We start from the raw sequence: 71,646 nt of genomic DNA, 5'->3' as shown, positions 1-71,646 counted from the left end.
GCCGCCGGCAAGCTCGTAGCGCTCACTTCCGGCCACCACAGCACCTTGCTGCCGCCACTCGACGCGGCTCTCTGTTCGCGTCCGAACACCGCTGCCGCTCACCTCCGCTCCGGCTCGCCCGCAGCCGCCCGGGCCTGCTCATGCGCGCACGCCGCCCGCGTTCCCGTCGCGTCCCGCTGGCCCCGGCCGCACGCGGCCACTTCCCCCCCCCACTGCTTCTGCCGCTGCTCCTGCCGGTGGCTCGCGCGTGCCCACCGGTCCTAGCCGCGACCAACGCGCCAGCCGCCCTCACGCATGGACTCACCTGGCCTGTGCTCGCTCGCCGCCTTTGCCGCCTCCTCTACTCGACACCGGCGCCGCCTCAGGCCGCCCCAGCTGCTGCTGCGGCCACCCTAGGCACGGCTCGCCGCCCCCGACCAAACGCACCCCCCGGGCGTCAAATGGACGCCAGGGGACGAATCCCGATGGCCGCCCGGGCCCTCCGCCGCTAACAGGGCTCGCCGGAGCTCACTCCGGCGCCTATGCGGACGTGGCCAACTAGGGCCACCCCTCTGGGTCACTGCCTAGTGACACCAGGGGCCCTGCTGGCCCCATTGACCCAGTCAACGGCTGACTGGGCAGCGCCCAGTCACTGCCCGTGGGTCCCGCGCGGACCCGTTGACTGGTCAGCCGGCCGCTGATGCATTGATGACGCCTTGCTGACGTCATTTTCCTTTTCTGTCATTTTAAAGTAAATAAATAAATCCAGAAAATGGTTTAATCTTTGAAAATTCATAGAAAATAAACCGTAAAATGTTTTCTACATGAAAGTTGCTCAGAAAAATCCAACGAATCCGAATACGCGGTTCGTTCATCTGTCACATGCTACTAGCATGCTGAACATGGAACATTCCCCCTCCAGTCATCTATCTGACACAGGTTCGGAACCGGGAAAACATTCCCAGTTGAATTCTCCCTTCACCTATATCATGTAGCCATACGTTAGGTCACACCCGGCACAGCATATTGCCATGTTCTGCTTTGTGATGCTTTGTTTGCTTTATATTTATTGTTTCTTCCCCCTCTTCTCTCCGGTAGACCCCGAGACCAATGCCGCCCCTGTGATCGACTACGTCGACAACGACCCTTCTTCTCTTTCAGCAGAGCTTCCAGGCAAGCCCCCTTTGATCATCTCGATATAGCCCATTTCCTTTCTCTCATGCTTGCATTAGATTTTGCTACTATAATTGTTTGCTCCTATTCTGATGCATAGCCTGCTTTTGTAACCTGCTTATTCTTACCTACCTGCTTATCGTAAACTGTTTAGTATAGGTTGGTTAGTGATCCATCAGTGACCCCCACCTTGTCCTTGTTGTCCCTGCTTCATCATCGAAGACCCGATCAACGGGATCGGAGACCAGGCCCCGGCACCGCCCATCACTTTCCCCTTAGTTGCTCGACACTACTTGGTTACTATCGAGTGCCGAGGGTGAGACCTCATCAGCACTTCTGATGTTAACTCTGTAATGTAGCTATTCAGGCGTGGTCATCGAGGGTGATTCCGCCTTAACCACTTCCGATACGACTCTGTCGTGCAACCCCTCAAGTGTGAACCTCGAGGGTGGATCCTCTTACGTTCACCTTGATGATTACATCGAGTGGAATCCGTCAAGGGTGATTCCTCAGGTTTTCCCCTTGGTTTTAGACACACGGTTACTATGGTTACTATGACTTTACACTGAACCCTATTACTAAAGACGGGTCAGCCCTGAGGGGTACCCGCGCGAGCATATTTGCGAGTGATGAGGAGTCGGGTTGACCTGGAGGGTGCCCGCGAGATAATTACGAGGCGTGGCTAGGCATTCTTCGCCCTTGCCGCAAGTCCTCGAGACGGGGCGACGGGGTCACATCTTTCGTGAGTCTCTGCTTGTTACCGCGCGTTCCTAATCCGTTACGATTTGGTTATTTGATCCGAGGGGCCTCTGGCCTGATAGCACTAACCATCACGTGGGCATAGTATGGGCGTTCTACGTCGTATGCATCAGCCGAAGCTTAATAGACGTCGGCAACTGAGTAGTGCGCGCCGGGTTGGACTGGTAAGCACCTGCCTTTTTAAAGGAGGTAGCTAGGTCTACTCACCGGGTGCCCACGCAACGTGCAGGAGTTCCTGGGGCGATGGCCCAAGACCCCTGGGGGCAAAGGTTTATTCCGGCGTGCTGACCTCTCTATTAAGCCTAGGTCGGGTTGCGGCGTATTGTTTGGCCGAGGCCGGGCATGACCCAGGAAAGTGTGTCCGGCCGGAGTTAATCGAGCGTGGTGGGTAAGTTGGTGCACCCCTGCAGGGAAGAATACATCTATCGATAGCCTGTCCTACGGTAACGGACACTCGGAGTTGTATCCCGATCGATACAACTAGAACTGGATGCTGAGGCATGAAATGGATATGTGGCTCCGGGAGTCGAGGAAGGATCCCGGGGCGTTGACAACAACATAAATATGACTTATGTTATACTACTCTACTCCCTCCTGTTGCTGCAAGATGGTGGTTTCCAGAAGATGCTAATCTTCGGTAGGACTAGCTTCTCCCCCTCTTATTCTGGCATTCTTGCTACCTCTTGAGCACTGCGTTGGTTTTCCCTTGAAGAGGAAAGGGTGATGCAGCAAAGTAGCGTAAGTATTTCCCTCTATTTTTGAGAACCAAGATATCAATCCAGTAGGAGGCCACGCACGAGTCCCTCGCACCTACACAAACAAATAAATCCTCGCAACCAACGCGATAAGGGGTTGTCAATCCCTACACGGTCACTTACGAGAGTGAGATCTGATACATATGATAAGATAATATTTTTGGTATTTTTATGATAAAGATGCAAAGTAAAATAATAGCAAAATAAAAGGCAACAGAAATAGCTAAGTGTTGGAAGATTAATATGATGGAAAATAGACCCGGGGGCCATAGGTTTCACTAGTGGCTTCTCTCAAGAGCATAAGTATTTACGGTGGGTGAACAAATTACTGTTGAGCAATTGACAGAATTGAGCATAGTTATGAGAATATCTAGGTATGATCATGTATATAGGCATCATGTCCGAGACAAGTAGACCGACTCCTGCCTGCATCTACTACTATTACTCCACACATCGACCGCTATCCAGCATGCATCTAGAGTATTAAGTTCATAAGAACAGAGTAACGCTTTAAGCAAGATGACATGATGTAGAGGGATAAACTCATGCAATATGATATAAACCCCATCTTGTTATCCTCGATGGCAACAATACAATACGTGCCTTGCTGCCCCTACTGTCACTGGGAAAGGACACCACAAGATTGAACCCAAAGCTAAGCACTTCTCCCATTGCAAGAAAGATCAATCTAGTAGGCCAAACCAAACTGATAATTCGAAGAGACTTGCAAAGATAACCAATCATACATAAAAGAATTCAGAAGATCCAAATATTGTTCATAGATAAACTTGATCATAAACCCACAATTCATCGGTCTCAACAAACACACCACAAAAGAAGATTACATCGAATAGATCTCCACGAGAGAGGGGGAGAACATTGTATTGAGATCCAAAAAGAGAGAGGAAGCCATCTAGCTAATAACTATGGACCCGAAGGTCTGAGGTAAACTACTCACACTTCATCGGAGAGGCTATGGTGTTGATGTAGAAGCCCTCCGTGATCGATGCCCCCTCCGGCGGAGCTCCGGAACAGGCCCCAAGATGGGATCCCACGGGTACAGAAGGTTGCGGCGGTGGAATTAGGTTTTTGGCTCCGTATCTGGTAGTTTGGGGGTACGTAGGTATATATAGGAGGAAGGAGTACGTCGCTGGAGCAACGTGGGGCCCATGAGGGTGGAGGGCGCGCCCAGGGGGGTAGGCACGCCCCCCTACCTTGGCTTCATGTTAGCTTTCTTGACGTAGGGTCCAAGTCCTCTGGATCACGTTCGTTCCGAAAATCACGTTGCTGAAGGTTTCATTCCATTTGGACTCCGTTTGATATTCTTTTTCTGCGAAACTCTAAAATAGGCAAAAAAAACAGCAATTCTGGGCTGGGCCTCCGGTTAATAGGTTAGTCCCAAAAATAATATAAAAGTGTATAATAAAGCCCAATAATGTCCAAAACAGAAGATAATATAGCATGGAGCAATTAAAAATTATAGATACGTTGGAGACGTATCAAGCATCCCCAAGCTTAATTCCTGGTCGTCCTTGAGTAGGTAAATGATAAAAACCGAATTTTTGATGTGGAATGCTACTTGGCATAATTTCAATGTAATTCTTCTTACTTGTGGTATGAATATTCAGATCCGAAAGATTCAAGATAAAAGTTCAATATTGGCATAAAAATAATAATACTTCAAGCATACTAACTAAGATATTATGTCCTCTCAAAATAACATGGCCAAATAAAATTCATCCCTACAAAATCATATAGTTTAGTCATGCTCCATTTTCATCAAACAAGAATGCTCTCATCATGCACAACCCCGATGACAAGCCAAGCAATTGTTTCATACTTCAGTAATCTCAAACTTTTTCAACCTTCACGCAATACATGAGCGCGAGCCATGGATATCGCACTATGGGTGGAATAGAATATGATGATGGGGGTTATGTGGAGAAGACAAAAAAGGAGAAAGTCTCACATAAACGAGGCTAATCAGTGAGCTATGGAGATGCCCATCGATTGATGTTAATGCAAGGGGTAGGGATTGCCATGCAACGGATGCACTAGAGCTATAAATATATGAAAGCTCAACAAAAGAACTAAGTGGGTGTGCATCGAACTAGCTTGCTCATGAAGACCTAGGGCACTTGAGGAGGCCCATTGTTGGAATATACAAGCCAAGTTCTATAATGAAAAATTCCCACTAGTATATGAAAGTGACAAAACAAGAGACTCTCTACCATGAAGACTATGGTGCTACTTTCAAGCACAAGTGTGGTAAAAGGATAGTAACATTGTCCCTTCTCTCTTTTTCTCTAATTTTTTTGGGCCTTCTCTTTTTTTATGGCCTTTCTCTCTCTCTCTCTCTCTTTTTATTCCTCACTTGGGACAATGCTCTAGAAAATGATGATCATCACACTTCTATTTATTTACAACTCAATGATTACAACTCGATACTAGAACAAAGTATGACTCTATATGAATGCCTCCGGCGGTGTACCGGGATATGCAATGAACAAAGAGTGACATGTATGAAAGAATTATGAAGGGTGGCTTTGCCACAAATACTATGTCAACTACATGATCATGCAAAGCAATATGACAATGATGAGCATGTCATGATAAACGGAACGGTGGAAAGTTGCATGGCAATATATCTCGGAATGGCTATGGAAATGCCATAATAGGTAGGTATGGTGGCTGTTTTGAGGAAGATATAAGGAGGTTTATGTGTGAAAGAGCGTATCATATCATGGGGTTTGGATGCACCGGCGAAGTTTGCACCAACTCTTGATGTGAGAAAGGGCAATGCACGGTACCGAAGAGGCTAGCAATGATGGAAAGCTGAGAGTGCGTATAATCCATGGACTCAACATTAGTCATAAAGAACTCACATACTTATTGCAAAAATCTACAAGTCATCAAAAACCAAGCACTACGTGCATGCTCCTAGGGGTACAGATTGGTAGGAAAAGACCATCGCTCGTCCCCGACCGCCACCCATAAGGAGGAAAATCAAAGAACACCTCATGTTTCAAATTTGTTACATAACGTTTAGCATACGTGCATGCTACGGGACTTGCAAACTTCAACACAAGTATTTCTAAAATTCACAACTACTCAACTAGCACGACTTTAATATCACTACCTCCATGCCTCAAAACAATGATCAAGCATCAAACTTCTCTTAGTATTCAAAACACTCATAAGAAAGTTTTTACTAATCTTGAATACCTAGCATATTAGGATTATTTAAGCAAATTACCATGCTATTTGAGACTCTCAAAATAATCTAAGTGAAGCATAAGAGATCAATTGTTTCTATAAAACAAATCCACCACCGTGCTCTAAAAGATATAAGTGAAGTACTAGAGCAAAAACTATATAACTCAAAAGATATAAGTGAAGCACATAGAGTATTCTAATAATTTCCGAATCATGTGCGTCTCTCTAAAAAGGTGTGTACAGCAAAGATGATTGTGGTAAACTAAAAAACAAAGACTCAAATCATACAAGACGCTTCAAGCAAAACACATATCATGTGGTGAATAAAAATATAGCTCCAAGTAAAGTTACCGATGGAAGTAGACGAAAGAGGGGATGCCTTCCGGGGCATCCCCAAGCTTTGGCTTTTAGGTGTCCTTAGATTATCTTGGGGGTGCCATGGGCATCCCCAAGCTTAGGCTCTTGCCACTCCTTGTTCCATAATTCATCAAATCTTTCACCCAAAACATGAAAACTTCACAACACAAAACTCAACAGAAAATCTCGTGAGCTCCGTTAGCGAAAGAAAACAAAAGACCACTTCAACGTACTGTAATGAACTCATTCTTTATTTATATTGGTGTTAAACATACTGTATTCCAACTTCTCTATGGTTTATAAACTATTTTACTAGCCATAGATTCATCAAAATAAGCAAACAACACACGAAAAACAGAATCTGTCAAAAACAGAACAGTCTGTAGTAATCTGTAACTAACGCAAACTTCTGGAACTCCAAAAAATCAGCCAAAATAGGAAGACCTAGACAATTTGTTTATTGATCATCAGCAATTGGAATCAATATTTTATCACGTCCTGGTGATTTGTAACAATTATTTTCATGAACAGAAAGTTTCTGGAATTTTCTGCAAGATCAAATAACTATCATCCAAGAAGATCCTATAGGTTTAACTTGGCACAAACACTAATTAAAACATAAAAACACATCAAACCAGAGGCTAGATCAAATATTTATTCCTAAACAGAAGCAAAAAGCAAAAAACTAAAAATAAAATTGGGTTGCCTCCCAACAAGCGCTATCGTTTAACGCCCCTAGCTAGGCATAGAAGCAAGAATAGATCTAGATAGTGCCATCTTTGGTGGGCAATTCTTCAATGAGAAATCTATCATTCTTAGGAGTTTCTTTATTTTTATTGATCATCAAACTTCTAGGCACATAACCGAAAAATTCATTTGTAGCAAATGGTTCCTTAATGATAGCGAAAAGATTGGGATGAATACTTATAGATTTGAGATCTGCAGTTTCCTTACTAGAGGATTCACCCTTATTTTTAGGAACAAACATAAGCTTGGCAATTTTAGTTGGAGGACTTGGAGTATTCTTTACGGAAGAAAAAGTAGTTCCCAAGTTGGTAATGATACCCTCAAGTTTATCGATTCTAGTGGAATCCTGATTTATTCTTTCATTAACTATGGGTTCCTTCTCCTTAATATTTTTCAAAGTGACACCTACTTTAGATCCATATTGGGTAATTTGATTGTGGATCTCTTTATCCAAATTTTTGATTAACTCTACAGTAGCAACTTTATTTTCAATAATTTCAAGTGTTTGCATTACATGCTCCAAAGTTAACATAGTTCCATTAACCAAAAGAGGTGGTGAGCCAAATAAATCTATCATAGCATTATAAGAATCAAAAGTATGGCTACCCAAGAAATTCCCTCCAGTAATGGTATCAAGGATATATCTATACCAAGGAGTAGTGCCTACATAAAAATTGCGGAGAAGAACAGAAGTAGATTGCTTCCTGGTAGATCTATTTTGAGCATTGCAAATTCTATACTCACCATCTTTCAGATTTTTCCCCTCCCTTTGCTTAAAATTTAGAACTTCATTTTCGGGAGACAACGGAGCAGATAAATGACTAGCCATGACGACAAGGCAAGCAAATGAAAAAGAGGCGAACTAAAAAGAGAGGGCGAATAAAACGGCAAGGGTGAAGTGGGGGAGAGGAAAACGAGAGGCAAATGGCAAATAATGTAATGCGGGAGATAAGGGTTTGTGATGGGTACTTGGTATGTTGACTTTTGCGTAGACCTCCCCGGCAACGGCGCCAGAAATCCTTCTTGCTACCTCTTGAGCACTGCGTTGGTTTTCCCTTGAAGAGGAAAGGGTGATGCAGCAAAGTAGCGTAAGTATTTCCCTTAGTTTTTGAGAACCAATGTATCAATCCAGTAGGAGGCCACGCACGAGTCCCTCGCACCTACACAAACAAATAAATCCTCGCAACCAATGCGATAAGGGGTTGTCAATCCCAACACGGTCACTTACGAGAGTGAGATCTGATAGATATGATAAGATAATATTTTTGGTATTTTTATGATAAAGATGCAAAGTAAAATAAAAGCAAAATAAAAGGCAACGGAAATAGCTAAGTGTTGGAAGATTAATATGATGGAAAATAGACCCGGGGGCCATAGGTTTCACTACTGGCTTCTCTCAAGAGCATAAGTATTTACGATGTGTGAACAAATTACTGTTGAGCAATTGACAGAATTGAGCATAGTTATGAGAATATCTAGGTATGATCATGTATATAGGCATCACGTCCGAGACAAGTAGATCGACTCCTGGCTGCATCTACTACTATTACTCCACACATCAACCGCTATCCAGCATGCATCTAGAGTATTAAGTTCATAAGAACAGAGTAACGCTTTAATCAAGATGACATGATGTAGATGGATAAACTCATGCAATATGATATAAACCCCATCTTGTTATCCTCGATGGCAACAATACAATACGTGCCTTGATGCCCCTACTGTCACTGGGAAAGTACACCGCAAGATTGAACCCAAAGCTAAGCACTTCTCCCATTGCAAGAAAGATCAATCTAGTAGGCCAAACCAAACTGATAATTCGAAGAGACTTGCAAAGATAACCAATCATACATAAAAGAATTTAGAAGATTCAAATATTGTTCATAGATAAACTTGATCGTAAACCCACAATTCATCTGTCTCAACAAACACACCGCAAAAGAAGATTACATCGAATAGATCTCCACGAGAGAGAAGGGGAGAACATTGTAGTGCGATCCAAAAAGAGAGAGGAAGCCATCTAGCTAATAACTATGGACCCGAAGGTCTGAGGTAAACTACTCACACTTCATCGGAGAGGCTATGGTGTTGATGTAGAAGCCCTCCGTGATCGATGCCCCCTCCGGTGGAGCTCCGGAACAGGCCCCAAGATGGGATCTCACGGGTATAGAAGGTTGCGGTGGTGGAATTAGGTTTTTGGCTCCGTATCTGGTAGTTTGGGGGTACGTAGGTATATATAGGGGGAAGGAGTACGTCGGTGGAGCAACATTGGGACCACGAGGGTGGAGGGCGCGCCCGGGGGGTAGGCGCACGCCCCTACCTCGTGGCTTCATGGTAGCTTTCTTGACGTAGGGTCCAAGTCCTCTGGATCACGTTCGTTCGGAAAATCACGTTCCCGAAGGTTTCAGTCCGTTTGGACTCCGTTTGATATTCTTTTTCTGCGAAACTCTGAAATAGGCAAAAAAACAGCAATTCTGGGCTGGGCCTCCGGTTAATAGGTTAGTCCCAAAAATTATATTAAAGTGTATAATAAAGCCCAATAATGTGTAAAACAGAAGATAATATAGCATGGAGCAATCAAAAATTATAGATACGTTGGAGACGTATCAATTCTGCAGTTAGTCCACAGATACTACCCCTTTCATTGATACCGATGCATAAGTAGTGTAGATCCTTTCTTGCGAGTACTTTGGATGAGTACTCACGGTTACTTTGCTACCCCTTTTCCCCCTTCTTTCTTCTTTCTGGTTGTTGCAACCAGATGGTGGACTCCAAGAGCCAGATGCCACCTTTGATGACTGTTACTACCCCGAGGGTGCCTACTACTACGTGAAGACCGCCGACGACCAGGAGTAGTTAGGAGGCTCCCAGGCAGGAGGCCTTGTCTTTTCGATCGTAGATGCTTTTGTGTTGGCCTTCTTAAGGCAAACTTGTCTAACTTATGTTTGTACTCAGATATTGTTGCTTTCGCTGACTCTTGTGTTTTCGAGCTTATGTATTCGAGCCCTCGAGGCCCCTGGCTTGTAATATAAAGCTTGTATTATTTTAATTTGTGTCTAGAGTTGTGTTGTGATATCTTCCCGTGAGTCCTTGATCTTGATTGTACACATTTGCGTGTATGATTAGTGTATGATTGAATCGAGGGCGTCACAGTTATCACCCGTAGTTGGATGATAAGTGCTTTTGTCCCTGTTTGGGAAAGTTTTTGTTTTGCCATGACGGTGGCCGTGGTGCCTTTGGTAGGCACGGGGCCACCCAGGACTGAACCCCAAGGGGGTGTTGGTCGGAGTGGTCGGGAGAGTGTCATGGCAGTAGGACGGTTTTGTCGGAACGTCGTTCGTCCACCCGAATGGGAGTGCAAGGCCATGGGTTCCGCGGTGTGGGTACAGTGTACTAACCTCTACAAAGTGTATATTAAATCTATCGATAGCCGCGCCCGCGGATAAGGGCCCAGTTCGTAGTTGGTCACACTATGGGTCAACAGTAATAATAATAACTTGAGTAATAACAACCCCGGTTCGTTGATGAGATAAGTTGGTTATGTGATCCATGAATGATCACCGTTTGGTTACGAGGTAACCCGTTGAGCCAAGAGTGGTTCCATTTGTGATCCGTGAATGATCACCGTGGTATCGAGGATACCGAGTTGTTGGATATTCATGGTGTTGTGCGAGAATCCTGCGTAAAGATCAAGCTCCTTGTGGTCATTTAATGATTACTACGGAATTGTTTATACCAAGCTTGATTTGATCCTGAGATGATCGTGTGATGTCCAAGATTGGTAAGTGATGCATGTGATGGTTACGAGGTAACCCGAGAAGAATATGTGGTGCATCTAGTGTCATCATGTTGCATGCTAGTATCGTCAGATTTATATGTTCATGACATGCTCATATTGTTCTAGCTGTATCATGTTCATGTTGTTCATGCCATGTTATCCTGCTGATCTCATGATAATTCCTGCTTAACCTGTAATTGCCATGATGTTGTTTGTCTTGAATGCCTCTGGTTATTGTGAGCTTGCAAGTACATTCAATGTACTGACCTGGCGTGTCATGCCAGTTTGCAGGTCATGCCGGACTTGATTGCTTGCTTGCCGTGGATTCCTTGTTTGTGAGCTAGGATAAGCATTCCAGCCAGAGTCCCTGCGGAGTGGAGTTCATGACCGTCGTCACTGCTCTGCTGCCAGTAGTTATTCCACTGCTTCGTGTTGTTCTGCTGCTTGCATGGAGCAACTGTGGCAGGCGTAGTGTCGCCGTGCCGATGTAATCTCCTTGTATCCATATAAATTATAATAAAGAGTTGATTTGTTCTATGCTAAGCAGTGCCGTATTCCAGAAGACTTCTCCTCGATCTCTGGGCTGGAATACGGGGCATTCCGGTTTCTCTGAGCCGGGGTGCCACAGGCTTGGTATCAGAGCAGGTTTGGCTATAGGATGCCCTAGCCCGCGCGAACGTTAGAAAGCGGTAGTATGGAGCCTAGTTAGTTTGTTGCACTTGTTTGCTGCATTTGTTTGTTGCATAGCATGCATATAGATTATTATTTAATCGCTAACAGTTAATCTTGTGAGTGTAGGTGGCATCGGTTTCGATCCACTACCTGCACCCTCCTTCTTAGCATACCTGCTCCTCGGTGTTCGGCGTCACCTCTGTCCCAGCAGAGTGATGCCCTAGTACCGAGTGTTCCAGACACCATTCGCAGGAGTTATGCTCAGATATCGCGTCGATATCTTTCCATCACCCACCCATATTATTTCGGTGATAGACTTGTCTCTATCCCGAATTGTGCCATCCATCTCATTCCTTCTGCAACCCTTACTGCTTTTTGTTATCAGAAAAGGGCAATGCCAGCAAGCCTTGCTTTTCCTCCCCTATATTGCCCTGTCATTCCATGCTTTGGACATGTACGATTCCCTTTCGTACACTTGATGATGATGTGGTCGTGACCTTGTGTCTCGTTACTTGATCACCAAGTCCGTCCTCGTCTCCGTATCTATCCAGATCCAGCCGGTGTTCAGCCATCGCTTGGTGTAGCCTTGGTTACGCCAACTCCTTCCACACGCAGATTCACTTTTCGTGCACACCGCCACAGCATATTAGACCGTAATACCGGAGTTCCCGCGAGATTTGTGTGCTTAGGTATGCATGCATATTATTGTTGTGAGTAGCAGTAATATGTGGTGTTGCTTGATTATATTATTTGTATGCTGTGTGTGCTTTTGTTTTCGTTGTTTCTTTTGCTTCTTTCTTTGGGCCTTCGGTGTTACAAATTTTCCCCTTATTAAAGTTGCTCGTCAAACGACACCAGATCTGAAGAATCAGAAAGGAATGCATATATTGGGAAATTCAGCTGAACAGAATGGAATTCTCAGTCGGCCACGGTGAAATGAGAAATATCTGATTGTGATGATGATAAGCAAGTTTGCATTAATGTGCACTTCTCACAATAGTACGGATAATCAAGTCACCCCAGTGTGCACCCTTCATAGCAGAAATGATCAAATCAGCAGGAAGATAAATTGTGTGCGAGATCGACAGTATATTCTCAGTCAAAGGTATGATTCATATGCAAGTTTTGATTCTTCGTTGAGAATGATTTTGAAACCTGATATACCTGGAAGAAAGCAAGAATGTGCCATGTATTCAATATTTAGAGAGGAGGATAGTCCAGCAAAGCCCCGTTTTATACAAATAATCCACAGCAGAAATATTAAGATGATGTGTGTATATGGTAACCAGTCCGCATATCACAATGAGAAGCCTCTGGTGTAAGCAACTCAGTCTTCCCTCGCAAGCCACCAGAGAACCTTCCAAGGCAATATTCATCTATATTCCTCGGTATGATACATGAATGACTTCCCGTGCAAGGTACTATGTCTTCTTTAATGAGCAACCGCAAAAAAATTTGGCATAAGGCACCGAGTCCTACCTAGCAAGTCTTTAAGGGGGGAAGCTTGTGAAGCACGATACCCAATCTTCCTCAGCAAAATACTCTCAATGGTTTCCAACATAAGTCATCCAATGTCCCTTAGTACGGCCTGGGATGTTAGACTGTGATTTGGCAGTGCATTCCAAGAACCAGATCCACAACAGTTATGACAGAAGCAAGAATCAGTCAGAAAACAATCTGCCTCAGGAATTAAATTCTCATTTATATTGTGAGCATGCTGCCAAGCTCTTGCAAGTCAGTGGTACGATGGCGAATTCAAGGTAAGAATCTGAGAATCTCACGAGTCATGCAAAAATAAGAAAGCCAGTTATACATCTCAATTGGTAATGCAAGAACTGACAAATTTTGGAGAAAGACAACATGGCACAGCAAATTTTGTCAGTACTCAGTCAGGACAGATTCCTCATACCCAACAAGGTGATATCATTCGTCACCACTTGGTATGATTTACAGCAAAAATGAGTTAGATGCAAGCACATGTGAACCCGGTATAGTTCCCACAGTACATGAACAAGGATAAGTTATGCTTGCCGAAATATTACACCCGACAGCCCCTATGGCCACACAAAGAATGCGATATGACCAAGCTATTTCAGCAAAGAATCCAGAATAAGAGCACAGTAATGAAGGAACAAGACCGGCAATGCAGGTATGAAAATTGTTGCATGACCCACATGGTACAGATACCCTGGACAGTCTGAGTCACTATGGATCAGCATGAGTATTCATCAAGGGGGTCTACTCAATTTTGGTAAAGACCCCATATCAAGGAAAGACCCGCTCTGTTAACAGTATATGCTCGGATTTGTCGGTATCGAATATCTGGGTCTGGCAAGTCAGACCAAAGGTCAATTCAACGGCTTCATTCCAGCATCCATGGTAAAGCATCACACAGCCTATTCTCCCTTGGATACGCCGTGAGAATGAATAATCAGGATGATAAATAACAGTCTTGAAGCATGTGTCCTCACTTATGTGAATCACCAAAGGATAGCCTGTCTGGAACAAAAAAATCTCCGCCAGAGCCACCGTCAGTCAAGGATGAGGATATTATCATATAAGATCATACCCCTTATGCTGGTCACATCAGGCGACAATCAAATATTTGGTATGAATCTGAGACTCAAGACAGGGGAGCCAATCAGGATGATTCTGAAATTCCTGCGATAAGTCAGAATCTGTCAGAAAAAAAACGGTTATGCCTCAACTCACAGTTTGGAACCCGAAGTACCTGCACTTAGTGGAAGAACCCAATGCAAAGAGTAAGAGTTTGGGTGTTCATCATGAAAAAACTTATCACCAATTCATCGAAGTTTGCTAGTACAGCCACAACAATCGAAACTCACTCTCGGATTTGTGAGACGGACATATATTTCAGTCATGATAACAAATCACACTCAGCTAAGTCAGCAGATATGAAAAGAATTGGAGACAGTATAGGCATGAAAATGTGAGGTAAGATCTGTCAGGATATGGATACAATGAAGCAAACCACCCCAAAGCCAGTCAGGTAAGTCAGATGAAGAGTTTAATGGGAACAATCAATAAAGGAAAAAGGATACCCGAGTTGGAAAAGAGTCTCCTTAAGTAAATGCATACTTGTTCCCTGAGCAACCAAATCTCGAGGACGAGATTTCTTTAAGGGGGGAAGAGTTGTCACAGCCTGATTTTTGGCCCTTTCTTTTTCTTTTGATTTTCTGAGATTTTTGCTTGAGTTTTCTTTTTACGTGGGTTTGTGGTCTGGAAACTGAAGAAGATAACCTCTTCTTTCTTTCTAGAGTGGCTTGTCATCCCCAAACCAACCCTAGAACTTGCCATTTTCATCCTAGCCCAACCCCAATATTCTTTTCCTTGGGAATATTCATTTTCTATTAAAGGAATAACACAATTTGCCGTAGGTTCTGAAGCAACCTATATTTTTATCACTCCAAAATTCCCAAATAATTCTCATAAATTGTTTGGGTCATATCTTCCTCAAATATGGCAAAATATTTCATTGGCCATGTTTGCCATGATGCTCAATTAATTCATTACCTATTCTGTCCTAAATGGCAATTTGTGAAGCAAGCGTTATTCATCTTTGCCCAATTGACCCCAAACTTCTTGGAAACCTTTTCATGTCCAAATAATTGACCTGTGCCAAAATTCAACTTTATTTGCCTAGCCAATCTTCCTCAATGATTTTTCAAAGTTCCTGTCTGAGGGAAGCCTTTGTGAAGGAAGTGCTAGCTAGGGTTATCCAAATGAGTTGAAATTTTGCACACCCTTAATGTGCTCATATCATTGCCCTCCTCCAATTTTCAGCCCTATCCAATCATCTATGAGAACACAGGACCAAATCTATGATTCTGTTAATATTTTCAGGTTGCAAAGCAAGTATATTTTATATTGCTTCATTAATTCTGGTAAATTACCAGATCATGCTCCTACCCATATAACATCTCTCCACCAAATTTGGGAACATTTCCTAATGTCATTTTCCCTCCAAAATTATTGCAAGTTTCTGTCCAAAGGAGATGTTTGTGAAGAAAGTACCATCTTGGTTTATACATTTGGTATGAAACTTTTACAGCATCTTCATATGGCCAAATAACCCTTCCTTGCCAAATTGGAGCTCAAGATGATACTCCATGTGAGTGCATCATCATGCTCAAGTTTCTGGACCAATTTAAGCAGTTGTGAAGCAACTATGTTAAATCTTGGTCCATTTCCTTCCAAACTTCACAGGACTATAGTCCTTCCTAACCTAAACTCCCCTGACATCTAGTTTGCCTCTTAACCTCACTCTGTTGACCACTGCATAATGATCAAGTTTGCAACAGAAAACTTCAGAGCTCAATTACCATTCAACCACAGAGTCTTTAACCGAGATACCACCTCAGTTGAAACCTACCCAGGAAGGACTAGCACCCAGACATCGTTTGGCATAGCTTGTGGCACTGTGTGCACCAGTGCACGCGGTGATCACCGTTTTGGCACGCACTGGCCCCGCCCAGAACGTCTTCTTGCTCAGGCCCCTCCTCTGCTCGGCGTCTCAGCGAGCACGGGCCTGTCCAGCGTATTCCCCACGTCGTCGCCGTCCTCCTGGAGCCATCTCCCCCTCCGTAAGCCCCTCCGTCAGCGCTCATCGCCGCACGCCCACGGGTGAGCAGTGCCGACATGCATTAATGGCACTTGGCTGCTTCTCCCCCTCGACCTCTTCTGCTCCATGAGCTCTGCCGCTCGTCCGTTCCCTCCCTCGTCGCCTTCCCGCGCCCTCCCGTGATCGCAGGCCGTCGCCAGAGCGTGGCCGGACGCGAGCGGCGGCACCTGAGCCACGGCCACGCGTCCACGGCCTCCCCTCCTCGACCACGCCTATATAAAGGCCACCCCGAGCCACTCCGAACACACCATCGCCTCCACCGCACTCCTCTAGGCCCTCCCCACCTCTAGCCCGAGCACCAGAGTCCCTCTCTGCCCTCCATGCCCGTCATGCCCATCATCGGCCTCGGCCTAAATTAGCTCGAGCCGAAGCTCCTCTCCCCCTTCCACCACCACCACCGGCTTCCCCACTCGCCAGTGATCCTCCCCAGCCCCTCATCTCGTCGCCGAAGTGCCTGAAGCCACCGCCCCTAGTCTGACCGCCGCCCCCTGCTTCTCTGTTGCTGCGAGTCGCCGTCGCCCTCGACCCTTCCCCGGTGCTGCTGCAGTGCTGGATGGGTGCGGTGCTCCGCGCGGAAGCCGCCGGTGCCAGCGCCTCGGTTCGAGGTGGCCGGAGTCGGCCGGGGCCTCGTCGGCAGCGCTCTGCCTCGCCTCGCCTCTGTTCCTGATCGGGAGGATGAAGAGGAGTTGAGGAGGAGAGAGAAACCGCGCGGGAACCACCTGTAAGCGACCCAAGAGCCCGGCCCCGCCGTCCATGTCACATAAGTGGAAACACATTTCGTCTAAATACGTTTTCGGTTGGTGAAAGCGTATTAGAAGGCATATTCTTTATTAGAAGACGTATTTTCATTTAACTACGGATAGAAATACGCTTCCTCTGCTGTGAAGGCGTATTCGACTAAATGCGCTTTCTGTTTTTCAGCTCGGGGGCCTGTTTGTAGAAATCTTTATACAGATTGGTCCCTGAACTTCGTCGGGTTATAACTTTTTGCTTGCAACTCCGTTTGAGGTGAATCCAAAGCCCATGTCTTCGTTTCGTCGAGCTCGTTCTGTTGGTTTCATTTTCATTATGGTTTGACACTGTGAAAATGACCTTTTTCCCTTGCCCCTAATTAGCCCCCTCCGAGAGAGAACCTTTTCTGGCGAATCTTTCCGTGGCTTCACCGCACTTCTTCCCAGAGCCTTCTTCATCCCCAGGCAAGCCACAACCACCATTTGCATGATAGCCATGCAGTAGCATTGGTTTTCAACTTGAATCTTTAATAATTGTCTGCTTGATTTGCTACTGCTATCGTTATTTCGGTTATGCTTATGGATCGGTGGTTACTGTCATGCTATGTTTTCTTGAACTCTGTTATCATGTTCTACCTGCTAGTATTACTTTCTTGTTGTTCATGCTTGGTAGTAGTACATGTTGGGTTGGTCATGTTCTTCGGTTCATGACTGTCGTCGGTTACCGGGTACCGGTGATATGCATTATTCCTTGTGGTTAGTTGGTTAAGTGCTTACTTGGTTATGTTATTGATGCTTGCATGGTACTTATTGTTGATGCTAATGGTCATGTTATACTATGAGTAGTGTTGTACTTGTAATATTAATGCTCGTCATTATGCCATGCTCAGTTGGATATGATTCATATGGTTAATAGTTATGTTGTACCCTCATGCTTATGTTGATATCATGCTCATGCATTGTAATTGCATCATATTAGTTTATCATGGCTCAGCATATTTTCATTCAAGTTTAACCGGATTAAATTGAATTTGAACAACTATTGGCTGAGTCATGGTGCCACCATATCGAGCTGACCAGTGCAACCACGCTTGCCTTTATGGGAAGGTCCTAACTGGGTCTATTGTCATGCCTCTCGCCGGTGCCTCCAACAAGGGAAGGTTATGGGCATGCGGTACCCTGGCCCGGTAAGCACACATAACCTTGTGTGCCCGTTGATACGTCTCCATCGTATCTACTTTTCCAAACACGTTTGCCCTTGTTTTGGACTCTAACTTGCACGATTTGAATGGAACTAACCTGGACTGACGTTGTTTTCAGCAGAATTGCCATGGTGTTATTTTTGTGCAGAAATAAAAGTTCCCGGAATGACCTGAAACTTCACGAAGAATATTTTTGGAATTTAGAAAGAATACTGGCGAAAGAATCAACACCAGGGGGCCCACACCCTATCCACGAGGGTGGGGGCACGCCTGCCCCCCTAGGCACGCCCCCTGTCTCGTGGGCCCCCTGAGGCTCCACCGACCTCAACTCCAACTCCATATATTCACGTGTTGGGGAACGTAGCAATAATTCAAAATTTTCCTACGTGTCACCAAGATCAATCTAGGAGATGCTAGCAATGAGAGAGAGGGAGTGCATCTTCTAAAGATCGCTAAGCGGAAGCGTTACAAGAACGCGGTTGATGGAGTCGTACTCGCGGCGATTCAAATCGTGGAAGATCCGATCTAGCGCCGAACGGATGGAGCCTCCGCGTTCAACACACGTACAGCCCGGGGACGTCTCCTCCTTCTTGATCCAGCAAGGGGAGAGGAGAATTGAGGGAGAACTCCAGCAGCACGAGGGCGTGGTGGTGGAGGAGCTCGTGGTTCTCCGGCAGGGCTTCGCCAAGCACTATGGAAGAGGAGGAGGAGTTGGAGAGGGGGAGGGCTGCGCCAGGGGAAGGGTGCGGCTGCCCTCCCACCCCTCACTATATATAGGGGGAAGGGGAGAGGGGGGAGGCACCCTAGGGTTTCCCCTAGGGGGCGGTGGCTAGGGCAGATCGGATCTCCCTAGGGAAACCCTAGGGAGACTTGCCCCCCAAGCCAAGCAGGTGGAGGCTTGCCTCCCAAGCCAGGTGGAGGCGCCCCACCTCCCAAAGTAACGTGGGAAAGGGTGTGGGGGCGCACAGCCCCTCAGTGGGCTGGTTTGCCCCCTCCCCTTGCACATGAGGCCCTGCAACACTTGCCGGGGCGCAGGTTCCACTTTATTCTACTAGTCATTCAGTTTGACGCGGGAAAAGTACTTGTCATGGACTCGTTATGTAAAGACCCTGAGATGTGGGCGAACCTGAAAAAAATTCTGCTGCGGTAATTTCAATCATTATCGCACTATATCGGCAACTATCGTTCATTTCCTGATATCAAGTAATTAATAACTCCTTTATTCATTTTCTTTGCCAGGCAGGGTTTGGAAAGAGTTCACCAAGCAGGTTAGGGGTGAATGGAGAGAGGAGCTGTGATTTCAACAACTCAGTTTAAGTAGTACTAGTTAGGTCCGCGCATCTCTTCGATTCTAGTTTCAATACCATTATCTTTATTTTGATTGAACTCTATTCTCGTAAAGTGCTTGAGGTAGGGATCCGGGAATAACTTATGTGGATACTATGTTTGCGAGTTCATTCGCCAGACGACCTTTGTGACGGGCAGATTTTTTGAAAAACTTGAAGTACGTAAACAATATTCACAAATTTATTTATTACCATCAATTGCGTTATGATAGAGACAGTTTATATATATATATATATATATATATACATATATATATATATATATACAGTCGGTCTATTCTGCTAATATTAGCAGAATAGTTATTCTGATAACACTTCCGCACTGCATGTTCAACAGAAGCGAACTGCGTGTTCTTTACGCTGCGCACTGCAGTGCTACACGGGAGAACTGCTTCATTTTCTGGCGGTCCGCTCGCGTATTCTGTGTGGAATCGGGTGTTGCGGGATGATTTAATTTGTTTATGGATGTCAGTTGACCTTTATTCTTTGTAATTTACAGGAAAAACGACTGAAATCTTGGTAAATCGAGGGATTTGGCGGGCGAGTTTTGCTCTGTTCGTTCGTGTTCGTGACGGAATCGACTTTTTGGCGCTCAGATGTTGTTTGTTAGTCAGAATTGCTTGATATCGTTCGTTTAATCGCACCTTCTAGAAATTGTGTAATTTTTAGGAGCTAGTTTTCAATTCCCGCGAATTTGGTTGTGTGGGCGGGTGAGCTTCGTCCGCTCCTCTGTTCTTGTTGATTTTCTGGATTTTGTGCCTCGATGTGTTTTTGAATCTTGTAATTACTGTCGCTATTGGTTGTAATTCATTGTATTGCGGGTATAATTCTCATTCTTTGATTTGCAATTTTTAAATAAAAGCTGATGTTGTTCGTCCAGTTTGCCGTGTGTTTGATGTACTTTTTTGCTGGGTATTTTTCGATAGGTTAGTTGTTGGACAATTTTTAGGCGAGCTGTGTAAGTGCGATTGAATTGGCACCTCTGTTAGTGTACGACATATCTGTATTTCTACTGCTTTAATTTTATTGTTGTTGTTCTGGCATACGTTGTAGTGCACTGCATTTTCGTTAGCAGTGTATTTCGTTTTAGCTGTATTACAGTGGTCATGGCAGCTTATGAGATTTCTCTTTTCTTAAACTGCATTCTGTGTTTTAGAGGACTGCATAATATGTACTTTCGTACTGCATTAGCAGTATGGCTAATCTTCTATTTTGTTATTAGAATAGATGGTCCATTATATGCTTTTGTTAGTTGAATAGTTATTATGACAATTTTTTTGAACTGAATACTATGAGAATTCTTTTGAACATCATATGTTAACTGCAAAGTTTCGACCATTCACATTGCATTGTTACTGTTCAAATGACTACTTTTTTATATTTTAGGACCAACTATGTGTTTGAGAGAACTGCATTACTGTCAGCAGCAACTTGTCTAAAAATGGGTGATAAAATGATGCAGATGAGGTTGCATACTTTAAATAGGCACCGTTCAAAGTGTCTGGTGGACATAATTTTAAAAGCGTACACCATTAGCAAAGCATTAGAAATATGCCACCGATGGCTTGCTTCATATTTAGACTGCCTACAGTGCAAATATTGTGAACTTCAGGGAGTCTTCTTCTTTGTAGAAAAAACAGCATGGCCACTTCTCCGACCTCAAAGCCATTCTGGGAGAAAAATTCTTTCCAACCAGTAGTTATGTTGATGCATTCTTCAGAGTCGATGTGGTAGTCAGCTTGCATGTCTCCATACCCATTCTTGTGTTCTGTCTCCAAAGTAACCTTCCCTGAACTCGGAGCAGGAAATTTTACTGTGGATGGCAGTTTCTGCATTTTGGAAAGGATGGAAAAAGAATGTTTATAAGTAAATAACAATGTATGAACATATATATACCCATTCTTTATACTTAGGATGATCTGTTTTATGTTGAGTTAAATATGTACATATATATGACTACTATTTTTATGAAGTAGTTGCAATGTATGAACAAACTTATATACGGAATTGACCTCTAGTTTTACTAGGATATATATTATACTGTAACATGTTTGTACTGCAAGGTCATTTACAGTGTACTTCGCTAGCATGTTAAGAGAACTGCAATACTGATCTACTGACCCTCTTTTTTGTTTGTGTGTTGTGGTACTGAAGAAAAATAGGTGGAAGCATCTAGTCTTAATAGCTACCAAATCTGAACAACAATACAAATTATGTTTTGTATTTTGTTGACACTACTGAACAAATTGCTTGAACTATATATTCAGATGTGGATTTGCAGGTAGATTATGCCCAAAATTGTAAGGGGAAAAACATACCCAACTTTCCTGCAGATCTGCGGTTCTGAGGCGATGAAGAAATGGCGGCTGAAACCCCCTGTTGGGTATCATCAGGCACCCGAGCATGCTGCGCCACTCGGTGTTGGTGAGCTCTAGACCTTCTGCGTACACGCATGTGCCCGCTACCGGCGCCATCCTTGCCAAACACCCGCACTTATAGTCCATGGCGGGTTCAGTGGAATTCCAGAGAAGAGCTGGGGATGGGATGAACCCTAGATCTATGATTTGAAGAAAAAGAGGAACGGAGGAGGAGTTGTGTTAGTCTGGAGCACGAATGGATACGTTTTTATGCAACCAATTGACCAACAGAAGTAATAAATGTTTGTGGTTGGTGTTAGGTGGCGGATTGGTTCTGATTCAGTGTGCGCGAATGCATTTGAGTAGTAAGAGGACTGCTTACCTGAAAATAGCGAACTGCATTGTCATATCAAGACAACCACGAAACGCGTGGTTGGGCCTGCGTTTGTGTATGGTACGTGGGATTTTAAAAAAATCAGTGGCCTCTCTTTTTGTGTGTTGGGCCTGTGTTCGGAGAGTGAAGACGCATTGGGCCCAAGTCGGCCTGTGAGCACGGCTGGTTTCTGGTGCGTTGTGTGCAGCCTAATGTTTAGTCCCACCTCGCCCGCGGAAGGCGCGCCCGACCTGTTTATAAGCGCTGGCGAGGCAGCCGTATGGAACTCCTCTGGTTACTTATTTGGGCGCTTATACACGGCGCTCGCTGCTCTATGCTCTGTGAACTGTGGGCCCATGTGCGCCCGGCCCCACGCATCGTGGCTCAGAACGACTCGCCTGCTGTGGGCGCAGACCTACTACGAGACTGGCTGGGCCGGCTGCACCTGGGTGGTCAATTTTTTTCTATTGTTTTTTTTCAATGTAAGGGCGTGCACTGCTTAGCAAACCGTCCTTGCACTGCATTGATTAGTGTTCTGTACTGCATGTGCAAGCATTCCGTGCTACATGTACAGTTCTCATTTTTTGTTTTCATGTTTTTGCTCTTATGTAATCTTTTTCCCAATGTATGGGAGTGCACTGCTTAGTAAACATACTTGTACTGCATTGATTATGTTCCTGTACTGCACGTTCATATATTTCCGCACTACATTTTTTTCAATGTAGGGGCGTGCACTGCTTTGTAAACCATCTGTGCACTGCAGTGATCAGAGTTCTGTACTACATGTGCACGCACTCCGTACTACATGCACAGTTCTCATTTTTGTTTTCGTGTTTTTGCTCTTACGTAATCTTTTTTCCAATGTAGGGGAGTGCACTGGTTAGTAAATCATTCTTGTACTGCATTGATTACGTTTGTGTACTGCACGTTCATATATTTCCGCACTACATATACAGATCGCATTTTTCTTTTTGTGTTTTTTCTCTTATCTATTCGTTTCTCCAAATTTAGGGGCGTGCACTCCTTTGTTGGGTATGTGTAAACTTCATTTGATAGTCTGTACTGCATTGGTACACAGCTTGCACTGCATGCGTCCTATGTGCACACTGCTCGAATCTAATGATACGTGAGCAAACAACAGAAAACAAATTATCACAGGCATTATGTACGACAAGTTCATCATGAGCAAACTAATTTCAACAGAAAGCAATCTAACATAATCAAAGTTCACATCATTACAAGCGATTCTGCATGGCAAGCAAACTAAGTTCAGCAAAAGCAAATGATCACAAGCAATCTAACGATACATAAGCAAACAACATAAAGCAAATTTGATGATAATTCTAAAACGACGGTGGCATTGGTCGCTCTTTGGCCGGCACCATCTTCTTCTTCACCAGTCAGCGTCTCCCCATCCCCAGCTGCTCCTGGCGCACTTCTTGGGGGGCTCCTCCTTCTCCAGCTTTGCACGGCGAAGCCCGTCCTGGGTGAGGCTGATGCGGTTCCATATCTCGTACGCTGCGTAGGCGTCCTTTGCTGCGTACTCGATGTGCCTCATGGACAGAGGCAGGGTGGCCCAGCGCTTGTGCTCGTCGTCGGTGATCTTCTTCTTCTTCATGTTGTTGTAGTAGTCATCGACGAGAATGCCGGAGGCGTCTCCAAGGGAGTCCAACTCCTTGGTTGCCTAGGATACCCTCCACTCCTTCTGGATGTCAACGAAGTTGGCGACCTCCAGATTGACGCGCTCTGGCCTTTTTTTGTCGCCGTCGATGGAGAAGCCTGCAAAGGTGTACCTGGGGTCGGCGAGGAAGTTGTCGAAGACGGTGCACCTTTCAGCGGCGCTCAGTTGGAAGAGCAGCACCGGGTGTTTCTTGCCAATGGAGAGTTGGCAGAGGGCGGGTTTCTGCGTCGCTTCAGGCTCCTTGTTTTACTTGAGATCAATGCCAACGATCTTTTGGTGCTGGAGGCTGAGGTGGCGCTCGTACTACGCGAGGGTGATCACCACCTGCTTCTTGTCGTTGGTGTGGATGACGTGCAACTTGGTGTTGCCGTGGGCCTCCACGCCCTGGTACTCGTCGGCGAACGCCATGGCCGGTAGTAGGGCTTGGTGTTTTGCGTGGAGATGGATGTGATGGAGCGATTTGGTGGCAGCGCAATGGATAGTTGTGTTGTTGTGGATGAGAAGGCCTATGGCAGGGGTCTGAATTTAAGGGGAGGGCGTGGGGTGGGATGCCCGCATCGGATGAACTGCACGATCTCGCTGACGATGCGGTTTGTGCAGATCATGGGTTGGTGTTGCGTCTGTGATCGTGGGCTTGTGGCGATGGAACCGCTCCGATTGGGTGGTTGTATGCGAACGTGGTGTTTTTAACGTGGTTTTTTTATTTTTGATCAGTAGATTTTTTTTAACCACCACTTTCTGTGCGAACGGGCATTTTGTGACGTTTATATGTATCCTGCGTGATAATGAAACTGCATTGGTTAGAGTTCTGCACTGCATCGTGTGCAATGGAGAACTGCATGTTGTCTACATGTGCTTACTTCACAGTCTTTTTTGCGTGTCCTTGCTGCAGCCCCTGAATAAAGTACAATGTATTCCGCAATTTTACGAGTTTTTCGCTGTATTCTATACCGTGTATTTATTCATGTAGGTAATCCGGAACTGGATTGCTAAACCGTACTGCTTCGTGTAACGAAATGCACTGCATCTTTCTAGTGCTACGTACTGCATCAATTTTTTTCCTTTACTTACTGCAGTCCCTGTACGGGAGGGGTAGGGGGGTTGCCCCCCCCCCCATTTTTTTGTGTGGCACTTATTTGAATGTAGACTTTTTTTTTGATGCATTTTCTTAACATGCTTGTTGTTTTTTATTTTAACTTTTTTTATGAACTGCGTTTATTTTATTTTTGTTTTACCGACTGAACTTCATTGTTCTTTATAGAGAACTACATCATGTGCGTTTTGATGTGGTCTTTCTTATTTTAGCCGGGCCGTTTTTGGGCCGGCCCGTTTTATGTTGCCTTTTGCCACACGCGGGCCTCCTACGTGTCCATTCCAGGCGATCCCACCGCTCCGCTGACAGGGAGAGAGACCGAGAACAATCCTCTCTCCTCTCTTGCAGTTCGTCCCTCGAGCAAAACCGCCGTCGCCCGAGGAACCGCCGCCCTCAAGAATTTCTTATTCCTGCATTCCGCGTCGTCCGCTCCGCGAGGCCTTGCCGCTGCGCTCCCGCAGCGCTTTCCTGTCCGTTGCCATCGCCGCACCCTCCCCCCTCCCCGTCGTCGCCGCCGCCGCCTGCGCCGCACCTTTTGTGGTACATTCCGCTTGTTCTCGGTCTTGATCGTCCCCTCGTCTTGTTTTGTTATTCTCGTAGTTGCTATTGCTGTTCTTGCTGCTGCAATTTTTCCATAGGCAGCCGATTTTATCTCGATTTTGGAGTCGATACTCTTGTGTAGCAAGGTGGATCTAGGGTTTCGTGAGATTTTCACCGATTTTGTTGCTTAAATCTGTCACTTCGTCGTTGTGCTGCAGGCAAACGCCATGTCTTCACCGAGCAGAGTGGGAGGAGGAGTTCTGGGTATGTGGAGTGCTTATTTTAGGCTTTTGTTTATTTTGTTTGATGTTTATCTAGTTTCCTAAATCATCCTGCATATTGGTTTATGCTCTGTTAGTTGTCAGCGTTCGTTTGCATTATTTTGTCACGTGATGTTTTGTAATTTCTGTTTCTGGTTCTTTTTGAATCAAGTAGCTGATTGTGGTTCTCATAATGATACACCAATTGGGTCTCGTTGTCCTGATGGTAAGGATCATGGTGTGGAGGGAGGACATCAATTGAATTCGCCGATTGAAACTTCTCCCAGAAGTGTGGCCCCTCCTTCTGGTATGTGATTGATTTGTTTATTTTGTGTATGCTGGTTACTTTGATGTTGTACCAATTGGTGTTGCCTTGCCGTATCTAGTCCGGCATTTTGTTGGGAAGAAACATGAAGTTAGTGTATGCAGCACTGTATTTTATTTTCTATATGTGAACTCCACTATATGTATGTGTGAACTGCATTGTTGTTTTATTCAGGTTTTTTGTGCAATGCATTAATTTTTATTTTTAGCTTATGGTTGGAGCACTGCATTTTATATGTCTAAGTGTACTGCATTTGTTCTTTTCGTGCACTTTTTAACGACCATAGTCAAACTTCATTTTGACGCAGTGTCTGTTATCCATGCTGGGGCGCCTGGGTTTGAGGAGGTTACTCAATTGATTGACCATTATTTTGCAAAGGGTAATGTTGGTGTGAGCTTTGACCAGAGACGTCTCGTTTTGTCTGAGACACAGTCGTAGTCTGTTGATGGTACAGAGGAAGTTACACAGGATTGGATGGTCTCGGAACAGCTTCGTGAATATGAGTTGAAGCAAAGCAAGAAGAAGTTGAGGTTTGAAAGTGACTCAAAAGAGTTTGCGGAGAAGGAGAAGCAGAGGAGAGCTGCAGATGGTGCCAAGGGTGCCAAATTTGCCAAGGTGAAGAAGCCTTCTTTGCAGAAGAAGAGGCTGAGTACTATTGTTGAGGAAGGTGGTACACCTCGGTGGAGTCCATGTGTTGCTGGCATGAACAAGAATCTTGGCAAGAGAACTGCTAAAGCTGGTGGAAAGGATGATCCTCAGTGCAAGCGACTACATGTCACTGAAGGTCCCAACTCTGATGATGACGACTTTGTGCTTGCTGATTTTGTGAGGGATGTTCATAGTGGTAGACGCAAAGACTGTGGTTCATCTAAGAGTCTACCCAAGCGTGCCCGTGACGATGTCGATGAAGATGTTTGTGGTGACTCTGGCGAGGAGGTGGATGTTGTTCCAAAGGTTTGTTGAAGTGGACTGCATTTGTTTTCTTCATTGTTATTCTATCTGTGTTTTCTCTGTCTTTTTTATTGGCTAGTCTTCTAATGTGGATTGCATTTCCCTTTACACAGAGGAAGAAGTCTAGTAAGAGCAATGCAGCTAAAGATGATGCTGAGGGAGATGATTCTCGATTTAACAAGACCGTACGTTTGTCGCTTCCCACTGTTTGCAAGGCTGCTGCCTTGTTGAAAGAGGCACACTGTAGTCGTGTTCGGGATGCTGGATTTGGTGTTGTCTTTGAACTGACAGTAAAGAAAAATGTGTCGCGCATTCTTATGTGCTATCTGATGAGAGTGACCCTGCCACCATGATAATGGACTTTGGGAATGGCAGGGTTCTTCGAATCAATCGTGATGCAGTTCATCACATTTTTTATTTACCCATGCAACGTCACACTGCACCCATGCCTGCTGCCAGCAGCCATGATGACTCGTTGAGTGCCCTCAAGGATGAGCTTGGCTTTGACCTTTCAAAAAGTATAGGTGTCAAGGACTTGCTTGAGAAGTTGAAGGCGTTGGTGGAGGAAGATGATCATGTGACTGTTGACCTTGCTGTGAAGGTGTTCTTCCTGATAAACTACCAGAATTTGATGTGCCCCGGGCCTGCAGTTCGTTTGGGTAGAGTTGCTGCAATGGTAGAGAACATGGATTATGCGGCTATGGCTCAGATGGACTTTTGCCAGCTTGTTGTTGATGAGTTGCAGGCAGCTGTGGTGAGGTGGCAAACAGAAGGCAGCAAGCAGAATTGTGCAGAGGGTTGTGCCATTGTCCCCCTGATTATGTATCTTGACTGCTTGAAGCTTCACAAATTTTTAGTCATGCACACGTTGACGCCACGTGCGTCATACCTGACGACCAAGGACCTGATGTAGTTATACAATGAGGATGTGCTTTTGAAGAGAAAGATTTACTTGGAAACTTACAAATTTGGGAAGCTGTCGGTTAGTGCATCTGAGTTTTTAATATCAGTTTTTTTAAAAGGTGCAGCCATTATATATCTGAACTTTTCAAGTACTCACATGTGTACTTGTCTTTGCCTCTTGTCTTTTTTGCAGTGGAAGGCGTCAGGTGATATTGTGTACAACCGTCCTGTTGTAGTTGTATGCGGCAGCTCTGATGCGGGACCTAGCACTCATGCTAGGTTTTATGAGCCTATATGTAGCCAGCTTCCTGCCTATGATGATGAGGTGCCGCGTACTCGTGGTTTCATGGCTCGACAGATGTTTGATAATAGAAGCTCTTCTAAACAGACATTTGTTGGCGGCAAAAAACACGAGGAGATTGATGAGCTTCTTGTGAAGGTTTTGAAGTTGACTGAAGATTTGCCAACCTCTGGTGACAGGTTGAGGACAGTTGCTGGTTTTTTCCCTATTTGCCATGGCCCACGAGATGAAGATATTCTTGCTCCTCACAATTTTGATTGTGGCATGATTGAAAGCCTGAAGATTGCAGTGACGAATGTTCGGTCTTCCTTTGCTCAATTGAGACATACACAGGAGGAAAAATGCGGTCGGTATGAGAAGGATGCTGGGCATATTTTGGATGAAATGAACCGTCAAGACACTGGGGTTGGCGCTGATAATGTATGTTCTAGGTTTTTTGTTGCTTTGAACCTCTTTTGTGTATTATGTGGACTGCTCCTCAGTATTTTTGTTTTTCATGATAGGCTGGAGTGGAATCTTCTGGTGTCCATGGAACTAGGGACGATGGAATTGGTCAGGTACAAGTACTTCTGCCATGTCTGTTCTGCCATGTGTCCCTCTTCTTAAACTTGCATTTGTTGCTTTCCATTTTTATTGTATTTTTTGTGTACTTCACGGTTGTAAAGTGTGTACTGCTTGTGCATAGTTGAAATTTTTTCTTTTTTTGTCGTAACCATCTTATTTTTCGTTTTTGGTTTGTTCTATGCCCGTAGACTGGTGTTGCTGCTTGTGATGTGCACAAAGATTCCTACGATGGCTCTGGGAAGGATGAGGTCTTGGCTGATGCATCGTCCCCTCCAGATGTTGTAGCTGATAAGGTATAGTTGTATTACTTGTTCTATTAGTGTGTTGTAATCTAATTTTTTTGTTGTTGTTATAAACTTGATGTACGGTGTTATGCTCAGTCATATGCATTTTCATTTACATATGTTAGCTGCAATAGTTTTACATGTGTGAGCTTCAGTCTTTGACAGAAGTGAACTGCATTCCATTTCGCATGTGTGGTCCATAATGTTTTACATAAGTAATCTTACGTATTTAACATAACTGAACGGCAGCGTTTGACAAAGTGAACTGCAGTACTTTTTTACGTATATGTGTGTTGAAGTTGTAGTTGTTTTGATACATGTGGGTTGCAGTTGTTTGTTGTGTTAATTATCACCACGCTCATTTTGTGTTATTGTGCGTTTTTAATCTTTCCACAGCCTGGAGAAGAAAACGTGGAAGTTCACGTTGATCTGAATCAGGGCGGTTGTGCTGTTGATGGTGGTGGCAGTGTTGGTGCTTCTGCATCGGTTGCCGTCGACTGTGCAGACCCTTCTGTAGCTCAAGAATCCCATGATGCTGTTTCCCCCAGCCGGCATGAAGATTCTGATTTTGGCATCGAAAAGCCGCTGGAGAATGTCGTCCCTGCTGTTAGTGTTGTTGCTTCCCGTGTTTGTCTGGCAGCCAACGATGTTCCTGAAGTATCGAGAGTGGAGCCTCATGTAGCTGAAGTATCTAAGGACGTTGCGGTTGACCAGACTGTTGTAAATCCAGATAATGCTGATGTTGCTGCAGAAGGGCAGTCCAGTGATGTTGTGTTGGATTCGTTGCAACCTATCCAAGAAAATGTATTGGTCAGCTCTGAAGAACAACAACATGAAGACTCTGACACTGAAGGCAAGAGTTTTGTTTTGAACAGTACAGTTGAAGTTTTTTCTCATTTCATTTTTGTTTAATTACTATGGTATCTGTATTAGATGTTTAATGATAAGTGAAACTTGATCTTTTGTTTATGATTTTCAAAATAGCTAGCAGAATTTCCTTGGCTTAATATTTGAACTTCATTATTTGGATAAGTGAACTTCATCTTTTTCATTACAGATGACGAACTTCCTGTTGTGACACCGTCGATCATTGATCCAGCTCTCCTGAAAAGATACAATGAGTTGTACGCTTCTGTTACGAGGGTTCGGAAGGACAAGAAGAAGAAGTATGGTTTTTTTTAGAAATTGTTTTGTTCATATGTATTTTCTAATTTTGGTTTTTACCCCTTTTCTTTGTTGTTATTTTTTTAGTATCTTATGTTTCAGTTTTTCATGAAAAATTCAGTGACATGATTGCTTTTAAAACAGAGATGGGTGATATTACCATTGGCGAAGTTGGTCAATCCTTTTGGGATAATGGGATGCTCACTACAAGACTTGTAGATCTTGGGGTTTCTTTGGTGGTAGATAAGTTTAAGGGATCTCCGACAATGGTTGTCCCATACCATATTTGTGTAAGAATGCAGAAATTTTTGTTTTATTTTTTTGATTTTATTTTCTGATTTCGTGCGACGACATGTTTTCTTGAGCACTATTTGATTTTTGGTTTATTGGCAGACAAATATTTGGAATGGTGGTACTGTAGGCAGGAGTGTTAAAATGATGTTCTCTTCAAAAGCTGAGGAGCGTGTTGATAAAAAGGATATGGTGAGTAACGTTTTTATGTGTCGAATACTATATTTTGCATGTTTGCTTTTATAGTGTTCTATTTCTTCGTCTTATAATACTTTTATTTATTTTTTCGTGCTTTGAACAGGTCCTTTTTGCAACTTTTGATCCGCCAGATATGAGGGATGGCGTTGGTCATTATTGTGTAGTTGCGTTAAATGTGAAAGAAAGGCGGTTTGAATTTATTGACTCGCTCAATAAACCTGGCAGCGCTGATGCGATCAGGGTTTTTAGGAGGATGGTTAAAAATATCAAGCGTGCATGGAAAGAAGGAAGCTCAAGTTCTGATGAGCCGCTAAATCCTCCTACACTTGATGGATTTGTGTTGAAACATGTCATTGTCCCAATGCAGCCAAATGTGTGTGTTCCGTACAGCCCCTCTTCTCCATACTGCTCAAGTTTTTTTTTCATTTTGTGAAACTGATGTTTTTTATTCTTTTATTGCAGGCATGATTGTGGATTCTATATGTTTCAATTCTTGCAGACTTGGGATGGTGTTCGAGTTGCTCAGTTTGGGGTGGAGCACATTGGCTACATCAGAAAGGCCATGCTCTATAGTTGGCTCACATCGAGAAAGTGTTCCCTTGATTTAACATCACTTTTAATTTTTGCAGATAAAGGTTGTTTTAGTGAACTTCTTTATCCTTCCTTTATTTATTTTTGTGTATTGCTTGCTTTTGGCTCTTACGGGCTTTTTTTACTAGTTTGTTTAGTTAAGTTCATGATTTAGAATTCATGTGTATATTTTTTTGTTGTGTTAGTGAGATGCATTTTATTTTTTGGGCAAGTGAGCTACATTGTTCTTCATAAGTGGGCTGCATTGTTGTATACAAGTGGGCTGCATTGTTGTATACATTTTTTGTTCTGCATTGCTGTAGACAAGTGGACTGCATTGTTGTAGACAATTGTGTTGCATTCTATTCTTTAGTGAACTGCATTTTTATTTTAATGAGGTGTATTACATGTTTTCAGGTTTTGTATTTTGTGCTGAGTGTTTCCATGTTTTTTCTACACGGTTTTAGGTTTTGATGGGGGGCTTCATGAAGGTTGTACGTCATTGTTCGAGTCCCAGGGTTCTGAGGTGGTTATGGAGGATTGTGTCATTGAAATCTCTCCAGATAATTCTGGTTCTTTGGCTGGAGATGGTTTGAACACAGTTGTGGCGTCTGGACCTGATGGTGGAAGTGTTTCTCGACCTAGCTCTCCACGCGATGTATTTGATGTTGATGATGATGATTTTGTTACGTCGTATCCTCGCGCCACTAGGGCTAGGAGTGCAGCAATTAATCGCCCTCCTGAGGATGACCTTGAAATATTTTTAAACAAGAGGGCAGGTGAGAGGGCTTTTAAGTTGAGATGCTCTATAGAGAAATTGAAGCCTCCGAGGTTCAAATATATTGATGAGGCGAGGAAAATAAAGGATCTTGTTATGAGCAAAGATTTTGTAACCAAATACCACGAGTAAGTTTTATGTGTGTGCGCTTAATCCTTTTTGTATGTTTTGTTTTTAACTTTATTTTTATTGATCCCATATATGTATGTTTACTGCAGGAATGCGTTCTTTATGGTGAATAATCCTTTTGGTGATCTTGATACTTACACTGTTGACTATATATATAATACATTTGGCAAAGTAGCTTTAATGGATTCATATCTCATGGATTTTGTCACCAAGTACTGGAAGCAAGACCCTGAAATGGGTTTAGTTTATCATTCTGGTGAACGTGTGCTACTTTCACCCTTATTTATCACGGTAAACGTGTGCTGTCATTTTTTTCTATTGTACTGGTTTTTTATATCCATGCATGAATGCATTGTTTATTCCTTTTCTCATTTCCTTTTTTTGTTCTTTTTTCTTTGCAGTATGTTCTTCAGATGGAAACCTTTGTGACGAAAGATGATGAAGGAAACCCTGTGTTGCCAGTTGTGCATAGCACGTTTGTTTTACAAGATGCAGTGAACCAGTTCAAGGTTTTTGTGAGTGACGACATAAACCTGTTGGATGCAAAACTGGTAAGTTCATTGTTTCCTGTCATTTATTTTTCTGTTGCATATCTTTTTATAGTTATTTTTGGAACAGTGGTCCTAGTGCTACGTGTCGAAATAACTTTTCATTTTGTTTTTTGTTTTTTTGATGTGAACAGATTATGATGCCGCGCTCCAAGGATGGTCATTATTCCTTATACACGATGAACTAGCATCGCCAGACGTTTGATATAAATGACACTAGGAAGTACACTGGCCATCCTGATGTCACGATAAAGTGGCGCAGGACTGATTACCACTCAGATTGCACTGAAGTGGTATGTCATTTTTTCTTGCCAAGTGCAGAGCTTTTTTGTGTTTCTCCTGCTGCATTTTTTTTATAAACTGCACATGCAATGTTAGCACACCTAGAACCACACTTGTTTATGTAGTGCACTCAACATGTGCGTGACAGAACTGCATTTTTCTCAGGCCCCCCATAATCCTTGTAAAAAAGGAGATAAAAGGAAATGACCTCACGTGCATTTAAAAGAGGGACTGTCTAGACGTTGAGAACAATTTTTGTATTTTTTGGTTCGTCTGAATAGAAATTTGATCTGTGGTGTGTGTTATTTTTACATTGTGCTTCCTTTTTTTGCCAGATAAGGAGGATGACTCAGTTGCTGAAGGCGATTTATGGTGAAAAAGTGTATAAATCTAAGAACCACCCTGACTGGGTCAAATTGGCAGAGAAGCCTTCTTACCCGGTCGTGCCAGCGCAGGGAGCAAACGAGTGCGGAATCTATGTTGTGAGGGTGACGCAGTTGTATGACGGCCAACGTCTAGTTGAGAAAATTATCAAAACCGACATAACACCTTCTCTGTTTTCCTCTTTTTCTTGTTACTTTTGTTATTATTTTACCTTTTCACTTTTTGTTCTTTATGACAACCTTTTATTTAATCACTGTCTGCATTTTTTTATTTTTCTTTTTTCAGCCTGCTGTTGACGATTGGAAGGCGGAGTACATGTTCCAGCTGATGTTCAATTCTTCGAACATGTTGTGTTATGAAGACATGCCGCTTGAGCTACGAGAACTGATTGCGGACCTCGGGCTTACTTCCGTGTCGCAATCGCAGACGCAGTAACAATCTACTTGGTAAAAACCCTGTGTATGGACAAGAACTAGGGGTTCATGTTGTGTACTGTGTGGTGTCTAAGGTATATAATGTATGAAAAGACTTTTGTTTTTCTGTTTGTTGTGATTTTTGTCTGCTTTTTTGCAGCAGTGTTTTATGGACGAAATTGTATCTGTATGTGTATTTTATATAAATAATTCATACAGTATATATATGTGTATATTTTTATTTTTGTTGACTTACACGTTCTGTGTGAACTGGCATTTTGTCACGCTTATATGTATCCTGGAACTGCATTTGTCTACAAGTTTGTGTTGCGCCTATTTTTTTTGCTGCAATTTTTTGCCGCAGACCCTGCATTCATGTGTGTATCCTGGAACTGCGTTGCTTTATGATACTGCACTGCTTTTGCCTAACCAAGTGCACTGCTTTTGCCTAAAGATGCGTCCTTCAGTTGGTTATTTTTTTTATTGTTTGTATTGTAAGGTATGGGGGGGTTGCCCCCCCCCATTTTTTGGTTGTTTATAGATTTGTATTTGCTCTTTGTATTCCCTGTACTTACCGTACTGTGTGCGTTAGTGCGAGGCCGAGCACGGGGGTGGGAGGGGGGGTCGTGACCCCCCTCCCCACCCCCTGTGAGGCCGAGCCTGGAACGAGCCGGAGCAGGCGGCGACGCGGTGTGCCGCGGCGCCGCATGCGCAGGCGAGTCCGTCACACCCCGTCGCCTCCCTGTCTATCTAAGGGGTGTGGCTCTGGGGTTGCGTGCGTCCTATGAAGGAAATATGCCCTAGAGGCAATAATAAAGTTATTATTTATTTCCTTATATCATGATAAAAGTTTATTATTCATGCTAGAATTGTATTAACCGGAAACATAATACTTGTGTGAATACATAGACAAACAGAGTGTCACTAGTATGCCTCTACTTGACTAGCTCGTTGATCAAAGATGGTTATGTTTCCTAGCCATAGACATGAGTTATCATTTGATTAACGGGATCACATCATTAGGAGAATGATGTGATTGACTTGACCCATTCCGTTAGCTTAGCACTCGATCGTTTAGTATGTTGCTATTGCTTTCTTCATGACTTATACATGTTCCTATGACTATGAGATTATGCAACTCCCGTTTACCGGAGGAACACTTTGTGTGCTACCAAACGTCACAACGTAACTGGGTGATTATAAAGGTGCTCTACAGGTGTCTCCAAAGGTATTTGTTGGGTTGGCGTATTTCGAGATTAGGATTTGTCACTCCGATTGTCGGAGAGGTATCTCTGGGCCCACTCAGTAATACACATCACTATAAGCCTTGCAAGAATTGTGACTAATGAGTTAGTTGCGGGATGATGTATTACGAAACGAGTAAAGAGACTTGCCGGTAACGAGATTGAACTAGGTATCGAGATACCGACGATCGAATCTCGGGCAAGTAACATACCGATGACAAAGGGAACAACGTATGTTGTTATGCGGTCTGACCGATAAAGATCTTTGTAGAATATGTGGGAACCAATATGAGCATCCAGGTTCCGCTATTGGTTATTGACCGGAGAGGTGTCTCGGTCATGTCTACATAGTTCTCGAACCCGTAGGGTCCGCACGCTTAACGTTACGATGACAGTTATATTATGAGTTTATATGTTTTGATGTACCGAAGGTTGTTCGGAGTCCCGGATGTGATCACGGACATAACGAGGTGTCTTGAAATGGTTGAGACATAAATATTGATATATTGGAAGCCTATGTTTGGATATCGGAAGTGTTCCGGGTGAAATCGGGATTTTTCCGGAGTACCGGGAGGTTACCGGAACCCCCCGGTAACTTAATGGGCCTTAGTGGGCCTAGGTGGAAGAGAGGAGAGGAGGCCAGGACAGGGCCGCACGCCCCTCCCCCCCCCAATCCGAATAGGACAAGGAGAGGGGGGCAGCGCCCCCCCTTTCCTTCCTCCCCTCCACCTCTTCCCCCTCTCTCTCCTAGTCCAACATGGAAAAGGGGGGTAGTCCTACTCCCGGTAGGAGTAGGACTCCTCCTGGCGCGCCTCTCCCCTTGGCCGGCCGAACCCCCCCTTGCTCCTTTATATACGGGGGCAGGGGGGCACCTCTAGACACACAATTGATCATTGATCTCATAGCCGTGTGCGGTGCCCTCTCCACCATATTACACCTCGATAATATCGTAGCGGTGCTTAGGCGAAGCCCTGCGTCGGTAGAACATCATCATTGTCACCACGCCGTCGTGCTGACGAAACTCTCCCTCAACACTCGGCTGGATCGGAGTTCGAGGGACGTCATCGAGCTGAACGTGTGCTGAACTCGGAGGTGCCGTGCATTCGGTACTTGATCGGTCGGATCGTGAAGACGTACGACTACATCAACCGCGTTGAGTTAAACGCTTCCGCTTTCGGTCTACGAGGGTACGTGGACAACACTCTCCCCTCTCGTTGCTATGCATCACCATGATCTTGCGTGTGCGTAGGAATTTTTTTGAAATTACTACGTTCCCAAACATCCTATTGTTGGAAAAACAGAATATCCGCACTGCGCCTGTCAACCAAGCGCACTGCGTGCGTTAGCGTGAGGCCGAGCAGGGAGGGTGGGAGGGGGGTCGTGACCCCCCTCCCCACCCCCCTGTGAGGCCGAGCCTGGAACGAGCCGGAGCAGGCAGCGACGCGGCGTGCTGCGTCGCCGCATGCACAGGCGAGTCCGTCACACCCTGTCGCCTCCCTGTCTATCTTAGGGGTGTGGCTCTGGGGTTGCGTGTGTCCTATTGTTGGAAAAACAGAATGTCCGCACTGCGCATGTCAACCAAGCGCAATGCGTGCGTTAGCGCGAGGCCGAGCAGGGGGTGGGAGGGGGACCCCCCTCCCCACCCCCCTGCGAGGTCGAGCCTGGAACGAGCCGGAGCAGGCGGCGACGCGGCGTGCCGCGACGCCGCACGCGCAGGCGAGTCCGTCACACCCCGTCGCCTCCCTGTGTATCTTAGGGGTGTGGCTCTGGGGTTGCGTGCGTCCTATTGTTGGAAAACGGAATGTCCGCACTACGCCTGTCAACCAAGCGCACTGCGTGCGTTAGCGCGAGGCCGAGCAGGGGGTGGGAGGGAGGGTCGTGACCCCCGTCCCCACCCTCCCGCGAGGCCGAGCCTGGAACGAGCTGGAGCAGGCGAGTCCATCACACCCCGTCGCCTCCCTGTCTATCGTAGGGGTGTGGCTCTGGGGTTGCGTGCTTCCTATTGTTGGAAAAACAGAATGTCCGCACTGCGCCTGTCAACCAAGCGCATTGCGTGCGTTAGCGCGAGGCCGAGCAGGGGGTGGGAGGGGGTCGTGACCCCCCTCCCCACCCCCCCTGCAAGTCCGAGCCTGGAACAAGCCGGAGGAGGCAGCGATGCGGCGTGCTGCGGCGCCGCATGCGCAGGCGAGTCCGTCACACCCCGTCGCCTCCCTGTCTATCTTAGGGGTGTGCCTCTGGGGTTGCGTGCGTCCTATTGTTGGAAAAACGGAATGTCCGCACTGCGCGTGTCAACCAAGCGCACTGCGTGCGTTAGAGCGAGGCCGAGCAGGGGGGTGGGAGGGGGGGTCGTGACCCCCCTCCCCACCCCACCCCTGCGAGGCCGAGCCTGGAATGAGCCGGAGGAGGCGGCGACGCGGTGTGCCGCGGCGCCGCATGCGCAGGCGAGTCCGTCACACCCCGTCGCCTCCCTGTCTATCACAGGGGTGTGGCTCTGGGGTTGCGTGCGTCATATTGTTGGAAAAACAGAATGTCCGCACTGCGCCTGTCAACCAAGCGCACTGCATGCGTTATCGCGAGGCCGAGCAGGGGGGTGGGAGGGGGGTCGTGACCCCCCTCCCCACCCCCCTGCAAGGCCGAGCCTGGAACAAGCCGGAACAGGCGGTGACGCGGCGTGCCGCGGCGCCGCATGCGCACGCGAATCCGTCACACCCCGTCGCCTCCCTGTCTATCTTAGGGGTGTGGCTCTGGGGTTGCGTACGTCCTATTGCTGGAAAAACAGAATGTCCGCACTGCGCCCGTCAACCAAGCGCACTGCATGCGTTAGCGCGAGGCCGAGCAGGAGGGGTGGGAGGGGGGGTCGTGACCCCCCCTCCCCTGCGAGGCCGAGCCTGGAACGAGCCGGAGCAAGCGGCGACGCGGCATGCCGCGGCGCCACATGTGCAGGCGAGTCCGTCACACCCTGTCGCCTCCCTGTCTATCTTAGGGGTGTGGCTCTAGGGTTGCGTACTACACATGTTTGCGCTACATTTTTGTGCACTGCATGGGTAGCATATTTCTTTATTTTTTCCCTCTTACGTATCATTTTTCTAGTGTACGGGCGTGCACTGCTTTGTTGCTTCTATGTGCACTACATTCGTCATAGTCCTGCGCTCACGTGTACACATTTTGCACTGCGTGCATCCTTCTTTGTGCCAAAGTTGTGACTGGTTATGCCAACGCTGCAGACTGCATGACTTACATTTAAGTACTGCATCAAGTGCACTAATTCTGTGTTGGGCACTGCACGAAAGTGCTTCTCTTGTGGTTCATTTTGAGCATGTACCGCACTTCATTCACACATATAGTGAACTTCCTTGTAAGACTTTGGAGAACTGCATGCATTTTTTAGAGACCTATTACGGGACTGGCTGGGGCCTTGTTGTAGCTAGGTGGTCAATTTTTTTCCTTATGAGAAGCATTTTTCTTTTGGAGTATATATATTTCATGGTAGTACAAATGATGTCATTTGTACCGCTTGCGCCAACGTTGAGTACTGCACTGCGCATACCAAGTCTGTATGTTGTGCACTGAACGAAAGTTGCTGCAGCCCCTTTGTTCTGCATTCGTGCATGTACTGCACTTCATGTATACACTCTGTGAACTGCGTTATATTTGTTATGTGAACTGTATTCACGTTTTGGTATCACACATTAATTTTTTCAAAGTTTTCCGGATACTTGTTCTAACACAAACTAATTTCAGCGAAAGCAATTGATCATAAGCAAACTGTGACACATAAGCAAACAACAGAAATAAAATTTAATGATAATTCTAAAACGACATTGTTTTTACAAAAGAAATGTTCGATATGAAGCAATGGACATAATCAAAAGCTTGCATACATGAAACAAAGAACAACACAACGACTAAAGTAAAGTGAAACTAAAACATAGCCCTGAATTATTTCTAGTTGCTGTATTGGATTACAGCCTTGTTCTTCTTCTGCTTTGCTTCTTTGTCTCTTTTTGCCCTGTCCAGTCCCATGATGACATCATAGATGATTCTCCATGACTCATATGTTGCGAATGCATCTATTGCTGCATACTTGATAAGCTTTTCTGGCAGTGGGCAAAATTCCCACAGAGTATGGTCCTCCTTGCAGTTAATTTTTTTCTTCATGTCATGGTAGTGAATGTCTATCATCCTGCTGGCAACATCAGCCAAAGAGTCAAACTTCTTTTTATTGTATGGGTCTCTCCATTCCACCTGAATATCAATGTAGTTGTCGGAGTTGATCTCCAAACCAGATAGCTTCAGGTTGCTTTTGTCTCCTTCAATGGCGAATCCGACGAAGGTGTACTCACCATTCATGAGGAATTTGTCTAGTTCCATTGGCCTGCAAGATGTTTGTATAGAGTGAATATAGTTTATTTTCTTAGGAGTACCAATGTTTTTTGTTTTGTCTGAAACTGAACTGCAATATGAATATCTGAATCTGTTACATTGAGTAGTTGCTAATACTTTGTTCAGCATAACTAGTAAATCTGATAATATATTGCATAAACAATGCATGTTTTGTGCATGATTGTATTCTTGAACTGAATTTCATACATGTTTTGTATAGTAATGTTGCAGTTTTCTATTGTTTAGCCAAATAGTTTGTATTTGGTAAAACAAAATAAAACTACGTTATTGCTAGATCATATAATTCAAGAATTGAATACATGAGTGACATACATGGAGCCAGAAGAAAACTATGAATGAATTCATATGCCATGCTTTTCAAAAATGAAAACCAAAGTTTAAATATGGGCGATTGCAGTGAAGAAAATTAAAAATCAATATTGACAATCAATAGTACAGATTGATAGTTATTCTGACCTGTCTTTAGCTCCAGAGATGTGGTAGACAAGGCATTCTTTTTCTACGCATAGATGGAGCACTGCTGCCCGATGTGGCTTCACATAGTGCGTGTACTCGACATCAACGCCGACTAGTTTGATGGGCATTCCGCCGAGCTTCCTCCTGAGCGTGGACAGCATCTTGTCCACGTCTTCACCCTTGCTTGTGCAAACGACGTGGAGCTTGTGGTTGCCGTGGAGGTCGACGTCGTGGAGCTCCCTGGTGTACCTGCGGCACTGCTTGTAAAGAGGAGCATCCGCCATGACTCTCCTCTGCTCTCTCGTGTTTGTTCTGGAGAGAAGAGGTTGGTGAAAGGAAGTGTGGAGAAGAAGATGCAATGGGGTTTTTTGGGGTACGAAGCAGTTGTGTTTTCTCCTCTGCTCTCCTGTGCTCTCCTTGACAGGACGTGGGAGAGGTGGAGCGGGGTGGTAGCGTGGTGGGGCTCTGTTTTTAGTTACGTGGCAACTACGGAGAGGTTCTGCTATGAGGAGGCTCTGTTAGTGCGTTGGAAATCCGGAACGTCGTGTCTTCTTTTTTCGTGACTTTTTCAGGTATGCACGCAACTGTCAGAATATGTGATGATTGTGTTTTCGATGAATTTTCCTATTAAGTGCACTTCTTTGCTATCAGAACAGAACTGTGTACGTCCACGTAGTGTACTGCATGGAAGTGAAATTTATTCTTCGTGCACTGAATTATATCAGATTAGGATTGATACAGATGTACGCACATTTAGTTTCTTGATGGAGTTCTTTCATGCAGTTCTTTATTTTATAACAGACTGCTTTGCTCAACTAACAGGGTTGCATTCTTCATTTTAGCGATACTGCATTTCATTAGAAGGAGAACCGCATTTCAGAAAAAAGAATACTTCGTGCTTCCACATGGAGAACTGCATTGTTTGGCGTCGCGGACTGCATTTGTACGTTTACTTCGGGCTTTCTGCGTTTTATTTATTAATAACGAACTGTAATTTCTGGCAGTGCCCACGCACATTTTCTTTTATTGTTGTTATTCATTTAAACAATGTTTCTCATTTTTCTTTGATGTTTTATTTTTTGAAGTTATTGTTTTTTCTTAGTGGGCCTTGGTGGCCTCTGTTCGGGGAGTGAAGACGCATTGGGCCCAAGTCGGCCTGTGAGCACGGCTGGTTCCCGGTGTGTTGTGTGCGGCCTAATGTTTAGTCCCACCTCGCCCGCGGAAGGCGCGCCCGACCTGTTTATAAGCGCTGGCGAGGCAGCCGTATCGAACTCCTCTGGTTACTTATTTGGGCGCTTATACATGGCGCTCGCTGCGCTATGCTCTCTGACCTGTGGGCCCATGTGCGCCCGACCCCATGCATTGTGGCTCAGAACGGTTCGCCTACGGCGGGCGGAGACCTACTACGAGACTGGCTGGGGCCGGATGCACATGTGGTGGTCAATTTTTTTCTTTGTATTTTCTATCTTAAGTATTTTTTTCAACGTAGGGGCGTGCACTGGTTATCAAACCACTCTTGCACTGCATTGATCAGGGTTCTGTACTGCATTTGCACACATTCCATACTACATGTTCAGGTCTCATTTTTTATTTCATGTTTTTGCTCTTATGTAATCTTTTTCCCAATGTAGGGGAGTGCACTGCTTAGTAAACATACCTGTATTGCATTGATTATGTTTCTGTGCTGCAGGTTCATATATTTCCGCACTACATTTTTTTCAATGTAGCAGCGTGCACTGCTTAGCATATCATCCGTGCATTGCATTGATCAGGGTTCTGTACTACATGTGCACGCATTCCGTACTACATGTTCAGGTCTCATTTTTTGTTTTCGTGTTTTTGCTCTTACGTAATCTTTTTCCCAATGTAGGGGAGTGCACTGCTTAGTAAACATACTTGTACTGCATTGATTATGTTTCTGTGCTGCAGGTTCATATATTTCCGCACTACATTTTTTTCAATGTAGGAGCGTGCACTGCTTAGCAAATCATCCGTGCATTGCATTAATCAGGGTTCTATACTGCATGTGCACGCATTCCGTACTACATGTTCAGGTCTCATTTTTTGTTTTCGTGTTTTTGCTCTTACGTAATCTTTTTCCCAATGTAGGCGAGTGCACTGCTTAGAAAACATACCTGTACTGCATTGATTATGTTTCTATGTTGCACGTTCATATATTTCCGCACTACATATACAGGTCGCATTTTTTCTTTTTGTGTTTTTGCTCTTATGTACTCTTTTTTTTCAAATTTAGGGGCGTTCACTGCTCCGTTGGGTATGTGTAAACTTCATTTGACAGAGCTTGTACTGCATTGGTACACAAGTTGCACTGCATGCGTCCTATTTGCACACTACTCGAATCTAATGCTTCATAAGCACACAACAGAAAACAAATTATCACAGGCATTCTGTACGACAAGTTCATCATGAGCAAACTAATTTCAACAGAAAGCAATCTAACACAATCAAAGTTCACATCATTACAAGCGATTCTGCATGGCAAGCAAACTAAGTTCAGCAAAAGCAAATGATCACAAGCAAACTAACGATACATAAGCAAACAACATAAAAGCAAATTTGATGATAATTCTAAAACGACGTTGGCATTGTTGGCTCTTTGGCCGGCACCATCTTCTGCTTCACCAGTTAGCGTCTGCCCATCCCCAGCTGCTCCTGGCGCGATTCTTGGGGGGCTCCTCCTTCTCCAGCTTTGCACGGCGAAGCCCGTCCTGGGTGAGGGTGATGCGGTTCCATATCTCGTATGCTGTGTAGGCGTCCTTTGCCGCGTACTCGATGTGCCTCATGGACAGAGGCAAGGTGGCCCAGCGCTTGTGCTCATCGTCGGTGATCTTCTTCTTTATGTTGTTGCAGTAGTCGTCGATGAGCATGCCGGAGACGTCTCCAAGGGAATCCAACTCCTTGGTTGCCTCGGGCACCTTCCACTCCTTCTGGATGTCGACGAAGTTGGCGACCTCCAGATTGACGCGGTCTAGCCTGGTTTTGTCACCGTCGATGGAGAAGCCTGCAAAGGTGTACCTGGGGTCGGCGAGGAAGTTGTTGAAGACGGTGCGCCTTTCAGCGGCGCTCAGTTGGAAGAGCAGCACCGGGTGTTTCTTGCTGATGGAGAGTTGGCAGAGGGCGGGTTTCTGCGTCGCTTCAGGATCGTTGTTGTACTCGAGATCAATGCCGACGATCTTGTGGCGCTGGAGGCTGAGGTGGCGCTCGTACTCTGCGAGGGTGGTCGCCACCTGCTTCTTGTCGTTGGTGTGGATGACGTGCAACTTGGTGTTGCCGTGGGCCTCCACGTCCTTGTACTCGTCGACGAACGGCATCGCCGGTAGTAGGGATTGGTGTTTTTGCGTGGAGATGGATGTGATGCAGCGATTTGGTGGCAGCGCAATGGATACTTGTGTTGTTGTGGATGAGAAGGCCTTTGTAGGGGTCTGAATTTAAGGGGAGGGCGCGGGGTGGGATGGCCGCATCGGATGAACTGCACGATCTCGCTGACGATGTGGTTTGTGCAGATCGCGGGTTGGTGTTGCATCTGTGATCGTGGGCTTGTGGCGATGGAACCGCTCCGATTGGGTGGTTGTATGCGAACGTGGTGTTTTTTAACATGGTTTTTTTATTTTTCATCAGTAAATTTTTTTAACCACCATTTTCTGTGCGAACGGGCATTTTCTGACATTTATATGTATCCTGCGTGATAATGAAACTACATTGGTTACTGTTCTGCACTACATCGTGAGCAATGTAGAACTGCATTCTGTGTACAGGTGCTTACTTCACAGTATTTTTTGCGTGTCCTTGCTGCAGCCCCTGAATAAAGTACAATGTATTCCGCAATTTTACGAGTTTTACGCTGTGTTCTATACCGTGTATTTATTCATGTAGGTAATCTGGAACTGGATTGCTAAACCGTACTGCTTCGTGTAACGAAATGCACTGCATCTTTCTAGTGCTGCGTGATGCATCAATTTTTTTCCTGTACTTACTACAATCCCTGTACAGGAGGGGTAGGGGGGTTGCGCCCCCCCCCCCATTTTTTGAAGTTATTGTTTTTTCTTAGTGGGCCTGTGTTCGGGGAGTGAAGATGCATTGGGCCCAAGTCGTCCTACGAGCACGGCTGGTTCCCGATGCGTTGTGTGTGGCCTAATGTTTAGTCTCACCTCGCCCACGGAAGGCGCGCCCGACCTGTTTATAAGCGCTGGTGAGGCGGCCGTATTGAACTCCTCTGGTTACTTATTTGGGCGCTTATACACGGCGCTCGATGCTCTATGCTCTCTGACCTGTGGGCCCATGTGCGCCCGGCCCCATGCATTGTGGCTCAGAACGGCTCGCCTAAGGTGGGCGCAGACCTACTACGAGACTGGCTGGGGCCGGATGCACCTGTGGTGGTCAATTTTTTGTTTGTATTTTCTATCTTAAGTAGTTTTTTCAATGTAGGGGCATGCACTGCTTAGGAAATCATCCGTGCACTGTATTGATCAGGTCTCTGTACTGTATGTGCACGCATTCCGTACTAAACATGTTTGCGCTACATTTTTGTGCACTGCATTTGTAGAGGTGTGCACTGCTTTGTTGCCTCTATGTGCACTGCATTCGTCATGGTCATGTGCTTCAGGTGTACACATTTTGCACTGCGTGCATGCTTCTTTGTGCTAAAGTTGTGACTGGTTATGCCAACGCTGCGGACTGCATGGCTTACAGTTAAGGACTACATCAAGTGCAATGATTCTGCTTTTGTGCAGTGCGCGAAAATGCTTTTCTTTGTGCTTGATTTTGAGCATGTACTGCACTTCATGCACACATATAGTGAACTTCCTGGTAGGACTTTGGAGAACTGCACACGTAAAATGGTCTGTGGATTATAATTTTTCAGAGAATTATTATTTAATGATCTGCGGTTAGTTCGTGGGAATTTCTGCAGTCAAAGTCTTTGTAGAACTTGCTGGTAAGACTATTTGTTTTGGTAACATAAACCTTTATTGATTGTCCTTCATTCTTGCTAACGTAATTTTCATTAACTCCCCTTTAATTTTCAGTTTTGACCTTTTTGCATTCCTCTCCTATAAATGTAGGCCAACTTCTACCCTTCCTTTGCAGTTCATTTCTCCTCCAGCCGCAACTGCTCTCCTTTCTTTAGCCTCTCTTTATTTTTTTCCTTTTCTAGGTTTTTGTTGCGATGGCTCCAGGCCCCTGCACGAATCACTCCTGCTGCGGGCATGGTTGTGGTGTGTCGACGCACTGCGATTGCTCAGCTTGCTCGTAGGCCCGTCGTGCTCGTCGTGGGGGGGAAGGTATTGGGCCGAGCTGGGCGAGCGGAGCAGCTTGCATATGGCACAGTATTCACAGAAGGATTGGATATGGGCCACATCAACGTTTCTGCGTTCTATTCCGCCCTGCTTCTCCGTGGCCTTGGCCGCACAAGTCCTTTTGACCATCAGCTTACGCCAACAGATGTTGAGACTCACTACAAGATGGTATTTTTTGCTTGATCTGATTTTTTCTTTGTGTTTTCTATTTTTTTGTATAATTCCATACTAGTTTGAACTTCTAGTTTTTTAGGAATGCACTTATTTTTGTTTTATTGAAGTGTACTGCACTTTGTACTTATATCTTGTTTTTATTTTTTTGCTTGTGTGCATGGAGCTCGTGTTTTATTTTGCATGGTTACAATATGTGAACTGCTTAGATACTAGATGAGAAGTAATAGTTTCCACAATTTTCCCCGCTTGTAGGTTTTGTACTACATGTAGGTAGTCTCAAGAACTTCATAATAGTTGTAAGCGTACTTCTTGTTTGCAATTTCCGCACGCACATTAGATTGCGTTTAATCTATACTACTTTTTTGCAGAAAATTACCCAACGAGCTGTTAGGTATCTCCGGCTCAAGAAGAAGGGAATTCTCCAAATTGTTCTTGGTAATGGACACCTTAAACCAGCCAAGTACCATGTAGGCGTTGACGGGCGGCTGTGTCTGCAGAAAGGGTGGAAGGAATTTGTCATTGATAGTGGCCTGAAGTCTGAGCAAGTTGTTGTCCTCAACTTCTTTGAACTCGAGGATCGTACGGTTAGAATCACGTTTGACGTGATTGGTTAAGGTTATGAGGTTGATTTGTAATAAGTACTTTTGCGTGCCGAACGCTTCATCTTTTTGATGTGTTTTGGAATAAGCACTTTTGTGATGTGAACCGCTTCAATTATTATTCTGAACTTCGTGATGCCAGTGAGCTAACTGCATTTTTTACATCATTTTTAGATTAATATGTGTCAAAGTTTTACTCTAGACTGCTATATATATGGTATACTATATACGCCATTTGTCTTTAGATGGTTTAGTTGAATAACTCATAGTCAGTGGGAAATTTGTGTTTACACGAAATTTAAACTGATACATATGTCATACAGATAAGCAAACTACTATGCATATGATTAATTTATTGAAGTTCATCTATTTGGTCGTTAACCTACTGCTTCTCCGTGGTGACTGGAGCGTGTCTAATGTTGCACTTTCTTTTGTTTTCCGTGGCGGTGTTGCTGGTTCTTGTCTCTGCACCGTTGTGTTTGTAGTCCCTCGCGTGCTGGTTGATGGTGGCTTTTGTTTTTGAGTGCTGTGAACTGCATCCTTCGTTGCTCCTCGCGTGCTTGTTGATGGCTGCTTTCATTTTCCAGTGATGTGAACTGCATCCTTCTTTGCTTCCCGCGTGCTGGTTGATTGGTGCTTTCGTTTTCCAGTGATGTGAACTACATCCTTCTTTGCTCCCCGCGTGTTGGTTGATGGCTGCTTTCGTTTTCCAGTGCTGTGAACTGCATCCTTTCGTGCTCCTACCTTGTTTTTTGAAAGTGGTGTCATTATCGGTTGTTTCTGTACAGCAGCATTCCCTTGTGGGTGGTCTTGTTGGCATTCTTTCTTCATGTTCTTCGTCCTCTTCACTCTCTTCTTCCTCCTCTTCTTGCTCTTCCTCCTCTTCATCATCTGTTTCTTCATAAGGCACTGCTTCTTCAGTTTCTTCATGTTCTTCGTCCTCTTCACTCCTTCTTCCTCCTCTTCTTCATCTGCTTCTTCATAAGCCATTTCTTCTTTAGTTGTGTCGCCATCTTCTTCTTTGATTTCATCTTGTTCGTCTTCCTCATTTTCTGATCTTGTTCTTTTGGGGCAGGTTCTTGGATTGTGTCTCTTCCTCTTTTTGTAGATGCTACAACGTCTCGGTTTCGTCCATTTCTTAGTGTTGTGAGTGGAATTTCTGTTTGGTTGTGCATCGCCATGTCCTCGTTTTTCTTGTTCATGTCTTTTTGTACATGTCCTGGAATTGTGGCCGCTGATTTCATTACATGTCTTGCACCTGTTTATTCCCAGTGGGTGACCATCACTGTCCAACTCAGGCTGTGGCTTACTGTTTTTGTCATCATTTTTCTCCTTGCATGCAACCTTTTTCTGGGTTGCGTCGCCCCCTTTCTTTCTTCCTCTTGTGTTTGAAACAGGAGGTGGAAGAATTGTTTCTTTTTTGATAGCACCAGTTCCGCTGTGTTCGGTATTTTCTACCTGCTCGACATTATTGTCATTCTGGGATTTCTCTGCTTGCTTTAGTTTTGCTGCTTCTTCTTCTTCTTCGCTGAGCACATCAACTTCCTCGATCAGTGCCCTCATACCAGACAATGCTCTGTGGAACCCAGCGTCGGACCTTGTCGCTCTGTTTGCAAGGTCCATTGTTGTTTCTGTCAGCAATTTTCTACGGCAAAAAAGCGATGTTCCATCTGGTGCTGTTTGTTCATAGTCTCTTTTGTCAAACGTCGCATTCGATCTTGCGTTACGGGTGTATCTTTTCATGATGTACACCTCAGGAATCTTGAGTACTCTCAAATGAGAAAGCATGCATAACACATGGATGCAAAAGAGCCCTGCAGAAAACACATGATTTCTTTGTTTTGTAAGTGAACTGCATGAAATTAATAAACACATATTTTTTCGTTATTTGTTCATTTTAAAGAAGTGAACTTCATTTTGTTTTGTGAATTAGTCATGCATGTGGACTTTTAAAGTCCAGTAAGTGGCCTTTCGTGCATGACTATCAGAAACTAGAATTTTTTGTGATAGGAGTCTCACCTGTGTGTGTCCAGAGTTTGCATTCACATTCGTAGACACCTTTCTGTTCATCGGCGACCACTTGGAAATTATGCCTTGCCCAGTCAAATGCATCCGATCTGTTGTAGTGGTGTACGAGATACTTTGTCGGGTTCTCAGGGCACCGTTCTGCTCTGAATGTAGTGCTACGTTAGAGTGTTTCTTTGAAATCTGCAAACACTACCCTTGTATACACTTTTGATAACTAAACTTCGAACCCAAACTGGGTTGTTGTCTTTACCTCTGACTGCATGATGAGAAATGCACTATTACGAACCAGATAAATGAAAAAATTGTCTGATTTTGTAGTTATATTTTTAGCAGTTTTTAGTGACATTTTGTTTACCTCATTTGCTACTGCCTCTGCGTGCTCGACGGCCTTGCTGGTCTGAATGCACTTGTCCACCTGCTGAGCAAATAGATGGAGATCATGCTTCTCTTTGACAAAGTTTTTCTTCAGTATGCGGTTCATGCTCTCGCTTCTCTGTATGGAAGTCATCCGAGCACAGAAAATTTCCTTGTAGTAAGCCGAGATCAACTCGTGCCTGTCTTCCCACAGCGAATTCATCACTTCATCGTCTTGCAAGTTGTATATCTGAATGAGGTCCTTCCATGCTCGTTCAAATTCTAACGACATTAGTGGGTGGTTCAGCACCGCATTGAGGTCATCCTTAAGTTTCTCGTCCGCCTTATACAGCAAGGCGAGGTGGTCTTTGTGCTTCTTCATGATATGCCACCAACACAACTTATGCACAGTATGTGGGAGGATAGTTTTTAATGCTGCCTTCATCGAAGAACATTGGTCTGAGAAGGCACAAATAGTGTTTTTATTAAGTTGTTTGTGTGTCTGTAAGATAGATGGAAGAAATATAAGTGCACCAAACAAATGTAAGTATGCAGGTGTTTGTTTTTTTTTGTACCTGTGAGCATGCAGATTGGAAGCTTGTTGTTCATACACCTCAGAAATGTTTTGAAAACCCACTCGAACGACGGTATTGTTTCATCTCGCACGAGTGCAACAGCAAATATGGTGCTCTGTAGATGATGGTTCACTCCCATGAAGACTCCCAGCGGCATGTGGAATTTGTTAGTTTTATACGTCGTGTCAAATGTAACGCAGTCTCCAAAATCTTCATACGATCCTTTGCAACATGCATTGGCCCAAAAGACATTTCTTACACGATTATCTGCATCAACGTCATAATCATAGAAAAACTCTGGGTTTATCTTCTGCATATTCTCGAAGAAATCCAGAAGTTTCTTGACGTCATCTTGGGACTCTTCTCTGGCAAACTTTTGTTTCCTGCATTTTCAAACGCAATGCAAACTCATCTCATCAAACAGGAAATAATTACCGAGAGGATGCTCAAGCGATATGGTTTGTGATGTGCTTACTTGTTTACCCAGTCGCGGCTAGTATGTCCCATGTACTGCAGACCACCGGACATACGCGACAGCGTTGACATCATCTGAGCATGTATGTGGTTGTCAAGTTGCATGTCTTTCACTAACTGGTCTATCAAAGGTTCGCCTTTTTTGTGCGACCGCTTGTGCAAAAGCATCCCGGGGCTTTCCAGCATCTTGTGATTGTGGTTGAGTTCAACCATTTCTATCACAAATTTGCCATCCTTCCTCTTTTTGACTCTAATCTTTGCCTTGCAGTCAATCCTTTTTCATGTCTTCTGACGTTTCCGGTGATAATCTGACACACTCTGCTTGTGCGTCCCTTCTCTTGAGCAGACAATGTAGGCATTTGTCTTGTGTTTTGCCCTCTTGCGTATGCCAAACACTGCGCATCTTGCATAATTGTTGTAAAAGTCACATGCCTTGTCGTACGTGGTGAACTTCATTCCAGCGGCAGGTATGAGGTTCAGCGGCATGTTTTTATCCTGCATTAAGTTCAATGCTCTATGAGATAATTTGTTCTGTTCTGTTTTTTAAATACGAGGAGTGCATACGAGTTTAATAAAGCATTGCAATGTTTCTAAGTTTTCAGAAGAATCCAATGTATTAGATGCTAGGTCAAACCTCACAAGAAATATCAGTGTGCACTGCAATGTTACCTGAATGGACTGCAACTATTATTATTATTTTTCAGAACATAAACTTACATGTGTGTAGAGTCGTTCACCCGATGGTGTTTGCAGCTCGCCGGGTTGTATTGGACATGGCAGGGTTATAGCAGATCTGTGTAGTTGAGGATCTCGCGGCGGCAATAGTGAGGAGGATTTGTACCTGCTGTTGACTTTTGACCGAGGCACCGTTGGTGGTTGCTTTGTCGAAGTTGATGCAGCAGCTCTGCTTGGAGCTCTGTTTTTTGGTGCAGCAGGTGGACGTTGAGCTCTGTTTGGGGTGCAGTAGGTGGACGTGGTGGTAATCCAGTGTTGTGACGATGTCTCACTGGATTGGTTTGAAAATTTTGGAGCGGTGGCACATCATCATCATCCACTGCAACATCGTGTTCAACTGCATCATCATTGTCTGTTCGGACATGCTGTCCAAACGTAGTGAACTCGTGCTGATACTCTGGGTTGAGAACTGTTATTTGCTCATCTTCATCGTCGTCATCTTCATCCTCCTGTCGGTGAGTGCCCTCCCAGATGAAGGTGACATCGTCGTCATCCTCGACTACCTCTTCTCCCTGGAAAAAAATCCTCTTCCGGAGAGTAGTGCACCTTGTTTGTTGTCGTGAAGAATCCTCGAGGAATCTCAGGGGTAACCCAGCCAGTATCTCTTTCAGAAGAAGCTTTACTCTTCTGAAAGTTGTTGGTCCCTGGGTTGTCAATTATGCGCGGCATTTTGTATCTGCTGAACGTCATTTCTTGCACACAAAATGATCGAGCTGCATTGTCAGGAAAAATAAACTGAATCATGCGAACTGCAAAGTGTTACAAATGGTACTGCGAAACTAATGCATGCTGACTGCATCACCCTGCAATGTGAACTGAAGTAACCGCACTGCATCGTCGTCCGTAATGAACCTACACAAGCGTACTGCATAACCGACCAAGTTCACTACATTTTCCCCCACAACGAACCGAAGCAACCGCACTGCATCGTTTTTGTAGGCGTACTGGACTGCGTGTACTGCTTTGTCTGGAATAACTAAACTGATATGGTTGAGGAAGTGTACTACTTACCTCGTGTTGAAGTGATTTCTTGCGTTTGTAGGAGGAAGTTCTCTTCTCGTCCGTCTGCACAACTTTCGCGTTCGCCTATGCAGTTCACTTGCCCTTCAGAAGTTCATGAGCGGTCTGGACGTTGCTCAAGGTGAACGGAGACGGAGGATTTGCTCTGAAGGTCGTTGCAGACTTAATCCAAGAAGCTACCATGGATGAAGGAACCTTGCCCATAGTCCTCCTTGCTCGAATTGGTTTGATGTCGAGGCAGCACCAATCCACATCTGATGAAGTACAGCTAATTGCAGGCCCGGAGGAGTTCGATGCCGGCGCTACCGACCTGCTGCCGTGGAAGAAGGCCGATATGCTGGTGGGGGAGGCGTTGCTCAGTTGCTGCCGCGGAAGAAGGCCGAGCGGCGATGGGTGGCGGCGCTGCTTGGCCGCTACCGCAGAATAACGCCTGGAGGGAAGGGGCGGCATCGCTGCCGGCCGCTACCGCGGAAGAAGGCCGGGAGGGGAGGGGCGGTGGCACTCCCAGGCCGCCGCCGCGGGAGAAAGCGGGGAGGGGAGGGGCAGCATCGCTGCCAGGCCGCCGCCGCGGAAGAAGGCCGGGAGGGGAGGGGCGACGGCGCTTCCAGGTCACCGCTGCGGAAGAAGGCCGGGAGGGGAGCGGCGGCGGCGCCTCCAGGCCGCTGCCGCGGTAGAAGGCCGGGAGGGGAGGGGCGGCGGCGCTCCCAGGCTGCTGCCGCGGTAGAAGGTCGGGAGGGGAGGGGCGGCGGCGATCTGGTGGGGGATGTGCAGAATAAGGCTGGTGTTATTAGAATAAGAGTCTTAAGGGGTGTTATCACAATAGACCCTATATATATATATATATATATATATATATATATATATATAGGTAAAATTGTGTCTATCATAGCTTGCCACAGAACTAGTAAAGGCTTGCTAAACATTTAAAGGTTTAAAAGTAAGTAAAAAAATATGAAATAAATAGGGGAGCCTTACTCTAATATAATAAGATGATCCAACAGTGTGATTTTGAAAATATGCATTTATGTGTCCGCAGCGAAAAGACAAGCATTTCAGCTGACTGCAGGATCAATATATAGTGAAACATTTGTTCTTTTTGTCCAGGACACATGCAGTCATATTTATTCAATCCATCCGTTGGATCATGTTATATTATAGGTGTGTTGGTTCAGTATTTTTTTCAGGATTTTTGAGAATTTTTACACCGTCGAAAACCTTAACTAGTTCTGTGGCAAGCTATTGTAGAAAATCCTACTCCTATATACCCCCTTATTTAAATTAGATCGAACGGAATCGGGACGAACTCCTACCAATGGCTCGTATACGAGCAATTCAAGAGGAATTGACCGGATTCCTCCTTGAAGACATCATTCCTAAAACAGGAGAATACCATTGAGAATTGGTAGTGAATGTTGGTAATTAGATATTAGGGATCGTAAAAGATGTTACATTGTGTATATGCATCAACGTGTATTATACGTAGTAGCGTCGAATAGATATACGAAAACTTGTTGTTCGACTAAGCACGGAGAAAGAGAGGTCACTTCTCTCTATATTCATGATGATTTGTGTAATGATTCCTTCATTGCTATATGTAGTAGCTAGTGTCGAGTTGAATGAAAAAAATAAAATAAAAACGAAAACCCTAAATGTAAAAGAATTGACTGGTAAACACAAAAAATAAAAGGGGAAACACAATATGAAACCCCTAAACCCTCCAAAACCCTAAACCCTAAAAGGAAAAACAAAAACCCCAGCGCTTGGAAGGTGCTGACGCGTGCCTGTCTTTTAGTCCCGGTTGGTGTTACCAACCGCGACTAAAGGTCCTCCTGCCTGAGCGTCCCGTAGCGGCCACGTGGAGCTCCTTTAGTCTTGGTTCGTAACAACCTGAACTAAAAGTGGGGGCCTTTAGTCCCGGTTGCAGAATCGAGACTAAATGTTCTTAGGAACTGGGACTAATGCCTTGTTTTCTACTAGTGATGTGTCCCAGGAGGGTTAGCCATTTTTAGGAAAGGTTAATGACCAATTAATATCATCTCTATCCAATATCCATGCACAATTGGATGGATATATCTACATGCACGTTTCACAGAAAAAGATAGAGCCGATATTTTTCTTTTAAAATGGAAAGATAATGCGTATTCTCTAGACAAAATTAACGTGTTGCTATACTGTACTTTCTAGCATGTGTCAAAAATTTCTTAGGAAACCTTAGACATGCAAAAAAACCTTAGACGCCTCCCCAACAATGAAACCCCTGTGGGCTGGCCCCAGGCATGTAGTACAACTGATGAAACAACTGCACAGGGCCACAGCCTAGATACTCTGCCTATGGCACAACAAAAATAGATATGTTTTTGAGCCCACATAATAAAAAGTATTCGACTCATTCTCTAAAAAAGACAAGCACTTGACAGTAAAGTGTAGATTTCTCAAGACATTTTACTTGGCTAAATCCTATTTGTCGCAACTGATTGTGAGGGGGTGCCATGTACTACCTCTGTGTCATATTAAGTGTCACTGATTTAGTGCAACTCCGTTCCGGATTATCGCTTTAAGCAAGCATTATGCTCGCATCGCTCGTGTCGATAGGTTCGCTTCGCTAGGCCAGAAGCAGTGATCGCTCGTAGGTTCCAATAAATGGGCCAGGCCCTGGGCGCAGAAAGCAGCACTCGGTCGCTCCGCATAGAAGCAAGAATGAAATATGAAGCAACTATGTTGTGTCATTGCCGAGAAGTGCTAGAACCAAAAGGTGGATTCCACCGCCTCAAGGGTTTGCAATAATTAATGTTGATGCGTCTGTCGCGAGGAACCAATAGAAGGGAGCTTTTGCTACAGTTTGCAGAGACGAGGGGGCAATTACCTTGGTGCATCCGATGGTGCTGAGAAGCTTGACCGAGCTGGAAGCCCTACAAGATATGGCACATAGCAGCAGAATTATACCTCCAAAAAGTGAAGGCAAATACTAATTGTGTTTTGACAGTCAATTGTTTGTCGGAGGATTATAGAGGTGGTAGTTCGGTGATTATTCAAGATGTAAGATTGAAGAAGGAGGGTTTCGGCGGGCTATCCATAGTGCATGAGAAGTGGGAGACAGCGAAGCACATGATCTTACAAAGGCTGCTAATTCTTTAGAGCATGGCCGCTATGTTTGGCTACTTGTCACACCCGATATTATTTGTATTCCAAACACTACCTAAGTTGAATAAAAGTTTTTATCCCCTAAAAACATACAAGTGGTTTACCTCACAAACAAAAAACATACATGTGCTACTTTAAGTACGTATTTCCTGCATTTTTTTAATCTATATATATATTCCAACAATTTATGAATGTGAAGTAAAAAATTCAACCATTTGAAAAATGTTCATGTATTTGAAGAAAGTTCATGAATCTTAAAATTAGTTCATGAATTTTAAAATGTTGACAATTTTTAAATATGTTCATGTATTTTAAAATGCTCACTTATTTAAAAAATGTACACGGATTTGAAATATGTTTGTGTATTTATACAATTTCATGAATTTGATTTTTTGCGTATTTCAAAATAATGTTTTGGAATTTGAAAAATCCCATGAATTTAAATATTGTTCAGTGTTTTTTCATGAATTTTAATATTATTCACATTTTAAAAATAAAATTCAATAACTTGATTTTTTTCATTAATTTGAAAAGATGTTCAAGTATATATAAAATAATTATGAATTTGAAAAATGTTCACGAATTTGGAAAATGTTTGCATATTTGAAAAAATAACTATTTTTGAATTTTTCAATATTCTTTGAAAATTTGAAGGTTTTGAATTTTGCTAATTTTTGTCATAAAAGTCAAAAATTTAAAACTAATATGAAAACTAAAAAACAGTAAATGAAAAACCAAAAGAAAAAAAGGAAAAAGAAACGAAGAAGAAAAAAGAAATAACAGGAAAATAAGCCTTCCAAAGCCATTCTGAAACCAGACAGAAGGTTCCAGAAGTTTCACAAAATCAGGTCCGGCGCTCCCGCTGGCTTCCACTAAATGGGCGGGCCTGCTCCACATGTGCTATAGGCTAGCGCTACAAGCGATACATATCACTGGCGCAGGTTGTCGACCGGACGCACACTACGAGCAAGGCGAGCGCTCTTGGGTTGGCCGGTCCATTTTTTGATACCGTAGTGCACGGTCTGAACCAGTCTCGGGAACCACTCTAAAAAAAACCAGTCGCGGGAACCTTGTCTAAAAAACCAGTCTCGGGAACCATCTAGCAGGTCCCCGGACTGCTTTTTCTTTAACAGTTATTTTTCGGTTTTACATTTTTGGTTTTGCTACTTATTTTTATTTTCCTTTACTATTTTTTTGTTGGAAATATGCCCTAGAGGCAATAATAGAATGATTATTGTTATATTTCCTTAATCATGATAAATTTTTATTATTCATGCTAAATTGTATAGACCGAAAACTTAAATACATGTGTGGATACATAAATAAATACCATGTCCCTAGTGAGCCTCTACTAGACTAGCTCGTTGATCAAAGATGGTTAAGGTTTCCTAACCATAGACATGAGTTGTCACTTCATAACGGGATCACATCATTAGGAGAATGATGTGATGGACAAGAGCCATACGTTAGCTTAGCATATGATCGTCCAGTTTATTGCTACTGCTTTCTTAATGTCAAATACATGTTTCTTCGACCATGAGATCATGCAACTACCGGATATCGGGGGAATACCTTGTGTGCTATCAAACGTCACAACGTAACTGGATGATCATAAAGATGCTCTACAGGTATCTCCGAATGTGTCCATTGAGTTGGCATGAATCAAGATTGGGATTTGTGTATCTCCGGGCCCTCTCGGTAATACAACATCATAAGAAGCTTGCAAGCAAAGTGACTAAGGAGTTAGTTAGAGGATGATGTATTACGAAACTTAGTTAGTTAGACGATATAGTGTTATATGAGTTATGTGAATTGGTGATCGAATGTTGTTCGGAGTCCCAGATGAGATCACAAACATGACGAGGAGCTCCGGAATAGTCCGGAGGTAAAGATTGATATACAGGACGATACTATTTGGGTTCCGGAATGTACCGAGTATTTATCGGATCACCGGAAGGGGTTCCGGGAGGCCCCGGGAGGTTATTGGCCATATGGGCCAAACGAGGGGAGCACACCAGCCCACAAGGGGCTGGCTCTCCCCACCTCTGGCCACCGGTCATGGGGAGAAAAGGAAGGAGGGGAGTCGCTCTCCCCTTCCTTCCCTCTCCTCCCCTTTCCTTCCCCTGAGAGCAAATAAGGAAGGGGGCGGCCAGGGCAGGAGCCCAAGGGGGCCGCCGGCCCTCTTGGGGGCGCCCTAGGCTGCCTTCCCTCCTCCCCCACCTATATATAGGAGAGGGGGAGAGGGGCAACACACACCATGATCCCCATGTCTTGTGCGGCATGCCGTCTCCCTCTAGTTCTATTCCTCCTCCGTCCACGTCCGTTGTTCTTGGCCAAGCCCTGCGGATAGTTTCACCACCACCGTCCGCCGTCGTGCTGCCGAAACTCATCTACTACTTTGCCTATCTTACTGGATCGAGAAGGAGAGAACGTCATTGAGCTGAACGTGTGCTGAACGCGGAGGTGCCGTACGTTCGGTAGTTGATCGGGATGGATCGTGAAGGTGTACGACTGCATCAACAGCGTTGATAAACGCTTCTGCTTAACAGTCTACAAGGGTACGTAGACACACTCTCCCCTCTCATAGCTATGCAACTCCATGGATAGATCTTGCGTGTGCGTAGAAAAAAATTGTCCATGCAATGTTCCCCAACAGTGGCATCATGAGCCAGGTCTATGCGTAGATGATATGCACGAGAGTAGAACACAAAGGAGTTGTGGGCGGTGATGTTCATACTGCTTTCCACCAGTGTCTTATTTTCATTCGGCGGTATTGTGAGATGAAGCGGCCCGGACCAACCTTACATGTCCACGTACATGAGACCGGTTCCACCGACTAATATGCAACTTGTTTTGCATAAGGTGACTGGCGGGCGTCTGTTTCTCTCACTTTAGTTGAATCGAATTTGACTACGGCCGGTCCTTAAAGAAGGTTAGAATAGCAAACTTGATAATCTCCGTTCTGGTTTTGTGTAGGTAAGAACGGTTCTTTCTAGTTGTCCATAGCAGCCACGTAAAACTTGCAACAACAAAGTAGAGGACGTCTAACTTGTTTTTGCAGGGTATGTTGTGATGTGATATGGTCAAGACGTGATGTGAGATACGTTGTTGTATGAGATGATCATGTTTTGTAATATCGACAACCGGCAGGAGCCTTAGGGTTGTCTCTTAATTATTGTATCACCTGCGTCTCAATCATTAAGTGTCGTGTAATTGATTTACTTTATCGCTATGCGTTAGCAATAGTTGTAGAAGCAATAGTTGGCGAGACGACCCCGACGCAATGATGGAGATCAAGGTGTCGCGCTGGTGACGATGGAGATCATGACGTTGCTTTGGAGATGGAGATCAAAAGCACAAGATGATGATGACCATATCATGTCACATATTTTTGGTTGAATGTGATGTTTATCCTTTATGCACCGTTGCTAAAGTTCGTCGTTCACCTCGTGATGATCGGGTGTGATAGACTCTACGTTCACATACAACGGGTGTAAGCCAGTTTTGCACATGCAGAACACTTGGGTTAAACTTGACGAGCCAAGCATGTACAGACATGGTCTCGGAAAAATAGACCGAAAGGTCGAACGTGAGTCATATAGTAGATATGATCAACACAGAGATGTTCACCATTGAAGACTACCCCATCTCACGTGATGATCGAACATGGGTTAGTTGATTTGGATCATGTATCACTTAGAAAACTTGAGGGATGTTGATTTAAGTGGGAGTTCATTAGTAATTTGATTATCTGAACTAAAATTTACCATGAACTTATTCTTAATAGTTTTTGCATATCTATGTTGTAGATCAATGGCCCGTGCTACCATTCCCTTGAATTTTACTGCGTTCATAGAGAAAATTAAGTTAAAAGATGATGGTAGCAACTACACGGACTGGGTCGTAACTTGAGGATTATCCTCATTGCTGCATAGAGGAATTATGTCCTTGATGCACCGCTAGGTGACAAACCTGCTGCAGGAGCTAATGCACACGTTATGAATGTCTGGCAAGCTCGATCTGATGACTACTCGATAGTTCAGTGTGACATGCTTTACGGCTTGGAACCGGGACTTCAACAGCGTTTTGAATGCCACAGAGCATATGAGATGTTCCAAGAGCTGAAATTGATACTTCAAGCAAATGCCCGGGTTGTGAGATATGAAGTCTCCAACAAGTTCTTCAGTTGTAAGATGGAGGAGAATAGTTCTATTAGTGAACACATACTCAGAATGTCTAGGTACCACAACCACTTGACTCATTTGGGAATTGATCTTCCAGCTGAGAGTGTTATTGACAGAGATCTTCAATCACTGCCACCAAGCTATAAAGGCTTTGTGTCACATCCCTAGTTCGGGTCTGCCTAGTGCTAGCATCTGGTGTTGCATCATGTTTAAATTCTCAAATGAACTTGAAATGGGGATGACAAACCCTAGCACCAAATGGAATGCAATTAGGATCAAAATAAAAATATTTTCGATGAATCCAAAATGCCCTTCAAAAATGTTCATTATTTATGGAAAGAGGTTACAACCTTTACCATAGGTCATGCACATTTCTCCAAGGCATTTAAGGTCTTTGAATTAAATCATATTGTATTTGAAGTGGAGCTATAAATTCCTATAAAATATTTGGTAGCTCCAAATATTCTAAAACTTGGTGAGGGCCTCTGGTTTAAATCAGATAGTGGCCACAAAAGTTTTCAGGATTTTATAAAATGATTTATTATTTTTACTAAATCAGAAACAAATTACAGAAGAGTTAGAAAATAGAAATAAAAGAAAAGGACAGAAAACCCACCTAACTTACCTGGCAGCCCACCCGCAGCCCAACACTGTGCAGCCCAGCAGCAGCCCAGCCCACCGCAGCCGCACCGTCTTCAACCTCCTGCCAGTAGGCAGGAGGGCGTGTGCCGATGCGCGCGCGCATGCGCCGGCCACCTCCTGCATGCCTGCTCGCTGCAGGACTCCCCCGAGGGCGCCACGCCCCCCCCTCGACCCTCTGCACCTCCTCCCTCCTCGCAGCTCTCTCCCCTCCCCTCTCTGCTCTCTTCCCGTGCGCAGCCGTTGCCGTCGTTCGCCATAGCCGCAGCCAGCGCCTTCCCCTCGCTCCCTCGACATGTCCACGGGCTGTGCCTTCGTCGTATACGCCTCCTTGACAACCCACGTGATGCCGGATGCCCGCGAACGCTGTCGACACCGTCGTCTTCAACCCTCCGCTCCCCAGATCGCCGGCAACGCCCCGACGTCGTCCGACCTCCTACGAGCCTGCTGAGACGCGTGTTGCAACCGCTGTGAGCTCCATCATCGTTTGCCCCTCTTCCCCATGCCTCTCGATCACCGTAGCTGCCGTTTCGACCGAAGCCGAAGCTCATCGCCGCCGGCCATGATGTCGCCGTCGTTTTAGCCACCACAGCTTGCGCCTGAGCGCGTCAACACGCTCGGTGCCTTCCCAGGAGCACGTAGCTCCCACCAGCTCCTCCTCTCGAGCACCCTAACGCCCAGCCCAAACTAACCCGAGCTCCGGCCGCCGCCGTTGCCAAGTCCGGCCTCCCAGCATGAACTGATGCCACGGTTCGATGCGCGCACACACCAGCTACGCATAGATGCCCTTGGCCGCCGTTTTGGTCGCCGGAGCGCGAAACCCGCAGCTCTCCGCCGCATCTCGCCTCGCCGGTGTCGAGTCGCCGGCAGGTTTTGACCCAGTTGACCCGGGTTTGGCCCCGCTGACCCGGGTTGACCCAGTTTGACCTCCCCTGGGTCGCTGGTAAGTGGGCCCTAGCCCCTGCTAACTCTAATTAAGTTTTTAATTAAGCTTAATTAGCCCTACTAACGCTGACATGCGGGACCCAGATGCTAATTAACATCCTAATTAAACCAGTTTAGTTAATAACCCTGTTTTCGTTAGTTCTGTCACTGACGGACGCAGTGCTGACGTAGTTAATTATTTTTCTGGATTTATTCTTATTCAGGAAATTTCAAAAAATAATGCTAACTTCAAAAATTCATAGAAATTAATCCGTAACTCCAAATCAAACAAATTATATATGAAAAATTATCAAAAAAATCCAATCTATCCATCTGTACCATTTGCATGCATGTTTGAACAACCTAAGGTTGATGTATATGGCAATTTGCATAATTGGCATTTAAATAAGCATATGGAGTTTGAATTTGAACCCTTGGTTCAAACCAACTTCATTTAATCTGGTTTCTAGTTGCATTAGCTCAAACCACAACATATTGCCATGTCATGATCATGCATCATATTGTTGCATTGCATTGATTGTGTTCTTCCTTGTTTGCCGGTAATTGTCCCCTCTCAGTAGACGGCGTTCCGACGATGAGTTTGATGACACCGGTGAAGAACTATACTATCTTCAGAAGTGTCGGGCAAGCAAAACCCCCTTGTTCATTCCGATACAATCCCACTCTCTCGCTCCTGCTCTCTTTTACTGCATTAGGACAACATCGATTCAACGGTTACATGCTGCGGTAGCTGAACCCCTTTTCCTCTGCATGACCTGTCATTGCCACAGTAAATAGATGAAACCCACTAGCATGAGTAGGAGTTGTTTGAGCCCTGATGTGCCTACTCATTCATGCTTGTTTGTCGTGCCTGCTACTGCTTAGAGTTGAGTCAGGTCTGATTCATCGGGAATGAATTGGAATGGTGATGAACATGTCCTACTGTGTGTGAGCTAAGTGTGTGAACATGATTTGGTAAAGGTAGCGGTGAGAGGCCATGTAGGAGTACATGGTGGGTTGTCTCATTGAAACCGTCCTCAGGAACTGAGTTCTGTGTTTGTGATCCATGAACAGCTACTACCACACATTGGGATCCTTAATTGACTCCATCGGCTTCTTAACCACCCTTGTCCTCTGTCTAGGAGTTGCAAGTAGTTTCTGGTGTTTGTAGTATGCTGGAGGCCATGCGCAGTGCTGACCCCCGGGGTGGGCTGTGATGCGGTAGGCATGTGGCACGGTGTACCGGGCGCTCGTTTGGTGTCTCGGGAACCCCGCTCACATCGTTCGGGGCTGTATGTGGAAACTTCGGCCGGACTCCATGCGGATGGAACCTGAATAGGCGATAAACCTGGACTAGAGACTTGAGTGTTTAGGTAGGCCGTGGCCGACACCCTCGCCAGGCTTTCGCTTGAAGGTTGCCGAGATACATGACGTGTACATGGTGGTAAGTGGCAAGAGCGTGTGTGAAGAAGTACACCCCTGCAGGGTTAACATCATCTATTCGAATAGCCGTGTCCGCGGTAAAGGACATCTGGGTTGCATGTACAGTTCATAGACAAGTGAAAGTGGATACTCTAAAATGTGCAAGATAAGCGTGAGTGCTATGGATGGCGTTCTCGTATTCCAGAAGACGGGAGCGGACCCATAGTGGTGTATTGATTGGTGAATATGTGGACTCGTGTGCGCCACCTCAATAGAGTTACTTGCAGTCGTAGTTTAGTATAGCCACCGCGTAAAAGCTAGCTTGCTGCAGTTAAACTCCACCACCCCTTTGTTGATACTGATGCATATGTAGCTAGTTCTGATGTAAGTCTTGCTGGGTACATTTGTACTCACGTTTGCCTATTTTATGTTTTGCAGAGAGACGTCAGTCTCGCTAGTAGTTCCGCGTGGACTTCGATGTTTAGCTTGTTACCTCAGCTACGATCTTATGCCCTTGGGAGGGTCTTGTAGATAGTCAAGCTTCTCAGCCTTTTTCATTTGTAGTTGTCTGTACTCAGACATGTCTATGCTTCCGCTCGATGCTTGTATGCTCTGTATGTTGGGTCATGAGACCATGATTGTAATACTTGGCTCCTCGGAGCCTAATGAATAAATACTTGAGTCGTAGAGTTATGTTGTGATGCCATGTTGTATTTACACATATCGAGCATATTGTGTGTATGATTGAAATGCTTGGTATGTGTGGGATCTGACAACCTAGTTGTTTATCCTTGGTAGCCTCTCTTATGGGGAAATGTAGTCTTGTGCTTCCATGAGCCATAGTAGTCCGCTACAGCCCGGTTCACCGGTGTCCTGCTAGCCCAGCACTACTGCTCCGGAACACTTGACTGGCCGACATGTGATTCACTTCGTTCCTGTGTCTGTCCCTTCGGGGAAATGACACACGGTGACATCCGGAGTCCTGCCTAGCCTGCTACAGCCTGGTTCACCGGAGTCCTGTTAGCCCAGTGCTACAGCTCGGATTCACACGCTGCTGACCGACATGCTCGATGTTGATTCATGTATGCCTGTCCCCGTAAGTTAGTGCCACTTTTTGGTTCATGACTAGTCATGTCGGCCCGGGTTCTCTGTCATATGGATGCTAGCGACACTATCATATACGTGAGCCAAAAGGCGCAAACGGTCCCGGGCCATGGTAAGGCGACACCCGTGGGAATACCGTGCGTGAGGCCGCAAAGTGATATGAGGTGTTACCGGCTAGGTCGATGTGACTTGGAATCGGGGTCCTGGTAGCTTTGGTATCAGAGCCTGACTGCCTATAGGATTACCAAGCCAAACTGGTCGAAGTTGAGTCTAGAAATTCTTTAGTTATGTAAGGGAATTGATTCGGGAAGGGAACGTAAGGCTCTTTTTACTCCTTTACCTTATGTCCTCTGATCTGAGTCACCCTCTTCTCTTCTACGGGGATTAAGAACTAGGCCTTCTCATCTATCTATCAGGATGACGAGTTACTATGATAGAGACTTATAGGATTGATGGATTTAAGCCCCAATTCAGTTTCTGCTACTTTCGTGTGTTCATAGTTGGTCTCGGAACCTTGATATTGTGCTTTTGAGTGGTTATACCACCATTTTTGCAGGATGTCTCAAATCTTTTGAGCATTTACAGTCGTTATGTTGTCTTAGTCATCCCAGGTTTCTAAATAGTCTGATGCATTTGCAAATCCCTTATTCTCTTTCCCGATGATCCTTTTGGTCCAGATTAATCACACTAATTGCTGAGTTGAGGTACTCCATCGCCTCGACATATATGTTGGAGTTATTATTATGAACCTAGCTGTCTTAGGGGATCACCTAGTAATCTAGCCATGTTTTGTGTTCTCAGCGTGATGATTCTGGCCACCATTCTTGAAAGCATCCGGTGATGCCATTTAGTAGTAGGTATTCTATTCCTGGGTTCTTGAACCCGAGATTCACCCTACTTACCACATGGTGATAGTGTTGCTAGTTCCTTTAGGATATTAGTAACCTTTGCGATAGTCCTCGAGGTTCGTGGTACATCCTTCTTCCAATTACCATGAACAATTCTTGGCAGGAGTTCTTTTGAACCAAAAGGTCACGACCAGAGTGCTCTTGATGAGTTCTCCATTCTATGTTGTGAACTTGCCAGTTCTACCCTTTCCGCATGGGTTATCCAGAAGAAATGTTGAGCTTCGCTCGACATACTATTCTATGCATCCACAACTTAGAAAAAACATATGTTCCTTTGAGTTGTCCCTCCTTAGTTGTATCTTGACCTCCGTCTATCAAGTGATAGTCAGGAATAGTTGTGCCATCGTGTTCGTCAGTGTCTATTATCTTTGTGGTCCGTCGAGCCGTTCTATTTCAGAATGACTAGGAGAAACAAACTCCAGTACTTCATCCATATCCAGGATTGGGTCAAAGCAGTTGTATTCCGCAGATCAAAATGCAACCCAGCTTTTGATTCTGTTCTACCCTGAAGTATTGCCATGTTGATGTCAGGAATGTCATGAGAATTACCCCACCTGTTATGAATTCTTGACGCGGTGATACCTCTCGCCATCATCATTCGCTCCTCGGTTCCATGTTGTTGCAACCGGAATACCGACAAGTGAACCGTGATGTGTGAAATCAATACCCCTAGCAACTAGTTGCTTGATAGTTAATGGACAATACTCTCACTCTTAGCGTGTTGGTTACTGAACAATCATTGTAAGATTGATCGTGCTACCTAGTCCTTATTTCCGGTGCACTCTTCGATCAATGAGTTTGGATTATATTTATTCCTTGATCTTTCGATCATATCCTCTTGCCCTGAAAAGCAAGATTGTTCCTGAGCTTAGCAACATATCGGTGGCTCGTAATTTTTCAGCTATCTTCTCAGAAGTATTACCAGATTAATCCCTGGTCGTTATGTTGAGTTCATGATCAAGTTGGATTCTTGTAAACCACCCCTCCTCCAAGAATCCATGTTGGATATCCCTGAGCTAGTTGGTTAAGCTAAATAACAATCTGGAGAGTTGGAAGATAAAAGCTTTATCTGACTTAGTTCATTCCAAAGGGATATCTCTTTGTATATGTGTGTTGAAGAAAGATGATATGTTCATCGGTTGTTCCTCGTGATCATTTGTTGAATCTATCATCTTGTACAAACCTTGATTTGAGTGTGGGCTATCATCAAATCAAGTTAGAACCAACGATATTTGAAATGTTGTCTTACTCGTGGTTGATCCTCGAGCATACACCATTACATCTTTTGGTCCGACCAGTACTATCACATTGTTCACATAATGGCGGAATTCCAGTGATATGGAAATTCCGATGAGTTGCTGTTGAGCCCATCAGCAGCATTTTGTCTCCTCCATGATTCATGTTGAACATCAAGCTAGTGTTGGAAACTTTGTAAGCAATGCCTTCATGTTCCGTTCATGAAGCTTATGCTTGGATGGAAGAAGTGACTTCCTCGAATTCATGTGCATTTGGTGCAAGTTGCCGCCGTGAGTTCGAGAAAGATTGTTTTTGTTTCCTCTAGTACCATCCCAAGTCAGTTATGCATGTACGAATGTATTCTATGGTTTGGTAGATTAATTACCTCCACTCCATATGTATTCCCTAGCACACCAAGCCACTGATTGACCTGTTCAAGGAAAAGAAGTCTATGCTTGGGATCTAATCCATGGACTTGCGTAATGACTTCGAAATCCTTCATGATGGTTCCTGACCAGAACTCGATAGTGTTTTATTATAAGACTACTATGTGGTCATTCTTGTCTTGGACAACATGCTCACATGTATGTAGGAGAACCGGCTCATGTTTTGGAGCTTGCTATCGTAGTTCATATCCCGAGAATCTCGCAATGTCATCTCGTCGATTGGTGTTGCAAACTTTCTTTTCGGACATGCTGAGTCTGAAGTATCCTATCACAAATCGGATCTGAATGTCATGCAGATATGATGGTTGGAACATTCCCAATAGTTGCATTTTGTTCCCAGCTTGCACCGCCATTGTGCCAATTTCCCATGGGCTGCCCCTCTCAGCAGTTGATGTCCAATATCATCTTCCAAAGTGGACCTACCATGGATCCCATCCATTTCTGATGATAAGCAAAATCATCCATTGCGTTGTCTTCAACAAGGTAGTCCACATCATCCATTCTAGTCTGGGTATGCCATCCTTTCGTACCCTACCAAACGATTGTTGGTGAATTGCCTCAGGTTGGTATAGAGAATTTCAATGTTCTGTAAATCAAAAGTAATTCTTTTTGCCACTTAAAGGATGATTCTATGGGTTACCCTCCTCCAAGATGTCTCGTTTTGGTGTCATGGCAACTCAACTCCTCACTACGTTGGCAACCGTTCACCACCCTCATAGGTGTGGAATTTTTGCCCACCTAGTGAACCTTTGTCATGTGTTTCATTCCATTCCTCTGGACGTATGCTTCGTGTCTCAGCTCAAGAGTTGTTTCAGCGTCTCGCTCCATGAGTTCATCCTGAGTTGTTCGATCTTCTATAAGATCGATCCTTCTATAGTTTTCCCTTTCCTCTCATTGTCATGTTAGTTGGAGTTCTCGGGGCAAGACATCGAGTCAATGATGGTGATCGAATCAACGTTCTTATGAAGTGCCACCTGGATCATGAAGATGGTGTTAGTTTGCGTTCCCCTTCATCTTACCCTACGCTTGAATCTCGGGACGAGATTCTTGTTTAGTGGGGATGAGTTGTCACATCCCTAGTTCTGGTCTACCTAGTGCTAGCATCTGGTGTTGCATCATGTTTAAATTCTCAAATGAACTTGAAATGGGGATGACAAACCCTAGCACCAAATGGAATGCAATTAGGATCAAAATAAAAATATTTTCAATGAATCCAAAATGCCCTTAAAAAATGTTCATTATTTATGGAAAGAGGTTAAAACCTTTACCACAGGTCATGCACATTTTTCCAAGGCATTTAAGGTCTTTGAAGTAAATCATATTGTATTTGAAGTGGAGCTATAAATTCCTATAAAATATTTGGTAGCTCCAAATATTCCGAAACTTGGTGAGGGCCTCTGGTTTAAATCAGATAGTGGCCACAAAAGTTTTCAGGATTTTATAAAATGATTTAGTATTTTTACTAAATCAGAAACAAATTACAGAAGAGTTAGAAAACAGAAATAAAAGAAAAGGACAGAAAACCCACCTAACTTACCTGGCAGCCCACCCGCATCCCAACACTGTGCAGCCCAGCAGCAGCCCAGCCCACCGCAGCCGCCACCGTCTTCAACCTCCCACCAGTAGGCAGGAGGGCGTGTGCCCGATGAGGGAGTCCTGGATTAGGGGGTCCTCAGACAGCCGGACTATATACTTTAGCCGGACTGTTGGACTATGAAGATACAAGACTCAAGACTTCGTCCCGTGTCCGGATGGGACTCTCCTTTGCGTGGAAGGCAAGCTTGGCAATACGGATATGTAGATCTCCTCCCTTGTAACCGACTCTATGTAACCCTAGCCCCCTCCGGTGTCTATATAAACCGGAGGGTTTAGTCCGTAGGACGACGACAATCATAATCATAGGCTAGCTTCTTGGGTTTAGCCTCTAAGATCTCATGGTAGATCAACTCTTGTAATACTCATATCATCAAGATCAATCAAGCAGGAAGTAGGGTATTACCTTCATCGAGAGGGCCCGAACCTAGGTAAACATTGTGTCCCCCGCCTCCTGTTACCATCCGCCTTAGACGCACAGTTCGGGACCCCCTACCCGAGATCCGCCGGTTTTGACACCGACATTGGTGCTTTCATTGAGAGTTCCACTGTGTCGTCGCAATAAAGGCTTGATGGCTCCTTCGATCATCGACAATGATGCGATCCAGGGTGAGGCTTTCCTCCCCGGACAGATCTTCGTATTCGGCGGCTTCGTACTGCGGGCCAACTCGCTTGGCCATCTGGAGCAGATCGAGAGCTACGCCCCTGGCCATCAGGTCAGGTTTGGAAACTTGAACTATACTGCCGACATCCGCGGAGACTTGATCTTCAACGGATTCGAGCCCATGTCAGGTGCGCCGCACAGTCACGACGAGCATGACTCAGCTCTGCCGTCGGACAGTGTTCGGGAGATCACACCTGCGACTACTCCGGCCCTCAATCCGGAATGGATTGCGCCGTCCGAGGACGGGTGGATGGACCCCGCTACGAACGACGCGCACTCAGTGGCGACAGAGCCAAATGCTAACTTCACTTCCTATGAGACCCGTGTTGCCGGACACTTGGATTCGTCCCCGGCCACGGGCTCCGAACCGCCTGCGTCCGTACCTATCGAATCTTATTGGGCACCGATCATGGAGTTTTCCTCCGGGGATATCTTTCAGCACTCACCACTGGGCGACGTGCTAAACTCATTGAGGTCTCTCTCCTTGTTAGGAGACCCTTGGCCAAACTATGTCCGGCTAGAGTGGGATGCGGACGACGAAGAAATTCGCTCCCCACCCACCACCCACTTAGTAGCCACTGTCGACGATTTACTCGACATGCTCGATTTCGGCTCCGAAGACATCGATGGCATGGACGACGATGTAGGAGACGAACAGGAAGCACCGCCCATAGGGCGCTGGACTGCCACTACATCATATGATATATACATGGTGGACAACCCCAAAGAAGGCGATGGTGATAAGGCAACGGAGGATAATCCCTCCAAAAAGCAATCCAAGCATCGGCGTCAGCGGCGCCGCTCTAAGTCCCGCCATAGCAAAAGAAGCGATACCGGCACAAGAGACAATAACGCTCCGGATAGTGCCGAAGACGAAGACAATCCCCTCCAGCCAGGCCTCGAGCAGGAGGATGAACAAGCTAGCCCTCAGGAACAGGCAGCAGACGGAGAATCAGAGGATGACAATTACATGCCTCTCTCCGAAGACGAGATGAGCCTCGGCGACGAAGAATTCATCGTGGCTGAGGATCCCGTCGAACAGGAGCGCTTCAAGCGCCGGCTTATAGCCACCGCAAATAGCCTGAAGAAAAAGCAACAACAGCTTCGAGCTGATCAAGATCTGCTAGCAGATAGATGGACTGAGGTCCTGGCGGCCGAGGAATACGAACTCGAGCGCCCAACCAAGAGTTACCCAAAGCATAGGTTGCTACCCCAACTCGAGGAAGAAGCATTAAAACCTGCATTACCAGCGTATGATGCGGCTGATCGGCCACCTCGTGGCCGAGACAGAGCGGCATATCAGCCCGAAGTCCAGCCCGCACCCCGTCGCCGGACAAACAAAAACTCCAAGGCCTGGGGCAACACGCAGGACCTGCGAGACGTATTGGAAAACAAAGCAGGACATACAAGATCGATCTACAGATCACGGGGGCGTGCCCTAACGCGTGACGATGATCGACACGCCGGATATACTAAAAGCAAATCCGGCCGGGTTGAATACAGCAGACAAGACTCGTATGAACTGCGTCGCGACATAGCCTGACATAGAGGTGCCGCACACCCCCTATGCTTCACTGATGAAGTAATGGATCACGAATTCCCAAAAGGGTTTAAACCCATAAACATTGAATCATATGATGGTACTACAGACCCCGCGGTATGGATAGAAGACTTCTTCCTCCACATTCACATGGCCCGCGGGGATGATCTACACGCCATCAAGTATCTCCCACTAAAACTCAAAGGGCCGGCTCAGCATTGGCTGAATAGCTTGCCGGCAAACTCCATTGGAAGTTGGGAGAACCTGGCAGACGCATTCCTGGACAATTTCCAGGGCGCTTATGTGCGACCACCGGATGCTGACGATTTATGTCACATAACACAACAGCCCAGAGAGTGAGCCAGGAAATTCTGGACTCGTTTCCTAACTAAAAAGAACCAAATTGCTGACTGTCCGGATGTCGAGGCCCTAGCAGCCTTTAAACATAACATCCGTGACGAGTGGCTCGCCCGACATCTCGGCCAAGAGAAGCCAAAATCCATGGCAGCCCTCACGACACTTATGACCCGCTTTTGCGCGGGCGAAGATAGCTGGTTGGCTCGTAGCAACAACACAGCAAGCAAACATGGCACATCAGAGGCCAGGGATAGCAACGGCAAACCACGACGCAACAAACACAAGCGCCGCAAATATGGTGAAAACGCCGAAGATACGGCAGTTAATGCCGGGTTTAGTGGCTCAAAGTCCGGTCAGCGGAAAGGGCCACTCAAAAATAACAATTCGGGTCCATCCAGTCTGGACCGCATACTCGATCGCCAATGCCAAATTCATGGCACCCCAGGAACGCCAGCCACCCATACCAACAGAGAATGTTGGGTCTTTAAACAAGCCGGCAGGGCAGGCGCCAAAAACAGAGAAGGGGGGTCTCAAAGCGATGATGGCGACGAAGAGTCCAGATCACCGAACACAGGAGGGCAAAAGAAATTTCCCCCATAAATCCAAACGGTGAACGTGGTAAACACAACCCAAATTCCCAACCCGGACCGGATACGCACCCTTAGGGATGCCGACTTAACGGAACTAGTCATCCCACAATATAAACTAGGGCCGGTCACCTTCAACCGCACGGATCGTCCGGTTAACGCCAATCAGGGCAATCCAGCCGCACTAGTCCTCGACCCAATAATTGACGGGTTCCACCTCACACGAGTCCTTATGGACGGAGGCAGCAGTCTAAACCTGCTTTACCAGGACACAGTGCGTAAGATGGGCATCAATCATTCGGTGATCAAACCCACTAAAGCCACTTTTAGAGGAATTATACCAGGTGTGGAAGCCAGCTGTACAGGCTCCATCACCCTTGAGGTAGTCTTCGGATCACCAGACAATTACCGTACCGAAGAGTTAATCTTCGAAATCGTCCCTTTCCGCAGTGATTATCAGGCACTGCTCGGACGAACCGCGTTCGCTCGATTCAACGTGGTGCCACATTATGCCTACCGTAAGCTCAAAAGCCCGGTCCACGTGGCGTCATCACGGTTAATGGCAAGGACGAACTTTACTTCGTCACAAACGAGTAGACCGCTGCCTTAACAGCAGAAGCAACGAGCAGCACCTTGCAGCCGAACCTCGAGTCGACGGCCAGGCTCCCGGACACCGTCAAAGGACTCTGAACTACTTCGCGGCAGGATAGCCCGGCTCGTCCAGAGCTCAATTAAACACTCCGGCGAAGGCCAGGACAGGCCGCACCCAGTGGCTCAACCGCTCTCTGGCACGCAAACATTTCTTACATTTCCTTCGCAGGTTCACCTTTGCGCCAACCAGGACGGGCGATATGGAGGCAGCTCGAACGCGCAAGGGAATCCGTATATATTCCCCGCGATGACCATCTGACTATACTCCGGATCCGCACACAACTTCTTCCCCCCTGGTCTCAGCAGGTTCCACAGTCATATTTCCTTTTTATCACATTACCTGTACTTACACGCATCGACGTACTATTCAAATACAACATATGGATTCATATGACGCTTATTTGCTGTTATTTCTTATTACCATTCCTTTATCAAGTGGCATCCGTACACCACGATATACCTTCAAATATGCCAGGGGCTTCGTTTTACCCATAATACGGCAATAAAGTCCGAATACCCTCACGGAAGTTCGGCACCCCGAACCTATAGCATTATATGCATCAGCTCCGAATCATGTCTTGGGTCAATAGTTGGGTTTGCCCGGCCCCACGTTTTGGTACCTTACGTTCCGCTATATCGGCTAAGGTAGCACTGGGAGAACTACTGCGATTGTGTCCCGGTTCTTCCGGACGAGCACCTCAGTAGAGAAAGCCGAAAACTGGCTGTCATGATACGGCGAGAGCTGGTCAGCTGTTCGAGAGGTTGTAAAATCTTTAAGGATTTCTCCCGCATAATGCCATAACCAATGCAGCGTGCGATGGATCGGTTTTTTCTTCTGATCAGGTGCTTATAGAGCCCCTCGTGTGGTCTTCCGAACACCAGGGGCTGCGCCTACCTTCCTAAAGCTCCTATGGCTAAGTGAGAGCGATAAAGCCCTATAGTCTGATTGCCTGGTTCGTTGTGCTGAACACCTCCTTCGAAGGACCCAAAACTGGGATAAAGAGTGATCAGGTCTATCCCGAACACCCCCGTACTTCTTACGTGGGGGCAGAAGCCGACGACTGGCCAACTCTCAGGATTAACATATAAAACGGCCGCGCAGGAGGATAAACTTTTGTATAACAGG

General features: G+C 45.2%; 4 protein-coding genes across 4 annotated transcripts; all 4 read right to left on the bottom strand.

The window, feature by feature from the left end:
- Positions 1-23,771: 23,771 nt before the first annotated feature.
- On the bottom strand, positions 23,772-24,176 carry LOC141043072 (uncharacterized). The gene is made up of 2 exons (XM_073511990.1): positions 24,093-24,176; positions 23,772-23,990 (listed from the first exon to the last, which is right to left on the bottom strand). Exons 1-2 carry the CDS (start codon positions 24,174-24,176, stop codon positions 23,772-23,774), a joined length of 303 nt encoding a protein of 100 aa, XP_073368091.1.
- Positions 24,177-38,935: 14,759 nt separating this feature from the next.
- On the bottom strand, positions 38,936-40,134 carry LOC109741853 (3'-5' exonuclease-like). The gene is made up of 2 exons (XM_020300937.1): positions 39,851-40,134; positions 38,936-39,365 (listed from the first exon to the last, which is right to left on the bottom strand). Exons 1-2 carry the CDS (start codon positions 40,132-40,134, stop codon positions 38,936-38,938), a joined length of 714 nt encoding a protein of 237 aa, XP_020156526.1.
- Positions 40,135-42,489: 2,355 nt separating this feature from the next.
- Positions 42,490-43,182, bottom strand: LOC141043071 (uncharacterized). The gene has a single exon (XM_073511989.1). The coding sequence runs from the start codon at positions 43,180-43,182 to the stop codon at positions 42,490-42,492; it is 693 nt and encodes a 230-aa protein (XP_073368090.1).
- A 4,998-nt stretch (positions 43,183-48,180) lies between these two features.
- On the bottom strand, positions 48,181-49,582 carry LOC109741854 (protein FAR1-RELATED SEQUENCE 5-like). The gene is made up of 4 exons (XM_020300938.1): positions 49,371-49,582; positions 48,896-49,278; positions 48,322-48,779; positions 48,181-48,222 (listed from the first exon to the last, which is right to left on the bottom strand). Exons 1-4 carry the CDS (start codon positions 49,580-49,582, stop codon positions 48,181-48,183), a joined length of 1,095 nt encoding a protein of 364 aa, XP_020156527.1.
- Between the last annotated feature and the right edge of the window lie 22,064 nt (positions 49,583-71,646).

The sequence above is a fragment of the Aegilops tauschii genome, chromosome 3 (genome assembly GCF_002575655.3).
Source record: "Aegilops tauschii subsp. strangulata cultivar AL8/78 chromosome 3, Aet v6.0, whole genome shotgun sequence".
Taxonomy (NCBI): domain Eukaryota; kingdom Viridiplantae; phylum Streptophyta; class Magnoliopsida; order Poales; family Poaceae; genus Aegilops; species Aegilops tauschii.
Note: the sequence above shows the minus strand (reverse complement) of the source record. Positions and strands in the feature narration are given on the sequence as shown.

Excerpts from the sequence above, each read along its gene's own strand:
- LOC109741854 (XM_020300938.1), bottom strand. The coding sequence starts at position 49,582 with ATGGTTGAACTCAACCACAATCACAAGATGCTGGAAAGCCCCGGGATG. Across the intron at positions 48,780-48,895 it reads TCCAATCTGCATGCTCACAG|ACCAATGTTCTTCGATGAAG; the intron begins GTACAAAAAAAA and ends GTGCCTTCTCAG. Across the intron at positions 48,223-48,321 it reads CAGAGGCAGTAGCAAATGAG|TCAGAGGTAAAGACAACAAC; the intron begins GTAAACAAAATG and ends CTCATCATGCAG.
- LOC141043071 (XM_073511989.1), bottom strand. The coding sequence starts at position 43,182 with ATGCCGTTCGTCGACGAGTACAAGGACGTGGAGGCCCACGGCAACACC.
- LOC109741853 (XM_020300937.1), bottom strand. The coding sequence starts at position 40,134 with ATGGCGGATGCTCCTCTTTACAAGCAGTGCCGCAGGTACACCAGGGAG. Across the intron at positions 39,366-39,850 it reads ATCTCTGGAGCTAAAGACAG|GCCAATGGAACTAGACAAAT; the intron begins GTCAGAATAACT and ends AACATCTTGCAG.
- LOC141043072 (XM_073511990.1), bottom strand. The coding sequence starts at position 24,176 with ATGGCGTTCGCCGACGAGTACCAGGGCGTGGAGGCCCACGGCAACACC. Across the intron at positions 23,991-24,092 it reads ACACCAACGACAAGAAGCAG|AAACCCGCCCTCTGCCAACT; the intron begins GTGGTGATCACC and ends GAAGCGACGCAG.